This window comes from Phacochoerus africanus, chromosome 9 (assembly GCF_016906955.1).
Source record: "Phacochoerus africanus isolate WHEZ1 chromosome 9, ROS_Pafr_v1, whole genome shotgun sequence".
In the NCBI taxonomy this organism is placed as follows: domain Eukaryota; kingdom Metazoa; phylum Chordata; class Mammalia; order Artiodactyla; family Suidae; genus Phacochoerus; species Phacochoerus africanus.
In genome coordinates, this window is record NC_062552.1 from 25,398,817 (window position 1) to 25,470,905 (window position 72,089).

Sequence of the window (72,089 nt, forward strand, 5' to 3'; positions counted from 1 at the left end):
TATTTGATTATAGAATTGTTGGAGCTGGTCAAGATGTCTACAAAAATCCACTGCAAGGGTTTACTAATTTTTTAATGTTAGTGAGAGTTGTCAATTTAATGGTAAAAAAAAGGTCACCTGTTTTGATTAAAATACATGTATTTGGAAACTCTTTTCCTTCCATAAGAATGGATAAGTTATTTGGGTTTATCAGTGCGAAGCATGTCAGAGAAAACAGGGATCATGTTTCTGAAAACCATATGCTTGGAGCATCTTAAAAATAGAGTATTGCTGGATTAGGAAGATGTGATATATATATATACACACATACACACACACATACACAGTGGAAAACTACTCAGCCATAAAAAAGAGCAAAATAATGCCATTTGGAGCAACATGAATGGAACTAGAGACTCTCATACTGAGTGAAATAAGTCAGAAAGAGAATGAAAAATACCATATGACATCACTTATATGTGGAATCTAATATAAGGCACAAATGAACCTTTCTACAGAAAAGAGAATCATGGACATGGAGAATAGACTTGTGGTTGCCAAAGGGGAGGGGGTATGTGTGAGATAGATGGCATGCTTAGTGTTAATAGATGCAGACTATTGCCTTTGGAATGGATTAGCAATGAGATCCTGCTGTGTAGCACTGGAAACTATGTCTGGTCACTTATGATGGAGCATGATAATGTGAGAAAAAAGAATGTATACATGTATGTGTAACTGGGTCACCATGCTGTACAGTAGAAAATTGACAGAACACTGTAAACCAGCTATAATGGGAAAAAATAAAAATCATAAATAATAGAATACTGGGAATTTGTGGTGCCAGAATTTGAGGCAGCCCACTGCCTAGGTCATAAATACATGAATTCAATATCCTTTTTACTGAACTACTTTAAAGGACATTTTAACTATCAGAAAAAATACCATAAGGAGTTGCCCATTGAGGAACTTTTCTGTGTGGGTGAGCTGGTAGTTTGGAGCAGTTGGTTTGAGGGGGCCTGTCCATTCACATGATGACTACAGTTGTGGGAATTAGTCCTGCCAGGAGGTCCCCCATATGCCCTTCCTTAGGCCCAGACCAGGTGACAGAGAGAGCAGTTGAGTTCCCTGATCTCTAACATGGAGAAAGGACTATAGTGAATGGTGGTCTGAGAGTCTTCATCTCTGGTACTTGATATGGCAGCAGCCACTTCCTAGGGCTTTGGAGTAAATAAACTAGACTCTTTCATTGAAAACTGACTGTAAGAGAATGTAGAAGAAAGAAATCACTTGGAGAGAAAGTGCTGAAAAAGAACATTAAACTTTATACTCAAGAATTCAGGGAAAAGAGATAAGAGATGTGGAGGAAGAGATAAGGCCCTGAGGATGTAAGAGATAACTTGTAAAGGAAGAAGAGTGAAATGCCAAGAGCAGGAAGCTAAGCCCCTCCCTTACCCCTGGAAGGGATGCCTTCCCAAGCTTGCTATTTCTGCTCCCACAGACTTTCCCAGTCCCTTTCTTTTGACTTCCCAGTAGCCAGTGCTCTGTAATCCTCCAGGTCCTAGACCTCAGTTTTTACTCCCTTGGGTGGGGCTCTCTGCTGCTAGGGGTGAGCCCTAATTAATGTCATCTATGTTCAGCTGCCACTCGGACCTCATCACACACTCTTGTGCTAAAGTAAAGTTTCTCAAAAAGGATAAACACAGTTATTATTACATGTTGATGCTCTTTGTAGCTCCTGCCTTTGGCCTCTGGGCATGGTGGTTTTAATCAATCTCCTAAGAGTGGGCCCATAGTTATTCTTAAAGAATTTTATGTTATGTGAGAGAGCAGAATCCCCTTGCTCCATAAGTCAGTTTTGTGAATGGAGAGAGTACTCTGTGGAGCACAGAATCCCACGCCTCAACTGTGCCATCAAAGCAACATAAACATTTTAGAAAGTTCTTGATGTGACACACAGCAAGAGTTTATTAATTTGGAAAATTCATGACTTAAACATGCCAAGGAGAATATATTCTATATATTCATAAATCAAAAAAATTTTTTTTACAAACTCTGCTGAACAAAACAGATCAATTGCTGGCTCTCATGGACTTCATTCCTACACCGTTTACCTCTCTCTGACAACTTGTTTGAGCTTGAACTCTTTTGGTCTTTTTGTCTTATTGAGTAATAGATAATTGGTTGTCCTCAGAAGAACCATTCATATAAAATTGGACAAAAAATATAAGATACAGATTCAGCTGTCCATTACATGATAGAGAGTTTGCAGTGCATCTAGGGAACATACTGAATATATCACCTATGCCTTATATTTTTGAAGTCCCCCTGGGGTCTTTGGTTTCATGTGACCAATGGGGAGACAAATTTGGCCCTTATACGTCCCTTGCTCTACTTCTGGTGTCTCTTCCACTTCTAGACTCCATGCTATAGAAGTCCAAGGACAGAAGCTCTCTCATCCATCATTTTTTCTTTCTATGGCTCTGATCATTGTGCCTTCCTTCTGATCACACATTAAGAAAGAATATCTGTGGATCTGACATTTTTAGAACAGTTTTAGATTTACAGAAAACTGTGAAGAGAGTAAGTACAGTGTTCCCCTATACCCAGAACTGAGTTTTCTTCTTTTAATTAACATCTTACATTAGTAAGATGAATTTGTTGCTATTAATTAATCAATATTGATACATTATTGTTAACTGAAGTTTAGTGTTTGTTTAGATGTCCTTACTTTTTATCTACTGTCATTTTCTGCTACAAACCCCATATTACATTTATTTTTTATTTTTTTCTTTTATAACAATTTTTATTTTTTGCATTATAGCTGTTTTAGATTTTTCTCCTCTTGGCTATGGCAATTTCTCGGATTTTTCTTGGTTTGAAAATGACCTTGACAATTTTCAGGAGTCCTTGTCAGGAATTTTATATGTCATCAAACTGAGAGTTGTCTGATGTTTTTCTCCTGGAAAGACAAGAGGAAGATCGCAGAGGTAAACTTCCATTTTCATCACATGCATATCAAGAGTATATGCTATCAACAAGATTTATGTTGGACTCATTGACCTCACTGAGGTAAGGTTTATGAGCTTTCTCCACTGCGCAATTATTCCTTTCTACCTCCCCTTTCCGTACCGTACACTGTGGAAAGCGTCACTATGTGTGTAATCCCCACATCTAAGGAGTGAAAAGTTATGCTTCCCCTCCTTGAGAACAAAGTAACTACAACCTACGTTTATTACTTGGAATTCATTTACATGAAATGTTTGTCTCTTTTTCTGATTAATTACTTTAATCATTTTTGTTAACAAGATGGATGGACTTATGGATATTTACTTTATAGTTTAGGTTAATGCAATATTATTTAATCTTGTTATTTAAACTGTTCCAGCTTTGGCCATTGGGAGCACTTTCATTGGGCTTCTGCACCTCTTTGATATGCCCTCATCAACTTTTTTAGCCCTTTTTACTTTCTGACACTACAAAATGCTTCTGAGCAGTCCTAGAATCAACCATTTCTCCATGGAGCCCTATATGGTTCTTTTTAATTGGAGAATGGTATTAAAAATTACATCTGGGAGTTCCTGCTCTGGCTCAATGGGATGGGCAGTGTTTTGGGAGCACTGGGATGCAGGTTTGATCCCCAGCCTGGCACAGTGGGTTAAGAATCTGGTGTTGCTGCTTCAGTTGCGACTTTGGCTCAAATGTGATCCCTGGCCTGGGAACTCCATATGCTGCTGGGAGGCAAAAAAAGCAAACAAACAAAAAGCAGTATCGGGATGCTAGGTTTGTGGAGCTACTTTCTTTTAATCTTTCCTTACTTTCATTGATCAAACAAAGGAGATAGGGTAGACTTTAAAGATTTGTCTTCTTTTGAGGTGATCCTGTCTTTACTTTAGGTTCTGGATCAAGGTTGTTTCCTGTTGTTGCTACTGACCTTTCCTAGTGCACATTCTAGTAAATTTGGAAAATTTAGCATGAATCTTCTGTTAATACCATCTGCGGATCTACTTGTAAATCAGGAAATCCCTCTACCTCCAGAAAGAGTTCACTGAGATAAATAACTAATCCTATGGCTGGGATTTTGGTGACAAGTAGTTCAAATCTGAGGGGAGGGATACCAATTCTTAGAAAATAATGAACCCTCAAAAAGAAGCTTTATTTATACTTCTCAGAGTTCCAGAATCTCCTCAATACCATATCCAATGCTATTGTGATCCCATAACAATCTCCATTGTGTGACCGTATGCTCTTAATGGATTACCTCTATGAAGCAGGTGACATTTTTACCTTCAGCAGCTGTTATTTCTTTCTTATACAGGTTGCAAATTTGACTTCAAGAAATTTCCACAAAATAGTCCTAATCCTGCTTGATGACCTCTCAGGATGACCACTGTTCCAAATGCTTAGTCCTTTAGGTGTTTGAAAATTATTACCTTAATCTCCCAAAGGTTTTTCCTTTTCAGATTGTATTATTTTCTTAAGGCTACTCTAACAAATTACCAAAAACTTGGTGGTTTAAAAGATCAGAAATTTATTCTCTCTCAGTTCTGAAAGCCAGAAGTCTGAAATCAAGGTTTTAGTAGCTCTGCACCCTCTCTGAAACCTCTAGGTGAAAGTACTTTCTGTTTCTTCCAGCTTCTGGTGGTGACACAGACATTCCTTGGCTTGTGGTTATATAACTTCTATCTGTGCATCCATTTTCCACAGGCCTTCTTCTTTGCGTGTGTCTCTTATAAGGACATTTATTTTTGAATTTAGAGCCTACTTGGAACATTGAGGAAGGTTTTCTCTCAATATTATTAATTTAATTACATTTACAGTTGCTCTTTTTCCAGATAAGGTTGGGTTCACAGGTTCTGGGGATTAAGACATGGATCTATCTTTCGGGAAGCCACCATTCAACCCACTCCACAGGCTCAACATCTTCAATCATTTTAACCATTTATTCTTCTTTGGGGGGTGTCCAAATTATCCTCAGTTAGAGTTGTCATATTCTTTTCATGATCAAATTTGTCAATTTCTTATCAAACTATGCTTCTAAGAACATGGTAGGTCCTGATGTAATCAGTGAATACTAGAATGAGACTACTATATTTTTCTGTATTGAGCAGTCAAATGAGTCCAATGACACTCATCAGGGCACCAATGACAACTTTCAGAGAAGAGGGAAGTTTCTTCTAGAACTTGGACTTTACCATTTTCATTGCTTTCTTTTAATTGCTTGTCCATGAGAGAGACTGTGAAGGGAAACAGGAACCACAGGAGAAGGAGTGGTAGCTAGTAGGATCATGTCTTAGATGAGGTAGGTACTGAGTGTGGTTCTATCCCCTACCAGCACTTGCCTGGGAGATTGAAGGATGCCCTAGAGGATTTCATGTCCTTTCTCATCCGTATGCTCCTCCTTGTGGAGAACTTGTAATGTCACAGAGTTCTTTGGAATTCAGAAGGAAGAGAAAATTTGAAAAGGTTATCCATTCAATAACCAGAGATGTTATTCCTGTTATATTGCTAGATGAAACATTTCTTTATTCTCTCTCTGCTCATTCATTATGCTTGATGCTTAGAGATGCTGATTGAAGGGGAAAAAATCCCCCAAAGAGAAAGAGAATCCTTTTATACCCTTGTTGAATATCTATCCTGCACAGGGGACTCTGCTAGGCATAAGGGGATGTTGGCTCCCCTCAGAGAATGCATGAGTAATGAAATGGCATAAATATAGAAGTAACAATAATTCAAGAGGTATACCTTAATTTAGGTATTTGAGAATACACTTTTCTTTAGTTGTCATATAGAAGAGGGAAGAAATGATGTAAGCTTTAAGTTTAACAGCATTATGGTTTCTTATTTCCCTGTGCTAATTCAGATTCTCCTTCCCTCACTTTTAGTTCATTAATTCAAAAGGAAAATACAAACTTCCAAAATTACATCTGGAATGACCCTAATTAAAAATAATTGCACATTGTGAATACTGGTGGTTATAACTTCAACAAACGAATTTTGAGGGGTTGGGGTGAGGGAACCACAATTCAATCCATAATATAGAGTATACTGAGGAGGCAGTGAGAAACAGGGAAATATGAATATACTGTATAAGTAACTATTCTGAGAAGTTTGATTATGAAAAGAGAGTATATATGACACAGCGTTGATGGAAAATTGCATTGTTTGGATGTTAACATGGGAAACATTTTGAAAATCTTAAGGTTTGTGGGGAAAAGCTAGTACAAAAGCTGAGAGGAATAACTGATGGATCCCGGTACCAGAGAGGGTGGTACAGGATGGATAGAGAGAAGAAGGATTGGGTGTTTCCTGTAAAGGAAGATGAATGATTCCTTTAATGTAACAGAGAAGGGGGGATTAATGGAGAGGTATAGAATTAAACAGGTTTGTTATTTTATTATTACAATGTTCATATAGTACCCTTCTGATGAGTTCTTATCTTTCTCCTCTCCTCCTCTTCCTTCTTCTTCTTCTTCTTCAAAGAGGAAATACAATTAGAAACCGAGAATAAGGGGGGGGTGGTAGAGTTGGAAGTTTAGAGAAAGTGGAATTTTTAATAAAAATAACTGCAAAATAAGGGAATGCAAATAGTTGGAAATGCATAGGGTGATTATCAGATAGTACTGGTGTCCACAAGTTGATAGGTGACTACGTGTGTATAAAGAAAAAAAATCTACTCATTTGTATGAATTTTTATAGCATGTCAAACTGCCAGTATCCTAAGTAGAGGAGTTCCCACTGTGATGCAGAGGGTTAGGAATCTGATTGCAGAGGCTCAGGCCACTGCAGAATTGCAGGTTCCATCCCCAGTCCAGTTCAGTGAATTAAAGGATATGGCATTGCCCTAGTTGTGGCACAGGTTTCAGCTGCAGCTTGGATTCAGTCCCTGGCCTGGTAATTTCCATATGCCAAGGGTGTGGCCATCAAAAAGGAAAAAAACCCAGATACTTAGATTAATTTGTATTTGTATTTTCCAAGTTCTTGTGGCAGAAAAACAATGACACCAAGATGTCCATTTCTTAGGAAGAGAATACTTGAAATTATTAGCCATGACACCGAGTAGGGAAAAGGGTAGGAAGTGAAGTCAGGAGTGATGAATGAATTAGGAGACATAAGGGGGCCTGATGAGACTGACACAGTGCAGGAGTAGGAGCAGCTATGTAATCAAGTACAGGACTTATACCTCCAGTTTCACTTGCATTTTCAATGCGGATGTCATCTGCTGCCAAACTTAAAGGGAGAGGGCACTGGTAAGGGTAAGAATCAATCACAAGGGACAAATATCCAACACACAAATTGATTAAAGACATAAATGTTTATGTTTCACAGAAAAGAATTCTAGAATTGGGCAATAGAATGGCTCCATGGAGTTGTCGGATTCCCAAGTTCATTTTAATTTCTCTGCCATCTGCGTCATATTACATGGTCATATATGTTTTTTGAGTTCCATTAATCATGACACTTTATAGCCAGAAGAAAAGTAAAGAAAAGAAAGACACAATTTTCCTTTAAGGACACATCCTTGTAATTCACCTTTTAATACACCACCATCCTTTGATCACATGCACCAGGGGGGTCTAGGAAATCTAGTACTTACAGGAGGCTGTCATAGGAAAAGGTAATAATGAGAAAGATTACACAATGAAAAGAGGGAGAATTGATATGAGGGACAATCATTAAGTCTGAGTCCCAGAGCTTCATATTGACAATGAACCAGTAGAGAGTAGGGAAAAAATCTATTTATATCTTGCTAGGGGAGAAATGCGATCTTCTTTGGGGCAAAGCAATCATTTCACCTGGAGGGTAGGCTTATGAATTACAACATCAGTACATTCTCCTTCAGCTGAACAGATGGTTAGGGAGCCTGAGTCAGAGGACCAAAGTCTGAAAAGTGGTCTTAGGACACCATAGAATGTGTTCTGGGGAAAGGTGAAAATGTGGGATCCATCCGTCATGTTGTAGAAAGATACATCTCCAGCCTCATAATCCAGGAATATTCCTACCTTAAGGGGTCTTTCTCTTAGAGGAAGAGAAGTTTCCGGGGAGGTGAGGGCCCAGTAGTCCCCGTCATAGAGCCTAATGGCCCAGAAACCATTCTGTGGGGACATAGTGAATACCCCCTCCCTGGTCACATTATCTCTACAAATTCCCAAGTCCCAAGATTGCATGTCCCCAACCTCCACCTCCCAGTAGGCCCTCTCTGAGTTGATGCGCAGCTGACCCAGCACACAGGGAATGGAGTTGAATCTCTGTGTGGATCTGGGAAGATCTTGACAAGTTTCTTGCCAGGTAACCCGCCTCCCTCTTTCAGACACGAGGAGGGCAGGATGGGCAGTGGCTTCATCCAGGGTCACATTTGCTGCAAAGACAAGTGGACTATCAAGTTTCTGGCAATGGTCGTAGGCATGGGCCAGAGGGCTCCCGTTCTGTCAGGACTCCTCTGGCCCTGGGTAGATCTAGCTCACTTTTACCCTGTCAGGAATCCTCCAGCCACCCCACAAAATGCAAGTTCCCTGCTGGATCTTGATAGACTCACCAGCTTTGAATTCTTCTTTCCTCCAATCTATAAGGAAAAAAGTAAACATGAGACCCCACCATCTGAATAAATAAAGCTCCTGTCTGTCCAGAAGACCATGAGTATAAATTCCCTAGGATTATGTCAAGAATAAGAGCAACCAAGGAATATACCCTTTCATAACTTGAACTTCTTTTTACAATCTATTAAATTATGTCTGACTTGAGACCTGACCCATCTTCTGTGTCTTCTAAGTCAACGTTCCTGAAGGATAATTATCTATCATCTATTGAGGATGTTTCCAAGAAAATAGGGAACATGGTGTGTCTGACCTAATAAAATATATTTCATGTTAGTGTCCTCAGATTTTCGCCAATGAAAATCACTCTACATATGCTCAAAACACAATGTAAGGTGCAGTTGAAAAATGAAAAACCTTCTACAATGTAATGTTTTAAATACAGCATTATCTGTTAAAATATTGAGTAACCTATGTGGTTCCTGTTATGTATGCTTTGGATTTTCTTTGATCTTCAGTATATTATTTTGCATGTGGTAGGTGTTCATTGCAAATATCCTAGAGAGTAGGATTGTCTTCATCAGAGTCCATGTTACTCACCAGGATATAATGGAGCATCCCTCCAGGCTGCAAAAGAAAACATAGGAAACCCTTTAGCTTTTTTCCTTCTCCATTTACTCCTGTTATCTTTTCCACTGCTCCCTGTCATTATCCCTTTTCCTCTCTTGAATCCCTCATACTTCCTCTTTCTATCCTGTATTACCTCTGTATTGCATTTTAAGAAACATGATAAATAAAAACGGTCAGGTTTAGTTACAGATAATAAGTTAAAATGGTCAGGTTTAAGACATAGGTAGAAATACAGAAGCAACAAAATGTGGGAGGGACAGAGGTGGAACACAAAGCAGGGAGAATAAGATAAAGACAAGAAGAAAGGAAAGAGGATGGGGTGGGGGGCAGAACATGCTGAATCACTCCTCATTTACGCTTCAGAGAGAATTCATTACAGAAATTTAGAGAAAGAAAAGCAAAGGCTTCTTTGACCAATATAGACATTTTAATTTTTATGCCTGCCTTCTCTCATACTGCTATAGGGACAGGACCCAAGAGAGATGGAAGAAGGAAGCTTTCTGAGAGACAACCATTTACTTACCTTTCTTGAATTGAGCCTTCCTCCTAGCTGAGAGAAAACACAAAACATCCATAGATATGAGAGGATTTCTTGACTTCATGAGGAAGATGCAATTAAAGCCATACATCTGCTAACAGTTATATCTGCATATTGCTCAAGTAATGCATATTTTTAAAATAATGAGAAATTTCTAAATAAAAAGTTCAATTTGAAGAGTACTATATGATATGTAGGGTCATGAGAATATAAAATATTTGTATAGAGTACTAAAAATTATTTTAAGAATTCTTCATAAGATAGCCTTAAACTATACAGTTACATTACCAAAGAAGTGGGATAGAAAAATCAATATAAAAATATCATGAAGGAAGAGAAATTTGTTGAATACATGTTTGAATGGGTTAAAATAAAAACAAGAGAAGAAAAATAACTAAATTTGGGAAGAGAAACTAAGCAGGCAAAATCAGGAAAACACATTTATAGGCAGTTGCTCACTTGAGGGTATGTTCCAGGAAAGTGTACTGGTCAGTCTCAGACTTACATGTGGCATTGATAATGGACAAATACATAAAAGGTCGACAAGAGGAGAAATTCATAATAGAAAAAGTGTGTAAATCAAAAGGAAAAACTTATCTCTTTAACCAAGTTTGGAGTCTGAACTTTTTATAAAAGTGTGGGCACTCTGTCTTAGAGGACATGTTGGAGAACCCAGTTGAAAGTTCTCTGTCTCATAGAGAAAACATCATTCTTCTTGCCCAACTCCCTTCAGTTAACAAACCTTACAATGAAATTATGGTAATCATCTGGAGGAGAGTAACTTAAGGTAATAGCAAAGGAAGGCAAGGAAATGATGAAAAAAGTATTTCTAGGAAATATAACTGCCCCACCAAAAAAAGGTCAGAAATAGTTACCAATCTCATCCTGAAGTGCTCCTGAAAGATAAATTTAAAAAGACTCAAGTAAATGTAAGGATATCATCAAAGAAAAGGGAAAGAAGAAGAAAATTTTGAGGTGTGGAATTAATAATTCAAAATTGACAACAAAATGCACATTTAAAAAATAATTTTATAACAAATGCTATTTTGGCAGAGTGGACCGAAGTTGATTTTTAGTTTTGCAAATATTTCTGACTATGCCAGATTGAACAAGATGCCTTTCGGTGAAAGTACTATTTTCATAATTAGTGTGACTCGGTCCTGAAAAGGTCTTTTTAGAACATGCTGCAGCAACTGAGAGCGTGGATGACTGATGTCTGGGTAATGGCTTTTGCAAGTCTGATGGTTTCTAATCCTCTTCACCTAACTAAACTGTGAGAAAAATTAATTTAGTTTTCAATAGTGCTTTCAAAATTACCTCTGATTTTATCCTCTAATGAAGAAAGTCAAAGAACTAAAAAAAGAGCATGGTTCTAACCACATTCTTTCCATTCCTGTTCACTTATATTGGGAGTGAAGAATTTCTCAGCAAGCAAATCTTTCATAATCCAAGAGTAAAGAAATGGAATAAAATTTGTGTTGAGAATGACTTATGTATTGGGGGCAACAATAATTTTCAAAAATGAATTAGTGAAGGAAAATAAATGGTACACATATAAAAGCTAAATGTTAGAAAACTGTGCACTTGTTTTGTGTCTTTTCTATAATAGGAGTCAAGGCTTTATTGATGTCCTTTATAGAAGCTTTGTTCAACTTTCAAGAGAGTAGCTCCTCTATAGAACTGACATTTTATTAAAACACAGTATTTAGGAGTCCTTATGATTTAAGGATTGCAGATTTTAGGAACTATATACACTTTTCCTTGTTCTACAGCATTGTTGGAGGAAACCTCTCTGGCAGTGTTATAGCAATTTTGTGGACTTTTTTCCATCTCTGCTGTGTTCGCTAGACTAAAGCATCTATTAATGCTGATCTCTGTCTTCCAAGTTATAACTTTCCTAAATATAGATGCTTTTAGTAATACTTGCTCACTCTAAAAAAGAAAGGCAGGAGTTCCTATCATGGCTCAGTGATACAAATCTGACCAGTATCTGTGAGGATTCAGATTCCATCACTGACCTCGCTCAGGGGGTTAAGGGTCCGGCGTTGCCGTGACTGTGATGTAGGTCGCAGACACGGCTGAGATCTGGCCTTGCTGTGGCTCTGGGGTAGGCTGGCAGCTACAGCTCCAATTCGACACCCAGCCTGGGAACATACATATGCCTTGGGCGCAACCCTAAAAAACAAACAGAAAGGATAATAATGTAAGCTTGAACAAAATTGGGGGGGGGGATTAATCATTCTAAAATTGAATAACACAAAAGGAATCGAAAAGATGTATTGTTTGGAAGTGAAGATGGCTCTAAATATTAAAAAGTCTGCATTGGAGAGAACTGACTATGTTGGAAAGAACTTTAAAATACACAAAATGACACAATTCCGTAGGCCTGGCTTTTGTCTAGAACAACAGGCAAACCTAAGTAACGTGTTTACACCTGGGGCTACTTGGTTCACATGGGTAAGGACCGTGGAAGAGGGCCGCCCTGGTACACTCTTGACCAATATACTACTTAGGCTTTGAAAGGGCAAGGAGCAGAGGGCATTAACCGAGCCGTTTTGGGGCCATCTCCCATCCCTTAAGTCTTTGAAGAGGTATCACTTGTGTAGGAATGGCCCCTCTGACTTGGAATTTCTGACAGAGCCCCTGTGTTTGGATGTTTTCTAGAAATACATGTGGAAGAGAAACCGTCTCCCTATCAGCGTAATGCTTTGTTTGCATCTCACCAACTTCTTCATGAAACTGTGGCAAGTGCCTGAAAGACCCAAGAAGCCAGTCCTCATCGGGAGGGCATGATATGCCTTGCAAAGAGAAGGAATGGCACAGCAGAGGAGGTAGGCAAACAGAAATGGACAGAAGTAACGTGGGACAAGTCCAACGCAAAATATTGAGGTGGAGCCCATAGACATGACACGCAGGAGAAAGGCATGCCGACACAAGCTACATAGATGAAACGGCAGACAAGATGAAAGGCTGAACCAGTCGCTTTAAAGGGGGTCAAGAGCAATGGGATAATGGGATATCAGAAATGTTACCATTTGTTTTCCGAAGATTGTCTGCAAAAAACAAAAAAGAAAAGAAAAAGAAAAAGGTAAATGCAAATATCATGGGGAAGAACTAGAGGGAGAATTCAGATTTGTTGAAAATTTCATATTTAAAGTTAACCCTCTGCAGTTTCAAGTGACAACCACAGCCACCCGCACACACATCGACTCAGAGATCGTCTGCAGTAAGTGAATAGAGGGGAAATGGACTTAATTTCGATTAATTGAAGAAAACGAGAACGATTCGTTGTGGGGTTTAGTTCGCCAAAGCAGTCTTGATCCCTTTGACCATATTTAGGGTCCTGTTGTTCTGCTTGTGCGCTTTAGCATGGCCATGGGCTGGCTGTGCATGTGGAAGTCAGTTCTCATGCTGGGGGTCGGGGGCGCTACCTTGTGTAAAGCTGCCACAAACCCTGTGTGAGGCTGTGCTGAGACCCTGTTGGTGTAGGTGATCCTCGGTCAGGTTTCCGGGTGCCTCTTTTCACAACGTGACTGCTACTGATTAAATGGCGACCTTACTGTATTTGAGTGTGTGTTTTACCTCATGCATAAGTGCAGCCTTTCTGAACCAAAGCACATGGGTGCTGAATCCAGGAGAGAGAAAGTTTCCCTGAGAGAGGCTGTTTCTCACCCCATGTTTACTGTGCATCCTCCCATCTGAGAGAAAATATCTGAACGTGCATGTATGAGACAGGTTCTCCAAACTTTATGAAGAAGGCGTGACCAGAGCGCTACATCTCCGAATGACTGCTCCTGGAGCATTTTCAAGTCACGTCCACTCCTGAGTGAAAGAGGCAGATCCCTAAACTCTGTTCCATTGAAAGCACCGCCACCCTTTTCAGAATACTTTGTCACATACAGGCTTATGAAAATTGAAAATAATTCTTGTGTTAGGCTATTAAAGAGAGGTGTGGAATCATCTCAGAACACAACTTTAGACTTTAGTTATGTATTACCAGCGTGATTTCTTGAGGGGGAAAAGTGCACATAAAGATGCCAAAGGGCGGTCAACTTGGTGAGATAATAAACAAACAGGTAAAATAAAAATGAAAGAAGAGTAAGCACTGTGGTTGTAAATTGAAAACAACCAGGACAAGTCAGGAAACAATATTGATATACACTGGGTCACTTGAGAGGGTGATCGGCAGACGTGAGCTGGCCTGTCTTAAGATAACTTATGCAGGGCATCGGCAGTCGACAGAGTGTGAGCAATCAAAGGAAAAAACTCATCTCTGCAACCAGGGTTGGAAGCGGAACCATTCCATTAAAAACCGGGACAATGTCAAATACGACACAGCGGGCACTGCATCTAGATCTGGTGGCAGAGGACCCAGGTAAAAGGAAGCTTTCTGTGGAATGGAGGAAATAGCATTCTTCTCAGCCTGATTCTCTTCATGTAACAAACCTCGTAATGAGAGGGTGGTAAGTGCCTGGAAGACGGTGACTTAAAGCAATATCAAAGGAAGGAAAGGAAAGAGAGAAAAACCATTTCTAAGAAATACATCCACCCCTCCAAAAAAAAAAGAAAAAAAAAAGAGGAAGGCAAAACAAAACAAAACACAAAGAAAAGGAAACGTCAGAAATAAGTTACCGTTTTCATCCCGAAGTTCTCCTGAAAAGGAAATTTACAAATAGTCATGTAAATGTTAAGGAAACCACGACAGATAGTAAAAAGAAGAGGACAATTGCCAGGCATGGAGTTTCTGACTCAGAAGACATATCTAATAAAATGAAGCCATGTTATTTCAGGAGTTCCCACTGTGGTACGGTGGGTTAGGAACCTCACTTCAGTGGCTCGTGTTGCAGTGGAGGTGTGGGTTCGAGCTCTGGCTGGACACAGTGAGTTAAAGGATGTGGCGTTGCCCCAGCAGTAGTGTCGGTTGCAGCTGTGGCTCAGATTCAGTCACTGGACCTGGAACTTCCACATGCCGTGGGTGCCACCATAAAGAAAAAAAAAATGACAACAATTGCTATCTTGGTCGTGGATCAAAGTCAAATCTCTCAGTTTGGCAAATGCTTCTGACGATGCCAGGTTAAACAAGCTGTCTTCCAGTGAAAGCATTACTTTCGTAGTTAGTGTGAAACACACGTATCACTCCCGAAAACGTCATTTTAGAAGATGCCACAGTGCCTGAGCAAGTGGATGACGTATGTCTGGGTACTGGCTTTTGCAAGTGTGATGGTGTCTAATGCTTTGCATGTAACAAAACGATGCTAAACTTAATGTAGTTGTCAAGAGGGCTTTCAAAATTGCCTCTGAAGGTGTCATCTCCTGCAGAAAGGCAAAGACCTGAGCAACAAGGCTCTAATCCTATGCTTTCCATTCTTGTCCACTGACATGGTCGTAAGGACGTTCTCAGCGACAGATCTTTTTTAATACTCCAAGCACAAAGAAATGGAGTCAAATCGATGTTGAGACTGACTCGTGCATTTCAGGGAAATACAATTTTCAAAAATGCGTTGGTGGAGGGAAACGAATGGCACGATTGAATGAGCAAGGTGCCAGAAAGCCATGCTCTAGTTTTATCTCTTTTCTTTTATGTGACTCGAGGCTTTCTTGGGAGTTCCCGTCATGGCTCAGTGGAAGTGAATCTGACTAGTATCCAGGAGGATGCAGGTTCCATCCCGGCCCTCGCTCAGGGGGTTAAGGGTCTGGCGTGGCCATGAGCTGTGGTGTGGTTCGCAGATGTGGCTGGTACCTGGCCTTGCTGCTTCTGTGGTGTAGGCCGGCAGCCACAGCTCCGATTCAGCCCCTAGCCTGGCAACGTCCCTGTGCCGGTGGGTGTGGCCCTTACAAAACAAAAATGGCCAATAATGCCATCTCACCTAAATTTGGGGGAGGAAAACTAATCATTCTAAAAGTGAGTAACACAAAAGGAATCGAAAAGATGTATTACGTGGAACTGAAGGTTGCTCTAAATTTTCAACAGCCTACGTCGGAGAGAACAGACATTTCAGAAATTTAAGATACACAAAATGACACAATTCCGTAGGCCTGGCTTTTGTCTAGAACAACAGGCAAACCTAAGTAACGTGTTTACACCTGGGGCTACTTGGTTCACATGGGTAAGGACCGTGGAAGAGGGCCGCCCTGGTACACTCTTGACCAATATACTACTTAGGCTTTGAAAGGGCAAGGAGCAGAGGGCATTAACCGAGCCGTTTTGGGGCCATCTCCCATCCCTTAAGTCTTTGAAGAGGTATCACTTGTGTAGGAATGGCCCCTCTGACTTGGAATTTCTGACAGAGCCCCTGTGTTTGGATGTTTTCTAGAAATACATGTGGAAGAGAAACCGTCTCCCTATCAGCGTAATGCTTTGTTTGCATCTCACCAACTTCTTCATGAAACTGTGGCAAGTGCCTGAAAGACCCAAGAAGCCAGTCCTCATCGGGAGGGCATGATATGCCTTGCAAAGAGAAGGAATGGCACAGCAGAGGAGGTAGGCAAACAGAAATGGACAGAAGTAACGTGGGACAAGTCCAACGCAAAATATTGAGGTGGAGCCCGTAGACATGACACGCAGGAGAAAGGCATGCCGACACAAGCTACATAGATGAAACGGCAGACAAGATGAAAGGCTGAACCAGTCGCTTTAAAGGGGGTCAAGAGCAATGGGATAATGGGATATCAGAAATGTTACCATTTGTTTTCCGAAGATTGTCTGCAAAAAACAAAAAAGAAAAGAAAAAGAAAAAGGTAAATGCAAATATCATGGGGAAGAACTAGAGGGAGAATTCAGATTTGTTGAAAATTTCATATTTAAAGTTAACCCTCTGCAGTTTCAAGTGACAACCACAGCCACCCGCACACACATCGACTCAGAGATCGTCTGCAGTAAGTGAATAGAGGGGAAATGGACTTAATTTCGATTAATTGAAGAAAACGAGAACGATTCGTTGTGGGGTTTAGTTCGCCAAAGCAGTCTTGATCCCTTTGACCATATTTAGGGTCCTGTTGTTCTGCTTGTGCGCTTTAGCATGGCCATGGGCTGGCTGTGCATGTGGAAGTCAGTTCTCATGCTGGGGGTCGGGGGCGCTACCTTGTGTAAAGCTGCCACAAACCCTGTGTGAGGCTGTGCTGAGACCCTGTTGGTGTAGGTGATCCTCGGTCAGGTTTCCGGGTGCCTCTTTTCACAACGTGACTGCTACTGATTAAATGGCGACCTTACTGTATTTGAGTGTGTGTTTTACCTCATGCATAAGTGCAGCCTTTCTGAACCAAAGCACATGGGTGCTGAATCCAGGAGAGAGAAAGTTTCCCTGAGAGAGGCTGTTTCTCACCCCATGTTTACTGTGCATCCTCCCATCTGAGAGAAAATATCTGAACGTGCATGTATGAGACAGGTTCTCCAAACTTTATGAAGAAGGCGTGACCAGAGCGCTACATCTCCGAATGACTGCTCCTGGAGCATTTTCAAGTCACGTCCACTCCTGAGTGAAAGAGGCAGATCCCTAAACTCTGTTCCATTGAAAGCACCGCCACCCTTTTCAGAATACTTTGTCACATACAGGCTTATGAAAATTGAAAATAATTCTTGTGTTAGGCTATTAAAGAGAGGTGTGGAATCATCTCAGAACACAACTTTAGACTTTAGTTATGTATTACCAGCGTGATTTCTTGAGGGGGAAAAAGTGCACATAAAGATGCCAAAGGGCGGTCAACTTGGTGAGATAATAAACAAACAGGTAAAATAAAAACGAAAGAAGAGTAAGCACTGTGGTTGTAAATTGAAAACAACCAGGACAAGTCAGGAAACAATATTGATATACACTGGGTCACTTGAGAGGGTGATCGGCAGACGTGAGCTGGCCTGTCTTAAGATAACTTATGCAGGGCATCGGCAGTCGACAGAGTGTGAGCAATCAAAGGAAAAAACTCATCTCTGCAACCAGGGTTGGAAGCGGAACCATTCCATTAAAAACCGGGACAATGTCAAATACGACACAGCGGGCACTGCATCTAGATCTGGTGGCAGAGGACCCAGGTAAAAGGAAGCTTTCTGTGGAATGGAGGAAATAGCATTCTTCTCAGCCTGATTCTCTTCATGTAACAAACCTCGTAATGAGAGGGTGGTAAGTGCCTGGAAGACGGTGACTTAAAGCAATATCAAAGGAAGGAAGGAAAGAGAGAAAAACCATTTCTAAGAAATACATCCACCCCTCCAAAAAAAAAAGAAAAAAAAAAGAGGAAGGCAAAACAAAACAAAACACAAAGAAAAGGAAACGTCAGAAATAAGTTACCGTTTTCATCCCGAAGTTCTCCTGAAAAGGAAATTTACAAATAGTCATGTAAATGTTAAGGAAACCACGACAGATAGTAAAAAGAAGAGGACAATTGCCAGGCATGGAGTTTCTGACTCAGAAGACATATCTAATAAAATGAAGCCATGTTATTTCAGGAGTTCCCACTGTGGTACGGTGGGTTAGGAACCTCACTTCAGTGGCTCGTGTTGCAGTGGAGGTGTGGGTTCGAGCTCTGGCTGGACACAGTGAGTTAAAGGATGTGGCGTTGCCCCAGCAGTAGTGTCGGTTGCAGCTGTGGCTCAGATTCAGTCACTGGACCTGGAACTTCCACATGCCGTGGGTGCCACCATAAAGAAAAAAAAAATGACAACAATTGCTATCTTGGTCGTGGATCAAAGTCAAATCTCTCAGTTTGGCAAATGCTTCTGACGATGCCAGGTTAAACAAGCTGTCTTCCAGTGAAAGCATTACTTTCGTAGTTAGTGTGAAACACACGTATCACTCCCGAAAACGTCATTTTAGAAGATGCCACAGTGCCTGAGCAAGTGGATGACGTATGTCTGGGTACTGGCTTTTGCAAGTGTGATGGTGTCTAATGCTTTGCATGTAACAAAACGATGCTAAACTTAATGTAGTTGTCAAGAGGGCTTTCAAAATTGCCTCTGAAGGTGTCATCTCCTGCAGAAAGGCAAAGACCTGAGCAACAAGGCTCTAATCCTATGCTTTCCATTCTTGTCCACTGACATGGTCGTAAGGACGTTCTCAGCGACAGATCTTTTTTAATACTCCAAGCACAAAGAAATGGAGTCAAATCGATGTTGAGACTGACTCGTGCATTTCAGGGAAATACAATTTTCAAAAATGCGTTGGTGGAGGGAAACGAATGGCACGATTGAATGAGCAAGGTGCCAGAAAGCCATGCTCTAGTTTTATCTCTTTTCTTTTATGTGACTCGAGGCTTTCTTGGGAGTTCCCGTCATGGCTCAGTGGAAGTGAATCTGACTAGTATCCAGGAGGATGCAGGTTCCATCCCGGCCCTCGCTCAGGGGGTTAAGGGTCTGGCGTGGCCATGAGCTGTGGTGTGGTTCGCAGATGTGGCTGGTACCTGGCCTTGCTGCTTCTGTGGTGTAGGCCGGCAGCCACAGCTCCGATTCAGCCCCTAGCCTGGCAACGTCCCTGTGCCGGTGGGTGTGGCCCTTACAAAACAAAAATGGCCAATAATGCCATCTCACCTAAATTTGGGGGAGGAAAACTAATCATTCTAAAAGTGAGTAACACAAAAGGAATCGAAAAGATGTATTACGTGGAACTGAAGGTTGCTCTAAATTTTCAACAGCCTACGTCGGAGAGAACAGACATTTCAGAAATTTAAGATACACAAAATGACACAATTCCGTAGGCCTGGCTTTTGTCTAGAACAACAGGCAAACCTAAGTAACGTGTTTACACCTGGGGCTACTTGGTTCACATGGGTAAGGACCGTGGAAGAGGGCCGCCCTGGTACACTCTTGACCAATATACTACTTAGGCTTTGAAAGGGCAAGGAGCAGAGGGCATTAACCGAGCCGTTTTGGGGCCATCTCCCATCCCTTAAGTCTTTGAAGAGGTATCACTTGTGTAGGAATGGCCCCTCTGACTTGGAATTTCTGACAGAGCCCCTGTGTTTGGATGTTTTCTAGAAATACATGTGGAAGAGAAACCATCTCCCTATCAGCGTAATGCTTTGTTTGCATCTCACCAACTTCTTCATGAAACTGTGGCAAGTGCCTGAAAGACCCAAGAAGCCAGTCCTCATCGGGAGGGCATGATATGCCTTGCAAAGAGAAGGAATGGCACAGCAGAGGAGGTAGGCAAACAGAAATGGACAGAAGTAACGTGGGACAAGTCCAACGCAAAATATTGAGGTGGAGCCCGTAGACATGACACGCAGGAGAAAGGCATGCCGACACAAGCTACATAGATGAAACGGCAGACAAGATGAAAGGCTGAACCAGTCGCTTTAAAGGGGGTCAAGAGCAATGGGATAATGGGATATCAGAAATGTTACCATTTGTTTTCCGAAGATTGTCTGCAAAAAACAAAAAAGAAAAGAAAAAGAAAAAGGTAAATGCAAATATCATGGGGAAGAACTAGAGGGAGAATTCAGATTTGTTGAAAATTTCATATTTAAAGTTAACCCTCTGCAGTTTCAAGTGACAACCACAGCCACCCGCACACACATCGACTCAGAGATCGTCTGCAGTAAGTGAATAGAGGGGAAATGGACTTAATTTCGATTAATTGAAGAAAACGAGAACGATTCGTTGTGGGGTTTAGTTCGCCAAAGCAGTCTTGATCCCTTTGACCATATTTAGGGTCCTGTTGTTCTGCTTGTGCGCTTTAGCATGGCCATGGGCTGGCTGTGCATGTGGAAGTCAGTTCTCATGCTGGGGGTCGGGGGCGCTACCTTGTGTAAAGCTGCCACAAACCCTGTGTGAGGCTGTGCTGAGACCCTGTTGGTGTAGGTGATCCTCGGTCAGGTTTCCGGGTGCCTCTTTTCACAACGTGACTGCTACTGATTAAATGGCGACCTTACTGTATTGAGTGTGTGTTTTACCTCATGCATAAGTGCAGCCTTTCTGAACCAAAGCACATGGGTGCTGAATCCAGGAGAGAGAAAGTTTCCCTGAGAGAGGCTGTTTCTCACCCCATGTTTACTGTGCATCCTCCCATCTGAGAGAAAATATCTGAACGTGCATGTATGAGACAGGTTCTCCAAACTTTATGAAGAAGGCGTGACCAGAGCGCTACATCTCCGAATGACTGCTCCTGGAGCATTTTCAAGTCACGTCCACTCCTGAGTGAAAGAGGCAGATCCCTAAACTCTGTTCCATTGAAAGCACCGCCACCCTTTTCAGAATACTTTGTCACATACAGGCTTATGAAAATTGAAAATAATTCTTGTGTTAGGCTATTAAAGAGAGGTGTGGAATCATCTCAGAACACAACTTTAGACTTTAGTTATGTATTACCAGCGTGATTTCTTGAGGGGGAAAAAGTGCACATAAAGATGCCAAAGGGCGGTCAACTTGGTGAGATAATAAACAAACAGGTAAAATAAAAACGAAAGAAGAGTAAGCACTGTGGTTGTAAATTGAAAACAACCAGGACAAGTCAGGAAACAATATTGATATACACTGGGTCACTTGAGAGGGTGATCGGCAGACGTGAGCTGGCCTGTCTTAAGATAACTTATGCAGGGCATCGGCAGTCGACAGAGTGTGAGCAATCAAAGGAAAAAACTCATCTCTGCAACCAGGGTTGGAAGCGGAACCATTCCATTAAAAACCGGGACAATGTCAAATACGACACAGCGGGCACTGCATCTAGATCTGGTGGCAGAGGACCCAGGTAAAAGGAAGCTTTCTGTGGAATGGAGGAAATAGCATTCTTCTCAGCCTGATTCTCTTCATGTAACAAACCTCGTAATGAGAGGGTGGTAAGTGCCTGGAAGACGGTGACTTAAAGCAATATCAAAGGAAGGAAAGGAAAGAGAGAAAAACCATTTCTAAGAAATACATCCACCCCTCCAAAAAAAAAAAGAAAAAAAAAAGAGGAAGGCAAAACAAAACAAAACACAAAGAAAAGGAAACGTCAGAAATAAGTTACCGTTTTCATCCCGAAGTTCTCCTGAAAAGGAAATTTACAAATAGTCATGTAAATGTTAAGGAAACCACGACAGATAGTAAAAAGAAGAGGACAATTGCCAGGCATGGAGTTTCTGACTCAGAAGACATATCTAATAAAATGAAGCCATGTTATTTCAGGAGTTCCCACTGTGGTACGGTGGGTTAGGAACCTCACTTCAGTGGCTCGTGTTGCAGTGGAGGTGTGGGTTCGAGCTCTGGCTGGACACAGTGAGTTAAAGGATGTGGCGTTTGCCCCAGCAGTAGTGTCGGTTGCAGCTGTGGCTCAGATTCAGTCACTGGACCTGGAACTTCCACATGCCGTGGGTGCCACCATAAAGAAAAAAAAAATGACAACAATTGCTATCTTGGTCGTGGATCAAAGTCAAATCTCTCAGTTTGGCAAATGCTTCTGACGATGCCAGGTTAAACAAGCTGTCTTCCAGTGAAAGCATTACTTTCGTAGTTAGTGTGAAACACACGTATCACTCCCGAAAACGTCATTTTAGAAGATGCCACAGTGCCTGAGCAAGTGGATGACGTATGTCTGGGTACTGGCTTTTGCAAGTGTGATGGTGTCTAATGCTTTGCATGTAACAAAACGATGCTAAACTTAATGTAGTTGTCAAGAGGGCTTTCAAAATTGCCTCTGAAGGTGTCATCTCCTGCAGAAAGGCAAAGACCTGAGCAACAAGGCTCTAATCCTATGCTTTCCATTCTTGTCCACTGACATGGTCGTAAGGACGTTCTCAGCGACAGATCTTTTTTAATACTCCAAGCACAAAGAAATGGAGTCAAATCGATGTTGAGACTGACTCGTGCATTTCAGGGAAATACAATTTTCAAAATGCGTTGGTGGAGGGAAACGAATGGCACGATTGAATGAGCAAGGTGCCAGAAAGCCATGCTCTAGTTTTATCTCTTTTCTTTTATGTGACTCGAGGCTTTCTTGGGAGTTCCCGTCATGGCTCAGTGGAAGTGAATCTGACTAGTATCCAGGAGGATGCAGGTTCCATCCCGGCCCTCGCTCAGGGGGTTAAGGGTCTGGCGTGGCCATGAGCTGTGGTGTGGTTCGCAGATGTGGCTGGTACCTGGCCTTGCTGCTTCTGTGGTGTAGGCCGGCAGCCACAGCTCCGATTCAGCCCCTAGCCTGGCAACGTCCCTGTGCCGGTGGGTGTGGCCCTTACAAAACAAAAATGGCCAATAATGCCATCTCACCTAAATTTGGGGGAGGAAAACTAATCATTCTAAAAGTGAGTAACACAAAAGGAATCGAAAAGATGTATTACGTGGAACTGAAGGTTGCTCTAAATTTTCAACAGCCTACGTCGGAGAGAACAGACATTTCAGAAATTTAAGATACACAAAATGACACAATTCCGTAGGCCTGGCTTTTGTCTAGAACAACAGGCAAACCTAAGTAACGTGTTTACACCTGGGGCTACTTGGTTCACATGGGTAAGGACCGTGGAAGAGGGCCGCCCTGGTACACTCTTGACCAATATACTACTTAGGCTTTGAAAGGGCAAGGAGCAGAGGGCATTAACCGAGCCGTTTTGGGGCCATCTCCCATCCCTTAAGTCTTTGAAGAGGTATCACTTGTGTAGGAATGGCCCCTCTGACTTGGAATTTCTGACAGAGCCCCTGTGTTTGGATGTTTTCTAGAAATACATGTGGAAGAGAAACCATCTCCCTATCAGCGTAATGCTTTGTTTGCATCTCACCAACTTCTTCATGAAACTGTGGCAAGTGCCTGAAAGACCCAAGAAGCCAGTCCTCATCGGGAGGGCATGATATGCCTTGCAAAGAGAAGGAATGGCACAGCAGAGGAGGTAGGCAAACAGAAATGGACAGAAGTAACGTGGGACAAGTCCAACGCAAAATATTGAGGTGGAGCCCGTAGACATGACACGCAGGAGAAAGGCATGCCGACACAAGCTACATAGATGAAACGGCAGACAAGATGAAAGGCTGAACCAGTCGCTTTAAAGGGGGTCAAGAGCAATGGGATAATGGGATATCAGAAATGTTACCATTTGTTTTCCGAAGATTGTCTGCAAAAAACAAAAAAGAAAGAAAAAGAAAAAGGTAAATGCAAATATCATGGGGAAGAACTAGAGGGAGAATTCAGATTTGTTGAAAATTTCATATTTAAAGTTAACCCTCTGCAGTTTCAAGTGACAACCACAGCCACCCGCACACACATCGACTCAGAGATCGTCTGCAGTAAGTGAATAGAGGGGAAATGGACTTAATTTCGATTAATTGAAGAAAACGAGAACGATTCGTTGTGGGGTTTAGTTCGCCAAAGCAGTCTTGATCCCTTTGACCATATTTAGGGTCCTGTTGTTCTGCTTGTGCGCTTTAGCATGGCCATGGGCTGGCTGTGCATGTGGAAGTCAGTTCTCATGCTGGGGGTCGGGGGCGCTACCTTGTGTAAAGCTGCCACAAACCCTGTGTGAGGCTGTGCTGAGACCCTGTTGGTGTAGGTGATCCTCGGTCAGGTTTCCGGGTGCCTCTTTTCACAACGTGACTGCTACTGATTAAATGGCGACCTTACTGTATTTGAGTGTGTGTTTTACCTCATGCATAAGTGCAGCCTTTCTGAACCAAAGCACATGGGTGCTGAATCCAGGAGAGAGAAAGTTTCCCTGAGAGAGGCTGTTTCTCACCCCATGTTTACTGTGCATCCTCCCATCTGAGAGAAAATATCTGAACGTGCATGTATGAGACAGGTTCTCCAAACTTTATGAAGAAGGCGTGACCAGAGCGCTACATCTCCGAATGACTGCTCCTGGAGCATTTTCAAGTCACGTCCACTCCTGAGTGAAAGAGGCAGATCCCTAAACTCTGTTCCATTGAAAGCACCGCCACCCTTTTCAGAATACTTTGTCACATACAGGCTTATGAAAATTGAAAATAATTCTTGTGTTAGGCTATTAAAGAGAGGTGTGGAATCATCTCAGAACACAACTTTAGACTTTAGTTATGTATTACCAGCGTGATTTCTTGAGGGGGAAAAAGTGCACATAAAGATGCCAAAGGGCGGTCAACTTGGTGAGATAATAAACAAACAGGTAAAATAAAAACGAAAGAAGAGTAAGCACTGTGGTTGTAAATTGAAAACAACCAGGACAAGTCAGGAAACAATATTGATATACACTGGGTCACTTGAGAGGGTGATCGGCAGACGTGAGCTGGCCTGTCTTAAGATAACTTATGCAGGGCATCGGCAGTCGACAGAGTGTGAGCAATCAAAGGAAAAAACTCATCTCTGCAACCAGGGTTGGAAGCGGAACCATTCCATTAAAAACCGGGACAATGTCAAATACGACACAGCGGGCACTGCATCTAGATCTGGTGGCAGAGGACCCAGGTAAAAGGAAGCTTTCTGTGGAATGGAGGAAATAGCATTCTTCTCAGCCTGATTCTCTTCATGTAACAAACCTCGTAATGAGAGGGTGGTAAGTGCCTGGAAGACGGTGACTTAAAGCAATATCAAAGGAAGGAAAGGAAAGAGAGAAAAACCATTTCTAAGAAATACATCCACCCCTCCAAAAAAAAAAAGAAAAAAAAAAGAGGAAGGCAAAACAAAACAAAACACAAAGAAAAGGAAACGTCAGAAATAAGTTACCGTTTTCATCCCGAAGTTCTCCTGAAAAGGAAATTTACAAATAGTCATGTAAATGTTAAGGAAACCACGACAGATAGTAAAAAGAAGAGGACAATTGCCAGGCATGGAGTTTCTGACTCAGAAGACATATCTAATAAAATGAAGCCATGTTATTTCAGGAGTTCCCACTGTGGTACGGTGGGTTAGGAACCTCACTTCAGTGGCTCGTGTTGCAGTGGAGGTGTGGGTTCGAGCTCTGGCTGGACACAGTGAGTTAAAGGATGTGGCGTTGCCCCAGCAGTAGTGTCGGTTGCAGCTGTGGCTCAGATTCAGTCACTGGACCTGGAACTTCCACATGCCGTGGGTGCCACCATAAAGAAAAAAAAAATGACAACAATTGCTATCTTGGTCGTGGATCAAAGTCAAATCTCTCAGTTTGGCAAATGCTTCTGACGATGCCAGGTTAAACAAGCTGTCTTCCAGTGAAAGCATTACTTTCGTAGTTAGTGTGAAACACACGTATCACTCCCGAAAACGTCATTTTAGAAGATGCCACAGTGCCTGAGCAAGTGGATGACGTATGTCTGGGTACTGGCTTTTGCAAGTGTGATGGTGTCTAATGCTTTGCATGTAACAAAACGATGCTAAACTTAATGTAGTTGTCAAGAGGGCTTTCAAAATTGCCTCTGAAGGTGTCACCTCCTGCAGAAAGGCAAAGACCTGAGCAACAAGGCTCTAATCCTATGCTTTCCATTCTTGTCCACTGACATGGTCGTAAGGACGTTCTCAGCGACAGATCTTTTTTAATACTCCAAGCACAAAGAAATGGAGTCAAATCGATGTTGAGACTGACTCATGCATTTCAGGGAAATACAATTTTCAAAAATGCGTTGGTGGAGGGAAACGAATGGCACGATTGAATGAGCAAGGTGCCAGAAAGCCATGCTCTAGTTTTATCTCTTTTCTTTTATGTGACTCGAGGCTTTCTTGGGAGTTCCTGTCATGGCTCAGTGGAAGTGAATCTGACTAGTATCCAGGAGGATGCAGGTTCCATCCCGGCCCTCGCTCAGGGGGTTAAGGGTCTGGCGTGGCCATGAGCTGTGGTGTGGTTTGCAAATGTGGTTGGTACTCGGCTTTACTTCTTTTGTCTTGTTTTCTGGCAGGCATACCTCCGATTCAGCCCCTAGCCTGGGAACATCTGTATTCCATTGATTTGTTTGTAAAAGCAAAAAAAAAAAAAAAAAAAAAAAGAAAATAATGGTATAAAGTCATCCTTGATCTCCCTTGCATACCTCTTTTTCAAATTTACTGAATTATGTCTTCAATAGAAGTGACTTTTCTTTGTAATGTATAGTTCTTGGGCATCCTTTTATTGTTTTGTGATATTAATGCTTTTATGTACTCTGCACTGTTTTCCCTGTTGGACAACATTCTTGGATGAAACCTCTCTGGCTGTTTTTTGTCTACTTTGTGGTCTTTCTTCCCTTTCTCCCTATATTCTCCATGCTAAGGCATGTATTAATGCTTATCTCCTTCTCCCAGTTACAACTCTCCTAAATTTTGGTGTGTTTAGTACATATTTTCTCCCTTTATTTATTTATTTTTTATGTTTACTTTTCAGGTCTGTACCCACGGCATATTGAAGTTCCTAGGGTAGGGGTCAAATCAGAGATGCGGCTACTGGCCTACACCACAGCACAGCAATGTGTGATCCAAGCAGTGTCTGCCACCAACAGTACAGCTCACCCTCAATGCCAGATACTTAACCCACTGAGCAGGGCCATGTTTGAACCCACATCCTCATACCAGCCGTAATTGTTACTGCTGAGCCACAACGGGAACTCCTTATTTCCGCACTTAAAGAAAAAGTCAGAGTAATGTAATCTCCCATAAATTTCTATGATGAAAAACTCATCATTCCAAATTGAATAACAGAAAAGGAATAGGAAGAGGTGTTACATGGAAGTGAAGATTGATCTAGATTTAAAAGAGCCTGTGTTGAAGAAAACTGACATAAGAGAACCTTAAAAACCCACCATAAGACATAGCTAAGTGATAAAATACTAGTCACAGAAAGTCTCTGTCTCCTTAATTATTAGCAGTGACTACAATATGAAAGAGGCAATAACCACCTAAACTGAATAGTACATGAAGGTAGGTAACCTGAATTGGAAGGATAAGATGAAGATATAAAATCATGTAAAAACATATCTCTGTGTGTGTTAAGGCAGATGATCATTAAGAGTTTCGACATGAGAGTTTCAGGGTACGAGAAACAGATGAGAGAATAACAGTGGAGTACATTATGGTTACTTGCCATTTAGCAGTGCAGTCTCCCCTGAACAGGAAAGAAAAAAATAAAGAAGATTTCAAGCAACATCATAACATTGGAAAGGAAGGAGAACAAATATTGGGACCCTTTTCATGGTTTGCTCTGTGGTGCATCTTGACCCATGTTTGTAAAAACTGGAACCATAAGGTTCCAAGGGACATCTTACCAATCAAAGTGTGGTTTTCCATCCCCACATCCCTATGTGCAAGGGAACTAAGTTAGGAAGTGAAACTCTAAGAGAAGACAGTGCAGAAATTTGGAGGTAGACCCAATGCCAATCATTCCTCTTTCATTGGGGCATCCTTTTTCATACTAAAATACAAATGTACACACCTGCACATGACAGGTCCTTAGAAAGCAATGAGGAAGCATTCCTCACTTAAAGTTTTCAGTATTGAGAGATGTATTTCAACTTTATTAAGATGTATAATTCTTCTACATATATTTAATGGGATTTGCTGTTTGCTGTTTGGTTAATTGTGCAAATAAAAATGCAAATGAATAAAGAATAATCAATCATACGGTTAGATTTTGTTTAGAAAAATGTAAACATCAGTAACATATTTAGATAACTGGAAATACTTGGTTCACATGTTCAAAGACAGTGGAAAAGTGGCATCCAAGTGTACTCTTGACCGAGTGAATATGAAGGAATTAAGAGCAGCTAGGAACAGTAATGCACAGTACTTTAGAAAGGAATGAGAAAGCATGAGGAGGAGCCAAGAAAAAATAGAAAATTCATTTGCAGAGGCAGAAGCTGAGTTAAAGCCCATGAAGAGCATAGTGAACAATGCAGAGGAATAAATTAGTGACTTTTGAGATAGAATGTTGTAAATCACCCAATCAGGACAGCAGGCAGAATCAAAGTGAAAACACATAAAAACAATATAAGAGGTCTATGGGGTATTATAAAGCAGGCCAATCTGCACATAATAGGGATTCAGAAGGAGAAGACAAAGAAGAGGGGATTGAAAATACATTTGAAGAAATTATGGCTGAAAACTTTCAAAATATAAAGGAAACAGGTATCAAGATAGAGGATTCAAAGAGTGCCTCAGCAAGTTGAACCCAAACAGGCCCACTCCAAGACATATTATAAGAAAAATGGCAACAATTAAAGAGAAGGAGAGGATGCTAAATTCAGCAAGTGAAAAGTAAAGACTTAATTACAAGGGAACCTCCCATAAGTCTATCAGCTGATTTCTCCACAGAAACACTAGAGATCAGAAGAGAGTGCTACGATATATTTAAAGTTCTAAAATGGAAAAATTTGCAGCCCAAAATATTCTATCCAGCAAGAATATCATTAAAACTAGAAGGAAAAATAAAGAATTTCTCTAACAAACAAAAACTAAAAGAATACAGCAATGCTAAGCCCATTCTTAAAAACCTGAAAGGCCCCTGTAATAGGAAAGCAGTAAAAAGATACGGGATGGAGGAAATCACAATTGCAAAGCAATCACTTAAAAAAGCCAGTACACAGATCTAAAAGGCGGGGTGGGGGTTGGGGGGAGACCTATTGTAAAACCACAATAAACACAAGGAACAGCAAAAGGGTAAACAGGGGATTACTTGTTTTAGATCAGTAAAGACAAACACGACTAGTATCCACGAGGATGCAGGTTCAATCCCTGGCCTCACTCAGTGGATCAAGGGTCTAGCGTTGCCGTGGACTGTAGTTAGGTAGCAGACAAGGCCAGGATCTGGCATTGCTGTGGCTGTGGCATAGGCTGGCAGGTATAACTCTGATTCAACCTCTACCTTGAGAACTTCCATATACCAGGGGTGCAGCCCTAAAAAAGCAAAAAATAAAATAAATAAGTAAATAAGTAAATAAATAAAGGATAAACATGAAGATCTTAAAAAAGGACATCAAAATCATAAAATGTGGGGAAGGAAAATAATTAAATCTAGGCTCTTTTTTATAGAATACTTTTGAGCCTATATGACTGTCAGGCTAAAGCAAGCGGATACAAGATAGAATTAACGTACATGAAAAACAGGGCGACCACATCCAAACCAAGCAATACATTCACAACAAATAAAGGAAGAGGACACGAACATAAGATAAAAGGAAATCATCAAGCCAAAAAAGCAAAAACAACAAAGAAGAAACAGAATCAACTGGAAAACAAGCTTTAAAATGGCAATAAATACATATCTATCAATAATTACCTTAAATGTCAAGGGACTGAATGCTCCAGTCAAAATCATAGAGTGGCAGATTGGATAAAAAAACAAAATCCTACAATATGCTGCCTACAAGAGGCTCATTTTAGGGCAAAGTACACATATAACTGGAATACGATGGGATGGAAAAAGATATTTCATGCCAACGGACAAGACAGGAAAGCAGGAGTTGCAATACTCACATCAGACAAAATAGACTTTAAAACGAAGGCCATAAAGAAAGACAAAGAAGGACGCTATTTAGTGGAAAATGGATCCTTTCAAGGAGAGGATGTTACAATCATCAATATATATGCCCCTAATATAGGAGCACCCAGAAACATACAACAAATACTAGCAGACATAAAAGGAGAAATGGATGGAGCTACACTAATCGTAGGAGACGTTATCACCCCACTCACATCAATGGACAGATCTTCGAGAAGAAAATCAATAAGGCTACAGAAATCCTAAATGACACAATAGAGAAGTTAGACTTAATTGATATTTTTAGGACATTACTGACACAAAATCAGAATAAGCCTTCTTTTCAAGGGCATATGGAACATTCTCAAGGATTGACCACATAATGGGGCACAAAACTAACTTCAAAAAATTTAAGAGAGTAGAATTTTTTTTCTTTTTATGGCTGCATTTGTACCTAATGGAAGTTCCCAGGCTAGGGGTTGAATCAGAGCTACAGCTGCTGGCCTGCACCACAGCCACAGCAATGCCAGATCTGAGCCGCATCTGCAACTTACACCACATCTCACAGCAATGCGAGATCCTTTAATCTACTGAGCAGGGCCAGATATAAAACCTGCCTCCTCACAGATATCACTTGGGTTTGTTTCTGCTGAGCCACAACAAGAACTCCAAGAGTACCGAATTATTTCAAGCATCTTCTCTGACCCCAAGAGAAGTTTACTAGCTTCATTACTAGTCATGAAACTAGTAATCCACCACAGGAAAAGAAATGAGAAAAAAACTGACTACATGGAGACTAAACAACATGTTACTCAACCAATGGATCAGGAGTTCCTGTCATGGCTCAGCAGAATGGAATCCAAGTAGGAACCATGAGGTTGTGGGTTCTATCCCTGGCTTCACTCAGTGGGTTAAAGGTCTGACATTGGTGTGAGCTGTGGGGTAGTTCACAGACATGGCTCAGATCTGGTGTTGCTTTGACTCTGGTGTGGGGTGGCAGTTGTGGCTCCAATTAGATCTCTAGCCTGGGAACCTCCATATGCTGTGAGTGTGGCCCTAAAAAGCAAAAAACGAAACAAAACAAAAGAAAAACAACCAATGGATCAGTGAGGAAATCAGAAGGGAAATTTTAAAATGCCTTGAGAGAAATGATAATGAAAACACAGCCATTCAAAATCTATGGGATGCCAAAAAAGCAGTTTTTAGAGGCATGTTCATAGCAATACAGGCCTTCTCCAAAAAGGAAGAAAAATTTCAAATCAAAAATTTAACCTATCACCTAAATAATTAGAAAAGAAGAACAAACAAATCCTAAAGTCAGCACAAGGAAGGAAATCATAGAGATCAGAGAGGAAATCATTCAAATAGATATTCAAAAAACAATAGAAAACATCCATAAAAACAAGAGCTGGTTCTTTCAAAATGTAAACAAAATTGACAAACTTCTGGATAGACTCCCCAAGAAGAGGAGAGAACGAATTCAAAATAAAATAAGAAATGAAAAAGGAGTAATCTCAACAGATACTGCATAAATACAAAAAACCATAAAAGAATACCATGAATAATTGTATGCCAACAAATTTGACAACCCAGAAGAAGTGGACAACTTTCTAGAGACTTACAGCCTCCTAAAACAATCAAGAAGAAATAGATCAATTGAACAGACTGATCACTAGAAATTAAATTGAATATGTAACAAAAACACTCCCTACAAACCAAAGTCCAGGACCAGATGTTTTCACAGGTGAATTCTACCAAACATACAATGAAAAACTCATACCCATCTTCTTAAACTGTTCCAAAAGTTTGAAGAATAAGGAACACTCTCAAAGATATTCTATGAAGCCACCATCACCCTAATACCAAAAGCAGACAAAGATATCACCAAAAAAGAAAATTATCTAGGCCAATACCTTTGATGAATAGAGCCACAAAAATTCTCAACTGAATTTTAGCCAACTGAATCCAGCAACATATAAAAAAGATCATACACCATGATGAGGTGGGTTTCCTCCCAGGTGCACAAGGATGGTTCAACATATGCAAATCAATCAATGTCATACACCACATTAAAAAGGAAAAGTCGAAGACCATATGATCATCTCAATAGATGGAGAAAAAGAATTTGAAAAAGGCCAATATCCATTCATGATAAAAAGTCTTACCAAAGTGGTTATAGAGGGGCCCAGACTCCAGGAGCTATGCCTGAGCCAGCATCTGTCCTCCAGGCTGCTAGGCAGCCCTGCCCATGCAGCCCAAGACCCAGGCACTTCTGTAATCTGTTCCTCGTGCAGTGTGGACCTGGAGACAAGACTACCCACTTGTGGCCTGACCTGGGGCTGCCAGAACCATCTGAGCAGTTACACCTGAGGCCCAGCCACCTGTACACAGACCTCAGGTGCAACCTTGATGGCCACCTGAAGAAAGCTTTTCCCAGAGATGGGATTGAGATGGCAGAATAGAAGGACTGGAGCTCAACTTCTCTCCTAAAAACAACAAAATTCACAACTAAAGGCTGAGCATTCTTCACCCAAATGGACTGCAAACCTTAAAAAAGATATCCTACTCCAGAATACAAAGAGGAGGACACATCAAGAGGTAAGGGGGTGATTTTGCAATATAAACAACCCCATACCTCCTGGGTGGGAAGCCCCATAGACTGGAAACTAACTGGTTCACAGAGACTCACCTACAGGAGTGAGAGTTCTGAGCCACACATCAAACTCTCATGTGTGGGGATCTGGCACTGGGAGAAAGAGCCCCTGGAGCATCTGGCATTGACGGCAAGAGTGGACTGTGTGCAGGAGCTCCAAGGGACTGGGGGAAACAGAGGCCCCATTCTTAAAAGGCGCACACAGACTTTCACGTGCACTGAGTCCCAGGGCAAAGCAAAGTCTCCATAGGAATCTGGGTCAAACCTGACTGCAGTTCTTGGAGGACATCCTGGGAAAACAGGGGTGAATGTGGCTTGTTGTGAGGGAAGGACATTGAAAGCAAAGCTCTCTGGAATATTCAGCAGCAGTGTGCCTTTCTCTGGAGGTGACCATTTTGAGAAAATCTGGCCTGACATTTCAGTCAATGCTGAGAAGCCCCAGGGCAAACAACAATCCAGGTGGGATCACAGCCCTGCCCCTCAGTAAACAGGCTATCTCAAGACCCCTCAGGCACACAGCTGCCTCTAATCCCATCCAGAGACTAAGCCCCACCCACCAGAGGGATAGGAATCAGCTCCTCCTACCAGGGGGCAGGCATCAGCCCCTCCCATCAGGAAGCCTACACCAAGCCCCCATACTGACTTCAGCTACAGGGGGGCAGACATCAGAAGTAAGAGAGGCTACAGCTCTATTATCTATAAAAAGGTCACCACACCAACAGCCTGTAAGAATGAAAAGGCAGAGAACTATAACTCAGATGAGAAAGAAAAACCCCAGAAAAACAGCTAAGACATGAGGAGATTCTCAGCCTCCAGGAAAAAGACTTTAGACTGTTGATGCTGAAGATGATGCAAGACATTGGAAATAAACTGGAGGCAAAGATGGATAACTTACAGGAAACACTGAGCAAAGAGATACAAGATATAAAACTTAAGCAAGAAGAGATGCAAAATACAATAACTGAAATAAAAGATTCATTAGAAGCCACCAACAGCAGAATACAGGAGGCAGAAGAACAAATAAGTGAGGTGGAGGACAGATTAATGGAAATTACGGATGCAGAACAGAAAAGAGAAAAAAGATTGAAAACAAATGAAGAGAGTCTCAGAGAACTCTGGGACAATGTGAAACCCACCAACATCCATATTAGAGGGGTGCCAGAAGGAGAAGAGAGAGAGAAGGAAACAGAAAAAATATTCCAAGAGATAATAGCCAAAAAATTCCCTAACATGGGGAAGGAATCACTCGTTCAAATCCAGGAAGCACAACGAGTACCATACAAAATAAACCCAAGGAGGAACACCCAAGACACATATTAATCAAACTGACCAAAATTAAAGACAAAGAGAAAAGTCTTGAAAGCAGCTAGGGAAAAGAAACAAATAACATACAAGGGAACCCCGATAAGGCTATCAGCAGATTTTTCAACAGAAACTCTGCAGGCCAGAAGGGAGTGGCATGATATACTCAATGTGATGAAAGGAAAAAACCTCCAACCAAGATTACTCTACCCAGCAAGTTTCTCCTTCAGATTTGAAGGAGAAGTCAAAACCTTCTCAGATCAGCAAAAGCTGAGAGAATTCAGCAACACTAAACCAGCCTTACAACAAATACTAAAGGAACTTCTGTAGGCAGAAAAGAACAAGAGAAGAAGGAAAGAAAAAAAGAGCAACAAAAACAAATCCAAAGCAATCAAGAAAATGGCAATAAAAACATACATATCAATAATTACCTTAAATGTGAATGGACTAAATGCCCCACCAAAAGACATAGACTGGCAGAATGGATACAAAAACAAGACTCATATATATGCTGTCTTCAAGAGACCCACTTCACTTCTAGGGACACACACAAATTGAAAGTGAGAGGATGGAAGAAAATATTCCATGCAAATGGGGATCAAAAGAAAGCTGTAGTAGCTAATACTCATATCAAACAAAATAGACTTTAAAATGAAGAATATTTTAAGGGACAAGGAACATCACTACCTAATGATCAAAGGATCCATCCAAGAAGAAGAACTATAACTCATTTTAAATATCTATGCACCCAACACAGGTTCAGCACAATATATAAGGCAACTGCTAACAACCTTAAAAGGACAAATCAACAATAACACAGTCATAGTGGGGGATTTTAACACCCCACTTACAGCAATGGACAGATCAACCAGACAGAAAGTCAGTAAGGAAACACAGGCCCTGAATGAAGCATTAAACCAGATGGACTTAATAGATATTTATAGGACATTCTATCCAAAAGCAACAGAATTACACATTCTTCTCAAGTGCACATGGAGCATTCTCTAAGATTGATCACATCCTGGGCTACACATCCAACCTCAGTAACATTAAGAAAATTGAAATCATATTAAGCATCTTTTCTGACTACAACGCTATATGACTGGAAATCAACAACAGGGAAAAAAAACTGCAAAAAACACAAACACTTGGAGACTCAACAACATCCTACTAAACAACCAATGGATCACTGAAGGAATCAAAGAGGAAATTAAAAAATACCCAGAAGCAAATGTCAACAAAGATATGACACTCCAAAACCTATGGGATGCAAGAAAAACTGTTCTAAGAGGAAAGTTTATAGCAATACAAGCCCACCTCAGGAAACAGGAAAAAGCCCAAATAAACAAGCTAACGTTACATCTAAAGCAGCTTGAGAGAGAACAGACAAGACCTAAAATTACTAGAAGGAAAGAAATCATAAAAATTAGAGCAGAAATCAATGAAATAGAAATGAAGAAAACCATAGAAAAGATCAATGAAATTAAAAGCTGGTTCTTTGAAAATATCAACAAAATTGATAAACCCTTAGTCAGACTTATCAAGGAAAAAAGAGAGAGGACTCAAATCAATAAAATTAGAAATGAAATAGGAGAAGTAACAAGGGACATCACAGAAATACAAAGGATCATAAGAGACTGCTATATACAACTGTATGCCAATAAAATGGAAAACCTAGAAGAAATGGACAAATTTTTAGAAAAGTACAATCTTCCAAGACTAAACCAGAATGGACCAGTCACAAGAACTGAAATTGAAACTGTGATTAAAACCTTCCAACAGACAAAAGTCCAGGACCAGATGGCTTCACAGGCAAATTCTGTCAAGCATTTAGAGAAGAGCTAACACCTCTCCTTCTGAAACTACTCCAAAAAATTGCAGAGGAAGGGATACTCCCAAACTCATTCTATGAGACCACCATCACCCTGATACCAAAATCAGACAAAGATACCACAAAAAAAGAAAACCACAGGCCAACTTCACTGATGAGCATAGATGCAAACATTCTCAACAAAATACTAGCAAACTGCCTCCAACAGTACACTAAAAGGATTGTACATCATGATAAAGTGGGATTTATCCCAGGGATGCAAGATTTCATCAGTATACGCAAATCCATCAGTGTGATACACCACATTAACAAACTGAAGAAGAAAAACCATATGAGAATAGGAGGCAAGATGGCGGAAGAGTAGGGGGACACACTCGCCCTCTCCCACAAACACACGCAAAATACACATCTACAGGATAAACGACTCGCACAGAACAGCAACCAATCACTGGCAGAAGAACCTAAACTCCAATAATGGCAAGAATCTCGTGACATTACCAGGTAAAACAAAAGAAAAGAGGAGAGTGAGAGAAGGTGAATCCGAGCTGGACAGGCGCTCCTGAAAGGGAACTGTGGAGGAGAAAGGGATCCCACACCCTGGAAAGTCACCTACTCCATGGAAAAATCAACTGAACTGGAGGAATCTCCAGATGCAGAGAAGAGTGTAGCAGTAAGTCTGAGTTCTGAAAAACAGAGCGAGAACCGAACAGGTCATCTGAACTACTGGCACAGTCACCAAAAATTGAGACGCTTGGGTGGGGGCTGGGCACCAAGACCTTGGCTCCAGAGCTTAGTTCTCAGGAAAGGGCTGGGGGTGGGGTGGAGCAGTGACTGCATGGGAGGTCTGGGAACCGGTCTGTCAAGACAGCCTGGCAGAGACAGCCTGGGAGACTAGAAAGCGGAGCTTCACAGGGGGAGGGAGCAATATGCTAAGGGCAGGGAAGTGGAAAGCCACATCAGAGGGAACCTGGGAGAAGAGCTGGGTCTGTGCCAGTGTTGGGGATGGGAGAGAAGGGGTGGGCCCCCATAGAATACTCCCCACACCCCAGTGAGCTTACTGGCCCACCAGCTATAAGAAAGATATGCTAATAATTAAAAAAATAAAAAAAAAGTCATGTGCACCCGCATGTTCATTGCAGCACTATTCACAATAGCCAAGACATGGAAACAACCCAAATGTCCATCGACAGATGATTGGATTCGAAAGAGGTGGTATATATACACAATGGAATACTACTCAGCCATAAAAAAGAATGACATAATGCCATTTGCAGCAACATGGATGGAGCTAGAGAACCTCATACTGAGTGAAATGAGCCAGAAAGACAAAGACAAATACCATATGATATCACTTATAACTGGAATCTAATATCCAGCACAAATGAACATCTCCTCAGAAAAGAAAATCATGGACTTGGAGAAGAGACTTGTGGCTGCCTGATGGGAGGGGGAGGGAGTAGGAGGGATCAGGAGCTTGGGTTATCAGACACAACTTAGAATAGATTTACAAGGAGATCCTGCTGAATAGCATTGAGAACTTTGTCTAGATACTCATGTTGCAACAGAAGAAAGGCTGGGGGAAAAATGTAATTGTAATGTATACATGTAAGGATAACCTGACCCCCTTGCTGTACAGTGGGAAAAAAATAATAATAAATAATTAAAAAAAAAAAGAAAGAAAGATGTGCTTCACAGTGCATCCCCCCACCACCCCTTATGCACACGCTGGACCTGGCGCTGCCTGCCATCCAGGAGGGCTGGCCTCAACAATTGCCGGAAGCCTACCACTGCAAGGGCTGTCCCTGTGCTGTCCTGCTTGCCCTTTGGAGGGGCTACACCCCTGCGGAGCAGCAGAAAATGCCGCCAGCCCCCAGGAAAAGGCCTGCAGCCCAGAAAAGCTAGAACAAGCTTGGCTGGGCCATGAAAAGACCTGCCTACATTCTCAGACAGTCCTTCAGAGTTGGGCTGCCCTGGGGAAGAGTCTCTTGGGTTCACAGTGGCCCAGCTAGCTGCTCCACCCCTCAGGGGTTGCTGTGCTCCCACAGAACAGCTGCCCAGCACTGCCAGCCCACTGCAAGAGCCCCTGCTGCCCGTAAAAGCTAGAACAAGCTTGGCCAGGCTGTAAAAAGATCTGCCTACATTCTCAGACAGTCCTTCTGATTCGGGCTGCCCTGGGGAAGAGCCTCTTGGGTCCACAGTGGCCCAGCTAGCTGCTTCAGCCCTTGAGGGAGGCCACACTCCCACAGAACAGCTGCCCAGCACCGCCAGCCCCCTGCAAGATCCCCCACTGCCCAGAAAATCTAGAACCAGCTTGACCAGGCCATGAAAAGATCTGCCTACATTCTCAGACAGTCCTTCCGAGTTGGGCTGCCCTGGGGAAGAGCCTCTTGGTTTCTCAGAGACCGAGATAGCTGCTCCAGCCCTTGAGGGGGGGGCACTGCACTCCTGCAGAACAGCTTCCCAGCACCGCCAGCCTGCTGCAAGAGCCGCACAGCCCAAAAACACCAGAGCAAGCTCTGTGTGGCTGAGTGAAATCTGCTTCCATCGTGGTGTGGACCTCTCAGTCCTGTCTGCCCTCAGGAAGTCCTCCTTTGCTTCAGAGAGACCCTGTCAACCCTGCACACCCTCCAGAAAAGCCATACTGCCTCAAGGAAGCCTGACCAACAGGAAGCATTGCATGGCAGTGACAAGGCAAACACTGCCCGGCCATGGAGAGTACAACTCCACCAGGAAAAAGAAAACAACAAGCAAGATGAAGAAGCTGAGAAACCGCCCCCAGTTAAACCAACAGGAGAACTCACCTAAAACAGTCAACAATGAAACAGATCTCTGCAGTCTGACAGACCTGGAGTTCAAAAGAGAAATAGTGAAAATACTGAGGGAATTAAGAGAGGATATGAGCAGTAATGCAGACACCCTCAGAAAGGAACTAGAAAATATAAGGAGGAGCCAAGAAAAGCTAGAACATTCATTTGCAGGGATACGAACTGAACTAAGGGCAGTAAAACCAGAATGAATAATGCAGAAGAATGAATCAGTGATGTGGCGGATAGAATAATGGAAATCACCCAATCAGGTCAGCAGACAGAAAACCAAATGAAAAAACAGGAAAGCAATATAAGAGACCTATGGGATAATATAAAGTGGGCCAATCTATGCATAAGAGGAATTCCAGAAGGACTAGAAAAAGATAAGGGAATGGAAAATATATTTGAAGAAATTATGGCTGGAAACTTCCCAAATCTAAAGGATACTGAGTTCAGGATATAGGAAGCACAGAGGGCCCCAAACAAGTTGAACCCAAATAGACCCACACCAAGACACATCATAATAAAAATGGCCAAAGTTAGTGATAAAGAGAGGATCCTAAAGGCAGCAAGAGAAAAGCAGAATGTTACCTACAAGGGAACCCCCATAAAGTTATCAGCTGATTTCTCTGCAGAAACACTACAGGCCAGGAGGGAATAGCAAGAGATATTTAAAGTGCTAAAAGGAAAAATATGCAACCTAGAATACTCTATCCAGCAAGAATATAATTTAAAATAGAAGGAGAAATAAAAATGTTTTCCAACAAACAAAAGCTAAAAGAATACAGAAATACAAAACCCAGGCTAAAAGAAATACTGAAAGGGCTTCTCTAAAGCAAAAAGAAAGGAAGGAAAGAAAGGGAGGAAAAAGAAAAAAAAAAAAAGAAGAGGAAGAACTAGGATTGAGGAAACTACTATCATAGAGCAGTCACTCAAATAAGCCAGCATACAGATTTAATCATGAACATGTTTCAAACAAAATAAAATTAAAAAGAAAAAAAAAAGTCATCAAAACCATAAAATGTGGGCAAGGGATATTAGGAAATAAATAGACCCTTTTTTTGCTTGTTCGTTTGTTTCTCATCTTTATTTTAATATAGTAATGAAGTGTTTGAACCTACAGGACCATCAGGCTAAAACACACAATTGTAGGAAGGGGTTAGCACACTTAAAAAACAGGGCAACCACAAACCAAAACCAAATATTGCATTCACAAAAAATGGAAAAAAAACCCCACTCAAACAGATAATAACCAGAGTCCATCCAACTGAAAAAAGGAAAGGAAGAATGGAGAACCATAGAATCAACTGGAACACGAGGTTTAAAATGGCAATAAATAATCATCTATCAATTATCACCTTAAATGTCAATGGACTGAATGCTCCAATCAAAAGACACAGAGTGGCTGAGTGGATTAAAAGGCAAAAACCTTCAATATGCTGCCTAGAAGAAACTCACCTCAGGACAAAGAATACATATAGATTGAAAGTGAAGGGGTGGGAAAAAATATTTCACACCAATAGACATGACAGGAAAGCAGGAGTTGTAATACTCATATCAGACAAAATAGACTTTAAAACAAAAGACATAAAGACAAAGAAGGACACTATTTAATGATTAAGGGATCCATCCAAGGAGAGGATGTTACTATCGTCAACATATATGCCCCAAATACAGGAGCACCCAGATACATACAACAAATACTAACAGACATAAAGGGAGAAATTGATGGGAATACAATCATAGTAGGAGACTTTAATACCCCCCTCACACCAATGGACAGATCCTCTAGACAGAAAACCAATAAAGCAACAGAGATCCTAAAGGAAACATTAGAAAAGATAGACTTAATTGATATCTTCAGGACACTACATCCCAAAAAATCAGACTACACATTTGTCTCAAATGCACATGGAACATTTTCAAGAATTGACCACATATTGGGACACAAAGCTAACCTCAACAAATTTAGGAGCATAGAAATTATCTCAAGTATCTTCTCTGACCACAATCCCATGAAATTAGAAATCAACCATGGGAAAAGAAATGAGAAAAAACCTACTACATGGAGACTAAACAACATGCTACTAAAAAACCAATGGGTCAATGATGAAATCAAGAAGGAAATTAAAAACTACCTTGAAACAAATGATAATGAAGACACAACCTCTCAAAATCTATGGGACACTGCAAAAGCAGTGCTCAGAGGGAAATTTATAGCAATACAGGCCTTTCTCAAAAAGGTGCAGGACCAGATGGCTTCACAGGTGAATTCTATCAAACATATAAAGAATGTTTAAACTGGTGCCCATCCTCCTTAAACTCTTTCAAAAGGTTGAAGAAGGAATACTCCCAAAGACATTCTATGATGCCACCATCACCCTAATTCCAAAACCAGACAGAGATACCACCAAAAAAGAAAACTATCGTCCAATATCTTTGATGAATATAGATGCAAAAATTCTCAACAAAATCTTAGCCAACGGAATCCAACAACATATCAAAAAAATTATAAACCATGACCAGGTTGGGTTCATCCCAGGTTCACAAGGATGGTTCAACATACGCAAATCAATCAGCATCATACAGCACATTAACAAAAGAAAAGTCAAAAATCATATGATCATCTCAATAGACGCAGAAAAAGCATTTGACAAAGTCCAACATCCATTCATGATCAAGACCCTCGCCAAACTGGGTATAGAGGGAACATTCCTGAATATAATCAAAGCCATTTATGATAAACCCACAGCAAATATAATCTTCAATGGGGAAAATTAAGGCAGATTTTTATCAAAATAAATTTCTCTCTTAGAACTGTTTTGTTTCCATTTTTATTCATCTAAGGTGTTTATTGATTTCTATTTTGATTTTTTTCTTTACCCGCTGCTTGTCTAAGAGTGTGTTGCTTAATTTCCCCACATTTGTGAATTTTCTAGTTATCCTTCTGTTATTGATTTCTAGTTTCATAGCATTTTGGTCAGAAAGGTACTTGATGAAAATTTCAAGCTTCTTAATTTGTTGTGGCCCTATCTCTTCTGGAGAATGTTTCATGTGCACTTGAGAAGAATATGTATTCTGCTGCTGTTAGCATTTGTATCTGTTTTGTCCATTTGGTCTATAGTATAATTGAATATAACTTTTTCTTGTTTATTATTTTTATTTTCTGTCTAGAAACAGGAAATCCAAAGTCTAGGTGTACTTTCCATTGCTGAGGGTAAGTATTAAATCCCTTACTTTTGTCTTTTTTGTTGTTATGGTTGTCTTTCTTTTTGGCTGTGCCTGTGGTATGTAGAAGTTCCCAGGCCAGGGATCAATGTGCCAATGACCCAAGCCAATGCAGTGACAATGCTGGATCCTTAACCCACTGTGCCACAAGGGAACTCTCTTGCTCTCTCTCTCTTTTTTTCTTTTCAATTCTGTTAATATTTAGGTGCTTCAATGTTGGATGTATGTATTTACAATTGTTACAGCCTCTTGATGAATCAACTCCTTTATCATTTTATAATGACCTACTTTGTCTCTTTGATAGTGTTTGATTTAAAGTTTATTTTGTATAAGTATAGGCACTGGTTCTCTCTTGGGGGTTACCATTTGCATAAAATATCTTTTTCTATCCCTTGACTTTTTTTTTGCTTTTTTTTGCTTTTTAAGGCTGCACCCATGGCATATGGAGGTTCTCAGGCTAGGGGTCAAATTAGAGCTACAGCTGCCAGCTTACACCACAGCCACAGCCACAGCAATGTGGGATCCAAGCCTCGTCTGTGACCTACACCACAGCTCACAGCAATGCCAGATTCTTAACCCACTGAGCAATGCCAGGGATTGAATCTGCAACCTCATGGTTCCTAGTCAGATTCATTTCTGCTGCTCCATGATGGGAACTCCCATCCCTTCACTTTCAACTTATGTGTGTCCTTAAACTAAAATGAAGGCAGCATATTAGTAGATTTTTTTTCTTTTGTACATTCAGCCAGTCTGTCTTTTGATTGGGGAATTTAATCCATTAATATTTAAAGTAACTATTACAGATAAGAACCTACTACTGTGATTTAAAAATTATTTTTTTAATGTTTGTAGTTCTTTTCTTCCTCTCTCGATGTCTTCCTTTGTGATTTGATAGTTTCCTGTAGTGGTATGTTTTGATTATATTCTCATTAAGTGGTTTTTATCTACCATAAGATTTTTGTTTTGTGGTTACAAAGAAGCTTACCTAAAACACCTTATAGTTAAAACAGTCACTTTTAAGCTGTAACAACTTAACTTCAATTGCATTAAAAACTCTGCACTTTTACTTCTATTTTATATTGCTTTACAATTTACCTCTTTTTTGGTTGTGTATCCATTAACAAATTATATCCTTGGTTATTTTTAATAGTTTTGTTTTTAAATTTTTTTCCCTAAAGTTAAAAGTAGTTTATGAACTATCATTACAGTGTTAAGGTATTTTGAATTTGACTATCTATATGCATTTACCAGTGAATTTAATATTTTCAAATGTTGTTATGTTACTAACAACATCCTTTCATTTCAACTTGAAAAACTTCATTTAATTTTCATTGTAAAGCAGGTTTAGTGGTGACGAGTATTTCAGCTTTTTTTTTTTGGTTTTCAAATTATTTCTTTTTCCTTCATTTTTAAGTATAGTTTTACCAAATATAGTATTCTTGGTTGGCTGTTATTTTTCTTTCAGCACTGTGAGTATATCATCCTAGTCTCTCCTTAGCTGCAAGGTTTCTCCTGAGAAATCCACTGATACCCTTATGAGGGTGCTCTTGTATGTGATGAATCTCTCTTCTCTTACTTCTTTCTATTTTTTTTTATATTTGTCTATGAATCATTTAAGAAAAGTTAATGCCAAACTTTTTCAAAAAATAAGAGGAGAAGACTTTCAAAATCACCTTATGAGGCCAGAATTACCTTGATTCCAAAACAGACAAAAGCACAAAAGAATAAATCACTAGGTCAATATCCTTGATAAATATATATGCAAAACTCAACAAAATACTTGAAAGTTAAATCCAACAACACATTGAAAACATTAAAATGATCACAGGCCATGGGGGAAAAAAAAAACAAGGGGAATTTATCCCCAGCATACAAGAATGGTTCAACCTATAAAAATCAATTAATATAACAGACCACATTAACAAAATAAAGTATGACCATCATATGGTTATCTCAATAGATGCAGATAAAGCATTGGACAAAACTGAATACCTTTTCACCCTCTTAACAAACTGGTTATTGAAGGGAATTTACCTCAACATTATAAAAGCCATATATGAAAAGCCCACAGCTAACATCATATCAATGATAAAAAAGCTAAAAGGCTTTTTCTGAAGATCAGGAACAAGGCAAGCATGCCTACTCTCACCACCTCTGTTCTACATAATACTGCAAGTCCTAGCTAAAGCAGTCAGTCAAAGTAAAGAAATAAATAAAAAGAAAACATCCAACAGGAAAGGAAGAAGTAATATTATCTCTGTTCACAGAAGACATGATCTTAAATATATAAAGCTCTAAAGATTTCACACAAAAAATTTAGAACAAACAAATGATTTCAGTCAAGTAGCAGGATATAAAGTCAACATTGATATCCTTTGAAAAGGAAATTAGAAAAGTAATTTCTCATACAATAATACTGAAAAGACTATAATATTTAGGAATAAACCTAAGAGTGAAAGACTTGTATACTGACAACTACAAAACATTGATGACAGAAATTAAGGAAGACAAGCAAATGGAATGTTATCCCATGTTCATCGATTTAAAAACTCAGTATTGTTAAAATGTCTATGTTACGCACAGCAATCTGCCTATTCAATACATTCCCTACCAAACTCCCAACAGTATTTCTTCACAGAAATAGAAAAAAACTAACATTTATATGTAATTTCAGAAGACCATAAATGGCTAATCAATTTTGAGAAAGAATGCAGCTGGAAACATCACCTTTTCTGATTCCAAAATATAATATAAATGCACACTAATCAAACAGTACTGTACTGGCATAAAGATAGACATGTAAACTTATGGAACAGAATAGAGATTCCCCCTTTCAAAATATACATATATGTGATCAACCGATCTTTGTTAAGGGTGTCAAGAATGCACAATGAAGAAGGAATACTCTTTTCAACAAATTTTGTCTGGAAAACTGAATATTCACATTCAAAAGAATGAAATTGACCCTTATCTTATACCATACAGTCAAATATACCCAAAATGGAAGAAAGACTCAAAAATAAGACCCCAAAGTATAAAAGTCCTAGAAAAACACTTAAGGCCAAAGCTTCATGATATTAATTTTGAGAATACTTTCTTGGGTAGTAATTTCTTAACAGCAAAAGCACTGGCAAAAATAAAGAGCAAAGAAAAAAAACAAATTTAAGGGTTACATAAAACTAAAAGTCTTCTGCATAGCAAGGGAAACAATCAAAAATGAAAAGGTCACCTATGGAATTTGAACGAATATTTTCAAATCATATATCTAATAATATATTAATCTCAAGGATATATAAGGAACTTGTCTAATTCATTGACAAAAAAAAGAGAAAAACCCTCATAACCCAATTAAAAATGGTCTATGGACTTGAATAGACATTTCCCCAAAGAAAATATGCAAATGGCAAAAAGTATATGAAAATGTGCTCAACATCACTGACCATCAGCGAAATGTGAATGAAAAGCACCATGAAATATTATTTCACAATTGTCAGGATAAGTATATTGAACAAAGATAACAGGTGTCACTAAAGGTATACAGAAATTTAATTCCTTTACACCATTGGTGAGAATACCAAATGGTGCCTCCTTTATCAAATGGAGGTTTCTCAAGAAATAAAAAGAGACTACCATATGATCCAACAGTCTCACTTGTGATATTTATCCAAAAGAATTGAAAGCAGGATTATAAATAGGTATTACTACTCCTATGTTCACTGCAACATTATTCACATTACCTGAGATGTGGAAACAACCTAAATGCCCACTAAAGATGAAAGAATAAAGAGGTTTATACATACAATATAATACTGTTAAGCATTAAGAAGAAGGAAATTCTGCAATATGTGACATTGTGGATAAACCTTGAGGATATTATGTCAAGTGACTTGTCAGCTACAAAAAGGCCATTACTGCATGACTGACATATAGCATCTAAAAGAGTCAAATTAATAGAATTAAAGAGTGAAATAATGGTTGTCAGGGGCCATGTTGAGGGTCAAATGGGAAATTACTAACGAAGGGACATACATCCTAGAGATTTGCTGCGCAACATTGTACCTGTAGTTAACAAAATTGTATTGTACACTTAAACATTTGTTAAGAGGGTAGAGCTCACACTGTGTTCTTACCACAATAAAATGAAATTAAAAAAATTATGCCATGAATTTGAAATATATTCAAACTTACAATAAGAATTTTCTTTGTATGGGAAACCTTCACTTAAACTATTGCATTTGGAGTGGATAAGCAATGAGATCCTGCTGTATAGCACAGAGAACTACATCTAGTCACTTGTGATGCAACATGATGGAGGATAATATGAGAAAAAGAATGTATATATATTTGTGACTGAGTCACTATGCTGTACAGTAAAAATTGACAGAACACTGTAAACCAACTCTAATGGAAAAAATAAAAATCATTAAAAAATTTTAAAAAAATCACACCTTAAAAAAAATCAGCTCAATAACATTGCTACTATTAACCTGTGTCTTTAAAAGAATTGAAACATGAGAGTTCAGTTCTGCAATATGCCAATTATTATTTTTTTTGTTTCCTCAGTTTATTTACTTTTTACTAATGTTACTTACTGAGAACTGAAGATTGTTTATTATCTAATATCTATTGTAATAGAGGGTAATTAATTCTAAACATCTCAATAAGAAGTAAAAATAAACTTTACCCAACTTGTATAGTGGTTTAAAAAGAAAATGATCTGAGTATGTTTTAGAGCAAGTGTACATTTCCTCCACCTAAATATTCATAAATTCAGAAGTAAATATAATTAGCAGAATCCATTGTCAAAAACATTTCATATACATAGATTCTTTATAGAGAACACCTTGCATCATGGAAAACCGATAAAGTTTAAGTGCAAATGGAAATAATTTTGGTGACTTCAGTTGGAATGAGAAAAAAATAAGACGTACTAATGTAAATTTAAAGAATCTGAAAAGGAATGGATATATTTATATGTATAACTGTATTACTTTGTTATACACCTGAAACACACCATTGTAAGTCAACTATACTGTGATAAAATTTTTAAAAAATAGGAGTTCCTACTGTGGTGCAATGAGATTGGAGGCATCTTGGGAGCTTTGAGACACAGGTTTGAGCCCCAGCTCAGCACAGTGGGTTAAGGATCCAGCATTGCTGCAGCTGTGGTGTAAGTAGCAAATGAGGCTCAGATCTGATCCCTGGCATGGGAACTCCATATTCTTTCTGCACGGTGGCAAATAAAATAAAATAAAATAATATAAATTTAAGACATACAACATGTGAGGAACATGTTTGTTTCAAGGACAATAAAAGAACAAGGAACAAGGCAATACTTGACAAAAGTTCCAAAAGGCTATGTGTACAATGTAAAAATGACTGATGGAACTCAGTATTGTCTATTACAACAATATATGAAAAACAAAGAGAGATAGAAATATTATTAATTTATTCAGTTGATTATTCAATAAAAATAATCATAGGTTGTCCTGGTAACTGCAAACCAAAAATCTACAGTAGATAGACAAATAAGAAACAATAATCCAAACCTAACACTAAAGATAATCATTAAACCACAGGAGACTAAGAGAATGGAAGAAAAAAGACTAACAAAAATAAATCCAAAACAATTAACAAAATGGCAATAAGAACATATATGTCAATAATTGTCTTAAATGTAAGTGGACTAAATGCTCCAACCAATAGCCATAGACTTGCTGAATGGATACAAAAATAAGACCCACATATATGCTGTCTACAAGAGGCTCACTTCAGTTTTAGGGACACATACAAACTGAAAGTAAGAGAATGGAAGAAGATATTCCAGGCAAATGGAAATCAAAAGAAAGCTGGAATACCAATACTCATATCAGAAAAAAATAGACCTTAAAATAAAGAATGTTATAAGAGACAAAGAAGGTCATTACATAATGATCAAAGGATAAATCCAGCTAGTATAACAATTGTAAGTGTATATGCACACAACATAGGAGCACCTCAATATATAAAGCAACTACTAACAGCCTTAAAAAGAGAAACTGACAATAAATAGTGGGGGACTTTAACACCCCACTTACAGAGTTGGATGGATTATCCAGACAGAAAATCAATGAGGAGACACAGGCGTTAAATGCTGCACTAGACCAGATGAACTTCATAGATATTTATAGACTATTCCATCCAAGAGCAGCAGAATACACATCCTTCTCAAGCACAACAGGGAACATTCCTTAGATTACATCCCATTCTGGGCCACAAATCAAAGTAATGAATTGTTATAGGCTGAATTGTGTTCCCTAGAAATTCACATGCTGGTCTTATCACATGGTACCTCAAAATGTGACCTTACTTGAAATAACATCATTGCAGATGTAATTAGTTAAAATGAGGTCATTAGGGTATGCCCTAATCCGACATGACTGCTATCCTTATGAAAATGGAAAATTTGGGCACAGAGACAGACATGCATTAAGAAGGACAGTGTGAAGAGACACAGAAAGAATGTCATGTGAAGATAAAGTCAGAAATCTACAAGCCAAGAAATGCAACAGATTTCCAACAAACCACAAGTAGTGATGGGACAGACTCTCTCTCATCACTTCAAAGGAACCAACCCTGCTGATATCTTGATCTCAAACTTATATTCTCCAGAGCTATAAGACAATAAATTTTGTTACTTACACAATCTAGTTTGTGGTATTTTGTTATGGAAGCCCTGGCAAACTAATAAACAAATACTTATAAATGAACTCCAATATAATTAATAACATTATCTTATTTTTATGCTTAAGTGATTTAATTGATAATTCCTATTAGGGGGGAGTGTTAATATTTCAATCCTACCTGAATGTCCATGGAGAGAACCTGAAAGGGAAAAGAATCTTTTATTAGGCCTCTTAGGCTTATAGGAAACAGAGTAGAAGCATAATATTAAATTAATATTTTATATTATAAACATGACATTTTTTATATGATTATATAATTACTTTTATTAATTTTCAGAAAAAACTATATTTTTAGGCATTAGCAGGTGGTCAAGCTTTTAAATCATACTGTTTTCTATTCCCACAATAATTCAAAAATATATTAATTAGCAGTTATGTTATGGAAGGCTTAAATAGTTTAAGGGTCTTGGCTGATTTTACATGACATTTAATTGGAAGACACTCTAAACCTAAGGAAAGAATTATCATGGGATCATTCCACTCAAGCCCTCAAGAAATGAGGCCTGATGAGAAAGAGCAAATGAGATTTATGAATACGAATGCAAAGTTCTCAACAAAAATTTAGTTAACTTTATATAGCAATAATTAAGAGATTATACATCTTGAACAAGAAAGTTTTTATCAGAATTATAAGAATTAAAGAAAATCACTAGATTCCCTGCACATGAATTATAATTAGTTCATGTCTCATTTTGCTTGACCTATTCTGAGCTAATGCCTGTTTTCTAAGGATAATTATTAATACAACTTGTATTAGTTATCTGTCATTAAATAGTAAATGACCACAAATTTAGTGGCTTCAAAACACAAATTTATTATCTCATATTTTGTGTAGACCAAGCATAAGGTATAGTTTTGCTGGGTTCTCTACCTCAGGATTTTTCATGAGGGTGAAATGAAGGTGTTGGTCACCACTGGGATCTTGGCTAGAGAAGGATCTGTTTTCAGGCTCATTTGTATGGCTGCAGGCAGACTTCCAACAGAATGGCTATTGGTTTGAGGATCTTAGTTCTTAGCTGGCTATTTGCTTAAAGCTGCCATCAGATCCTTGCCATGTGGTTTTCCTTAACCTGACAACTTGCTTTGTTGAGAATAAAAGGAAGAGAGTCTGGTAGCGAGACAGAATCAGAATCTTTTGTAACATAATAATTGATGTGATAGCCTTTCAAACTTCAGATAAGGAAACAATTATTCAAAAGGAGAAGATTACAAAGGCCATAAATACTTAGAGGCAGAGATCATTGATGACCAGGTGACATTTTTTGAGTTTAGGATAATATTTGCATCACATCATCACAGCTTCCTGGTTTCTGTCTTCTCAGCAGTAACAACTTTAGCCACAAAAATATACCTATTGTTTTTACTTCAGAATAAGTCCATAAATAGACTGATTATAAACAAATGTTCAGTTTAAACATGCTGTGAAAGGAAAACTTTCCATTGTTATTTTGATCTTAAGGAGGTATATTGTAGGCCACCCTAAAATATGCCAAAGTGGCATATTGAGTATTTTGAATTAAAGGTACTTGTAAACCAGCCAATGCAAAGACACTCTGACCCTCCTTTCTGACTGCCCTGAAAACAGAAAATCAATCTCCTATGTGAAAGGTACCCTCACTGCACCAGGAGGTAGAGATACATCTTTATGACCAGAGATAGAAATCTGAGAATGCTGTGTAAACAAACTCTGCTTAGTTTATTCACCAATTAGTACTTAGTACCAAAGTCTAAGTTTCTTTGCCAGGTCAGTTCTTCACAAATTTATTTATTTATTTATTTATTTATTTATTTATTTGTCTAAAAAATACATAAGCACCCTACTTTAATTACTTCTTGGGTCTCACATTTATGAGACCTCTGTATGGACAAAGTTATTTTTTTCTCTTATTACTCTGCCTTGTGTCAATTTAATTATTAGACCAGCCAAAGAAATAAAGGTAGGTAGGGGGATTTTTTTCTTCCCTGATAATCTTGTTTTTTTCATTTTTTATGGCCACATCTGTGGCATGTGGAAGTTCCTGGGCTAGGGTCTGACTGAAGCTGCAACTGCAGTCCTATACCACAGCCATGGCAACAGTGGATCCAGGCTGCATCTGTGACCTATGCAACAACTTGCTGCAAAACACTGGATCCTTAACCTAGTTAGTGAGGCCAGGGTTTGAACTTACATCTTCATGGACAAAAGTTGGGTTCTTAACCTGCTGAGCCACAACAGCAACTCCAGTCTTGTTTTTTTCAATATAGGTAATGTATCAAGACAAAATTGATGTCTTTTCCTAATTTTCACCACTCATTATATTGGCTTTATTATAATTGATTGCATTATATTTTTATATCTTACCTCTTGTTTTGAAATAAAGTATGCAAAAAAATAAAGATAAAAGTGTCATTATTGCAGCAATGATTCCAAGCACTATTATTATTATATTTTTGTCAGAACAATTTTCTGAAAAACAAAAAATATGATGTATGCAATTAGAATTAGTATTCATTCTTAGTCCCCTTTCACCCTAAAGAACACATTCTCCAGAAAAGATCATATGTTAGGCCACAAAACCAATGATGATAAATTTAAGCAAATTAAGATCATATCAAACATCTTTTCCAACCACAGTTTTATAAAACTAGAAATTAACTACAAGAAGAAAAATGAAAAACAAATAAACACATGGTGATTAACTAAGGAATGAATGGGTCATTGATGCTCTCAAAAGGGAAATAAATAAGTAGTTGGAATCAAATGAAAATGGACATTTGTCCAAAATCTATAAGATGCAGGGGAAAAGTTCTAAGAGGAAAGTTCATTGTGATAGAGGCCTATTTCATGAAACAAACAAACCAAAAAAACTCAAACAATCTAAATGCACAAATAAAGGAATTAGAAAAAGAAAATTCACACGTAAATTCTACCAAACATTTAAAGAGGCAAACACTTATCATTTTCATAATTATTTCAAAAAATTGAAGAAGAAAGGGAACTTTCAAACTCATTTTACAAGACATTAGCCTGATCCCAAAATCAGACAAAACAAATACAAAGCCAGAAAATTACATCAATATCCCTGATACACTTAGTTGCAAAAATCTAAATTTGGCACAACCTTGTAAATCAACTATACTTTTATAAAAAATAGGTGCAAAAATCCTCAACAAACTCCAGCAAACTGAAGCCAAGAATACATTAAAAGGATCATATATCATGATCAGTTGGGATTCATTCCAGGGGTGCAAGAATAGTTTAACATTTGTAAATAAATGTGATACAACACATTAATAAAATAAAGAATAGTCATACGATTATCTTACTAGATGCAGAAAAAGCATTTGACACAACTCAACATCCACTTTTGATAAAAACTCTGAACGATGTGGGTATAGAGGGAAATTACCTCAGTGTGGTAAAAGGCTATATATGACAAGTCCACAGCTAACATCATACTCAATTGTGAAAAGTTGAAAATATTTCTTCTAAATCAGGAACAAGACAAAGATGCCCACTATCACCACTTTTATAAACATAGTATTGGAATTCCTAGCCACAGCAATCATACAAGTCAAATAAATAAAAGACATCCAAATTGAAAAGGCAGAAGTGAATTGTCACCTGATACTGTACATAGACAATCCCAAACACACTATCAAAAAATTGCTAGAGTTCGTTAATGAATTTGGTAAAGTTGCAGGACGCCAAATTATTTACAAAAATATGTTGCATTTTTATACACTAACAGTGAACCATTAGAAAGAGAAAGTAAGGTAACAATCCCACTTATCATTGCATCAAAAAGAATAAAATACCTGTGAATACATCTAACTAAGGGGATGAAAGTCTTGTTCTCAGAAAACTATAAGACACTGAAGAAAGAAATGGAAATAACTCAAACAGATGGAAAGATACGTTCAGGATTGAAGGAATTAATATGCTAAAACACCCATACTACCCAAGACAATCTACAGATTCAGTGCAATCCCTATCAAAATACCAATGGCATTTTTTCACAGAACTAAAACAAATAATTTTAAAATTTGTAAGGAACACAAATAATCCAAATAGCTAAAACAATCTTGAGAAAGAAGGAAAGAGCTGAAGGAATCAGATTCCTTGACTTCAGACTATGTTACAAAGCTATGGTAATCAAAACAATACAGTACTGTCACAAAAATAGACACATAGCTCAATGGAACAGGATAGAGAACCTAGAAATAAACTCACTCACTCATGGTTGGTTGTTTTATGATAAAGCAGGAAGAATATACAATGGATAAAAGATAGTGCCTTCAATAAGTGGTGTTAGGAAAGCTGGATGGCCACATGTAAATCAATGAATTGAGAACACTCCCTCATACCATTTGGAAAAAAACCCTCAAAATGGAATAAAGACAAATTTAAGGCTGGCTACTATAAAACTCCTAGAGAGAAACAGAGGTATAACACTTTGATATAAATCACAGCAATATTTTTTTTTTGGATAGTCTCCTAACATAAAGGAGAGAAAGCCAAAAATAAACAAATTGGACCTAATTAAATTTAAAAGCTTCTGCACAGCTATGGAAAATCATTGATGAAATGAAAAGACAACCTACTGAATGGGAGAAAATATGTGCAAATATTTTTGCCAATAAGGGATTAATATCCAACACATATACACAACTCATACAACTCAACATCAAAAAACATACAACCCAATTAAAAATGGGCAGAAGAACTGAATAGACATTTTCCAAAGATGAAATGCGGATGGCCAACAAGCACATGAAAAAGATGCTCAACATCACTGATCATTGGGAAATGCAAATCAAAGCCACGGTGAGATATCACCTCACACCTATCAGAATGGGTATCATCAAAAAGACACAAATAACAAATGTTGGCAAGGATGTGAAGAAAGGGAAACCTCGTACACTGTTGGTGGGAATATAAATTGGTGCAGCCATTGTGGAAAATGGTATGGAGATTTCTCAAAAAACTAAAACTAAAACTACCATATGATCCAGCAATTCCACTTTTAGGTATTTATCTCAACAAACCAAAACACTAATTTGAAAAGATACATGCATTTGAATGTTCATTATTTACACTTGCCAAGAAATAGAAATAACCTAAATGTTCAACAAGAGATGAATGCATAAAGAAGTAGTACACACTCACACAATGGACTACTACTCAGTTATAAGAAAGAACAAAATGTTGCCACTTGCAGCAACACTGATGGACTTGGAGGGCATTATGCTAAGTGAAATAAGTCAGAGAAATACAAATACTGTATGACATTACTTCTATGTGGAATTTAAAAAATACAACAACTAGTGACTATAACAAAAATAAGCAAATTCACAGACACAGAGAACAAACTAGAGGTTTCCAGTGGGGAGGATGGAGAGAGACAATATAGGGGATGGGGAGTGGAAGGTACAAATTATTGGGTGTTTGATAGACTTAGTGGTTTATTGTACAACATGGGAAATACAGCAAATGTTTTGTAATTATTGTAAATGGAAAGTAAGTTTTAAAATTATAAAAACTTAAAAAAATCAAAGCCTCCCCTTAACAGCTGATAAAAATAAAGGCAAGTTAAATCCACAAAAAGTAGGAGTAAAATAATTGTGCTTAGAATGTAACTAAATTATCTAGAAAATATATGATTCTGCCATTTTACCTTCAAGAGAAGTAAAGTCACATGCCTAACACAAATACTTTTCCAGAAAGTACACAGCAGTTTTATTTAATATTTAGAAAATGAAAACAAACTAAATGTTCATGAACAAGTTAATAGATGAATCAATTATGGTATATCCATACAATAGAATACTATTTGGTAACAGATGAGTAAACAATTTTCTCATGCTACAACATGCTTATATACTATTTCTTAGATTCGGTGAGTATGTTACCTTACAGAGCAGAAAAAAAAAGAAAAAGAAAAAAAGAACCCCAAAAAACCCCTCTGTAAATGTGATTAAGTTAAAGACACTGAGATGAGACAGTTAAAGATAACTGAGATGGGAAATTATCTTTGATTATCTAGGTGAGTCAAATGCAATTGTAGGGGTCCTTACAAGTGGAAGAAGGAAGTGGGAATGTCAGAGTCAGAGGAGATGTGATGACAAAAGAAGGCAATGTGTGGAAGAAAAGGTGCATTTAAAAATTGTATAAAATTCTATTTGAGGAACAGGTTTTCAGAAACATTTGTGTACTGAGGACCATTAAAAAGATGCCATGTTTAATGCATTTTGGAATATGAAAACCCAAAGGGAAAATAACAGCAGTGAGTAAGTAGAGGTAAAAAGGGCAATGAAACTCACAGCCTGTTTCTTCTGAGGATTTTTCTGACAAACCTATGTAAGAAAAACTAAATTCAACCTATAAAACTGGGAAACAGATAGCTATTCAGTTAGGTGTCATTGCGTTCAGCAATCATGGAATGACAAAGGAGAAATTATACCCTTGACCTTCAGAGATGTTAACAATAAGGATTTCTTTTTAAAAAAGTTTTATCGAAGTATAGTTAATTTACAAGGTCATGATAATTTCTGCTGTACAACAAAGTAACCCAGTCATACATACAACCATATCCACTCTTTCTCATTTTCTTCTCCCACATACATTATCGCAGAATAATGGGAAGAGTTCTCTGTGCTATACAGCAGGTCCCCATTGGCCAACCATTCCATTTACCTCAGTGTTCATATGCCAATCCCAAGCCCCCAGTCCATCCCTTCCAACCTCCCACCCATCCCCTTTGGTAACCATAAGTTTTTCACAGTCTGCCAGTCTGTTTTTGTTCTGCAAATTTTGTATCCATTTTTTTTTTTAGATTCCACATATAGGTGATAGCATATTATGTTTGTCTTTCACTATCTAACTTCATTTAGTGTGATAGTTTCTAGGTTCATCCATGTTGCTGCAAATGGCATTATTTCATTCTTTTTATGGCTGAGTAATATTCAATTGTACATATGTACCACATCTTCTTTATTCATTCCTCTGTTGATGGACATTTAGGGTGCTTCTATGTCTTGGCTATTGTAAAAGTGCTGCAATGAAAACTGTAGTGCATGTATCTTTTTTAATTATGGTTTTCTCTGAATAGATGGCCAGGAGCAGGATTTCTGGATCATATGGTAGTTCTTTTTTTTTTTTTTTGTCTTTTTGCCATTTCTTGGGCCACTCCCGCAGGCATATGGAGGTTCCCAGGCTAGGGGTCTAATCCGAGCTGTAGAGGCCGGCCTACGCCAGAGCCACAGCCACATGGGATCCGAGCTGCGTCTGCAACCTACACCACAGCTTATGGCAACGACCGATCCTTAACCCACTGAGAAAGGCCAGGGGTTGAACCTGCAACGTCATGGTTCCTAGTCGGATTCATTAACCACCGAGCCACTACAGGAACTCCTGGTAGTTCTGTTTTTAGTTTTTTGAGGACCTCCATACTGGTTTCCATTGTGGTGGCACCGATGTACATTCCTACCAGAAGTGTAAGAGGGTTCCCTTTTCTCCACTCCCTCTCCAGCATTTACTATTTATAAATTTATTATTTTATTTTTGACGAAGGCCATTATGGGGGTTTAAGGTGGTACCTCATTGTAGCTTTAATTTGCATATCTCTAATAATTAGTGATATTGAGCAGCTTTTCATGTGTTTTTTGCTCATCCATTATGTCTTCTTTGGAGAAATATCAGTTGAGATCTCCTGCCCATTTTTTGATTGAGTTGTTTGTTTTTTGATATTGAGTTGCAGGAGGTGTTTGTATATTTTGGAGAGTAATCCATTGTGTGTTGCTTCACTTGCAAATATTTTTTCCCATTCTGTGGTTGTCTTTTTGTTTTGCTTATGGTTTTCTTTGCCATGCAAAAATGTTAATTAGACCCCATTTTTGTTCACAATAAAGATTTATTGAGTATGTTTGTTAAAAAAAATTTCTTTAGGAGTTCCCATTGTGGCTCAGCAGTAACAAACCTGACTAGTATACATGAGGATGTGGGTTCCATTTCTGGTTAAGGATCTGGCACTGCCAGTGACCTGTGGTGTAGGTCACACAGCTTGGATCCTGCATTCTGTGGCTGTGGCTGTGGCATAGGCTGGCAGCTTTAGTTCTGATTGGACCCCCTAGCCCGGGAACTCCCATATGATGAGGGTGTGGTCCTAAAAAGACAAAAAAGGATTTCTCTAAAATCATCAAAAATGAATCTATTAGTCACTTTAATTACAGTTTGGTGCCTAGAAGATTTGAGTAAATTAAAATGAGCACATCAAGGAAATGCAAAATCAGAAATTATAATAGGTAGTCAAAGTTAAAATACTTTGCAAAAAAATTCTACAAATAATAACTTTAGGCTTTATGCACCAGCATCTCTCATGTAAACATATTTTTAAAAATTATAGTTGATTTACAATGTTCTGTCAGTTTCTGCTGTTCAGTGAATTGTCCCAGTCATACATATATACATTTGTGAATACACATATACACACATATATACATTCTTTATCTCATATTATCCTCTGTCATGTTCCATCACAAGTCAGTAGATATAGTTCCCTGTGCTATACAGCAGGATCTCATTGCTTATCCACTTCCAGTGCAATAGTTTGCATCTACTAACTGCAAACTCCCAGTACATCCCATGCCTTTCCCCTCCCCCTCCACAACCACAAGTCTGTTCTCCATGTCCATGAGTTTGTTTCTTTTCTGTAGATAGGTTCATTTTTGTCATATGTTAGATTCCACATATAAGTGATATCATATGGTATGTGTCTTTCTCTGTCTGACTTACTTAGCATGAGTCTCTAGTTCCAAGCATGTTGCTGCAAATGGCATTATTTTGTTCCTTTGGCTGAGTAGTATTCCAATGTGTACATGTACTGCATCTTAATGCATTCATCTGTCAATGGACATTTAGGTTGATTCCATGTCTTGGCTATTGTGCTGCAATGAACATAGGAGTGCATGTATCTTTTTAAATGGAAGTTTTGTCCAGATATATGCCCAGGAGTGGGATTGCTGGGTCATATGTTAGTTCTATATTGAGTTTTCTGAGGTACCTCCATAATGTTTTCTATAGTGGTGGCATCAATGTACATTCCCACAAACAGTGTAAGAGGATACCCTTTTCTACACACTCTCTCCAGCATTTATTATTTGTAGACTTTTTGGTGATGGCCATTCTGGAGTTCCCTTCGTGGCTCAATAGTAGCAAACCTGGCTAGTATCCATGAGAATGTAGGTTTAATCCCTGGCCTCATTCAGTAGGTTAGGGATCTGTCATTGCTTGTGGCATAGGCTTGTAGTGCAGGTCCAGTTCAACTCTAGCCTTGGAACTTGCACATGATGCAGATGCAGCCTTAAAAAGCAAATAAGTAAATAAATAAAATAAAATAAAATAAAATAAAAAAGATGGTCATTCTGACCAGTGTGAGATGGCATTTCATTGTAGTTTTGATTTGCATTTCTTTAATACTGATGTTGAGCATTTTTTCATGTGCCTATTGGCCATCCATATATCTTCTCTGAAGAAATGTCTATTCAGGTCTTCTGCTCATTTTTCAAATAGGTTGTGTTTTTTTGTTTTTTGTTTTTTTCTGTTGCATTGTATAATTTGCTTGTATATTTTAGAGATTAAGCCTTTGTCAGTTGCATTGTTTGAAAATATTTTCTTGCATTTCATAAGTTGTCTTTTTTTTTTTAGTGATTTCCCGTGCTGTGCAAAAGTTTGTAAGTTTGATTAGGTCCTATTTATTTATTATTTATTTATTATCTGTTGCCTTGGGAGACTGACCTAAGAAAACATTTGTATGATTTATGAAAGAGAATGTTTTGTTTATGTTGTCTTCTAGGAGTTTGATGGTGTCTTGTCTTACATTTAAGTCTTTAAGCCATTTTGAGTTTAATTTTGTACATGGTGTGAGGGTGAGTTCTAGTATCATTGATTTACATGCATCAGGTTTGGTGGACTGCACGTCTCTAAAAAGTTGTCCATTTCTTTTAGGTTGTCAAATGTATTGGCATGTAATTGTTCATAGTATTTTTTTATGTTTTTTTATATTTCTGCAGTATCTGTTGAGATTTCTCCTTTTTCATGCCATATTTGTTTATTTGAGTTCTTTCCTCTTCTTGGGGAGTCTAGCCAGAGGTTTGTCAATATTTTTTACCCTTTCATAGAATCAGCTCTTGGTTTTATTTATTTTTTTCTATTTGTTTTTTGAATCTCTTTTTTATCGATTTACTCTCTGATCTTTACAATTTCCTTCCTTCTGCTTTCTTTAGGTTTTGTTTGTTTTCTTATTCTAATTACTTTAGGTGATGGGTTAAGTTGTTGATTTGAGATATTTTCTTCTTTTCTGAGGATGGCCTCTATAGCTATGAAATTGCCTCTAAGAACTGCTTTTGCAGCATTCCATAGATTTCGAATGGCTGTGTTTAAGTATCATTTGTCTGGAGGTATTTTTAATTTCCCTTTTGATTTCCTCACTGACCCATTGGTTTTTTAGTAGCATGTTTTCTAATCTGCATGTAGTCAGTTTTTTCTCATTTATTTTCCAGTGGTTGATTTCTAGTTTCATGCCATTGTGGTCAGAGAAGACACTTGAAATAATTTCTGTACTCTTAAATTTGTTTAGGTTCATTCTGTGCCTCAGTATATGGTCAGTCCTTGAGGATGTTCCATGTGCACTTGAAAAGAAAGTATATTCTGATTTTTTGGATGTAATGTCCTAAAAATTTCAATTAAGTCTAATTGAAATGGCATCATTTAGAGTCATTTAGGGTTTCTGTTGCCTTATTGATTTTCTGTCTAGAGGATATGTCCATTGATGTGAGTGGGGTGTTAAAGTCCTCTCCTATTATTGTAGTCTCATAAATTTTGCCTTTTATGTCTGTTAGTATTTGTTGTATGTATCTGGGTTCTCCTATATTACGGGCATATATATTGACAATTGTAATATCTTCTTCTTGACTGGACCCATTTATCATTAGTGTTCTTCTTTGTCTTTCTTTACATTTTAAAGTCTATTTTGTCTGATATGAGTATTTCAACTCCTGCTTTCCTGTCTTTCATTTGCATGAAATATCTTTTTCTATCTCCTCACTTTCAATTTATATGTATCCTTTACTGTAAGGTGAGTTTCTTGTATTGTGGCTCTTGTTTTTTCTTATTTCTTTTTTATCCAATCTACCACTCTGTAACTTTTGGCTGCATCATTCAGTCCATTGACATTTAAGGTAATTGTTGATAAATATGTATTTATTGCCATTTCAAACCTTGTTTTCCACTTGGTTCTGTGTTTCTCCTTTGTTCCTTTCCTTTTTTGCTTTGATGGTTTCCTTTTCATTTATGCTTGTGTTCTCTTCTTTTTAGTTTTTGTGAATGTAATGTTTGGTTTGATTTGTGGTTGCCCTGTTTTTGAAGTATGTTAACCCCTTCCTATATATGTTTGCTTTAGCCTGATAGCCATATAGACTCAACCACATTCTTAAAAAAAAGAATCTAGATTTCTTTCTTTCTTTCCCCACATTTTATGATTTTGAAGTCCTTTTTAAACATCTTCATGTTTATCATTTTGCTGTTCCTTGCATTTATCATCACTTTTACAATAGATTTTTTTTCTTTTAGATCTGTGTACTGGCTTATTTAGGTGATTGCTTTCCAATTGTGATTTCCTCCATCCTATTTCTTCTTACTTCATTTGTATTTAGAGGAGCCCTTTCAGTGTTTCTTTTAGAATGGGTTTAGTATTGGTGAACTCTTTTAGTTTTTGTTTGTTTGAGAAAGACTTTATTTCTCCTTCTTGTTTAAATGAAATTCTTGCTGCGAAGTGTGTTCTAGGCTGCAAGTTTTTTCCTTTTAGAACTTTGAATATATCTTGCCATTCTTTTTGGCCTGTAGTGTTTCTGTAGAAAAATCAGCTGATAACCTTATGGGGATTCCCTTATAATTAATTCTTTGTTTTTCTCTTGCTGCCATTAGAATCCTCTCTTTGTGTTTAACTTTTGTCATTTTTATTATAATAAGTCTTGGTGTGGGCCTGTTTGGGTTCAACTTGTTAGGGGCCCTTTGTTTTCCCAGTATCTTGGTATATGTTTCCTTTATTTGTGGAAAGTTTTCAGCCATAATTTCTTCAAATATATTTTCAACCCCCTTTTCTTTTTCTTCTCCTTCTGAAATCCCTATTATGTGCAGGTTGGCTGCTTTATTTTATCCCATAGATTCCTTATATTGCTTTCATGTTTTTTTTTTTTTCATTTGGTTTTCTGTCTGCTATCCTGAAGGGGTGATTTCCATTATTCTCTCTTCCAAGTCACCAATTCATTCCTCAGCATTATTCATTCTGCTTTTCAGTGCCTTTAACTCAGCTTACATTTCTGTGAATGCATTTTCTAATTGTTATTGGCTCCTCCTTATGTTTTCCAGTTCCTTTCTAAAGTAGTCTGCATCACTGTTCATATCCACTCTTAATTCCTTTATACTCACCCTTAATTCCTTCAGTACTTTCACTATCTCCTTCTTGAACTCAGTAGCTGTTAGACTGCAGAGGTCTGTTTCATTTTTGGCTCCTTCAGATTAATTCTCCTGTTCTTTTAACTGGGAATGGTTCCTGAGCTTCTTCATTTTGCTTATGTTTTTCTTATTCTGTGTGTTTAGTTAAAACAACTACTATAGTCTTGGAGGGCTATTTATATGTGCCAGTACCCCTGGGTATTTTGGAAGGTCTTACTATTTATTTTTTGTGTGCTGCATGAGCTTCCAAAGAGATCCAGGCAATGGGCAGGGCTAGTAGCCAATGCCTGGTTGCTGGGCCCTTGGCAGTTGCAAGGACCTGTGTGAAGGTGGCACAGGCCTCTTCTAGTTGCAGGGCCCTGGGAAGTGACAGTTATCTTCAGGCATGTGTGGGAAGTGCCCGGAGTGTTTGACAGTGGTAGCAGCAGGGTGTGCGCATTCTCAGGGGAGCAAAAGCAACAACAGGTGGTGCTCAGTTGCAGTCTCCTTCTCTGTGCCAACCTCTGAGGTGACTGGGACCGCAGGTGGTACCTGTTCCCTGACCCCCTAGTGGTGGTGGCCATGCCCACATCTGGTGTTTGAGATCTCTGCTGTAGTTTGCCTCTGCCACCTGGAGACCATGCAAGAGGCCCTGCATTACTCTTTGTGTACCTTTCCGCTCCCCTACTGCCCTTATCCTGCACAAGATGTGCCCAGCCACCCAAAGCCCACACAGGAGGCATCCTATTCCCCATAGCCCCTGCAAGTGGCACCTCACCACCTGTAGCCTGTGTCAGATGCAGTCCACCCTCTGAGAGTCTGCAGTCCACAGGGACCAATATCCCTATGGTGCCTTCCCCAACAGTGGCACCTTGCTTCTCCTGAGGGCCAAGACCTCCTCCTGGGTTTCCTTGGCTGTGGCACTCTGCTTCCCTGCCTGTGGCAACCACTCCCTAACCACACAGGCTATCGCCACACAGCCAACCCTGGTCCTCTCCCCAGAACTGACCTTTGGATCCTGAGTCTCAGCACCCAGTCCCTGCCCAAGTATCTCTACAGTGATGTCCGGGGATGGTGGTACTGATGGCCTGTGGGGCTCTCACTCTGCCTTGTCCTCCTCAGTCCAGTCACTGCACTTTTCTCTGAGGCTTTGCGGTCCCTTTGTCTCAGCTGATCTACCTGTCGGTTATGTTGCTTGCCAGAGTGTGGGTTCCTTTCCTCTTTCACAGCTTCCTCTCAGGAGTGCTAGTCCCATCCTGATTCCTTTTCTCACTCTCCCTCTTTCTCCCTTCGTTTTCCCCCTTTTGCTCTGCCCAGTTATGTGGATGGGTTCTTGCCCTTTTTGGAGATTTAAAGTCTTCTGCCAGTGTTCAGTAGATGATCTGTGTGAATCATTCTACATGTAGATGGGTTTTGTTCTGCGTGTTTGTGGGAGAAGGTGAGCACCACATCTTATTCCTCCACCATCTAGATCCTCTCATCTAAACATTTTAATACCTCAGAATGTCTCATATCAACATCTCAAAGGATCTGGTAATCACTGAGGCTCAAAAAAGACAAATGTAGAGAAAGACTGTGGATCGTGAGCGAAGTGAAAGTAAGATGAAAAAAGCAATGGGATAGATAGAAATAGAAAGATAACAGCTAGAAGAAAATAAGATAGAATAATGTCTGGTTAGCAACAGGCTATATAAAATTACCATTTTCTTATAGGCACAGATAAAAAAGATGAAATTTATAACTTCATATACAGCAGTTCCCATTGTGGTTTAGTGGTAATGAACGTAACTGGTATCCATGAGGAATGCAGGTTTGATCCTTGGCCTCACTCATTGGGTTAAGGACCTGGCATTGCCATGAGCTGTGGAGGAGTTTGCAGACACAGCTCGGATCCCACATTGCTGTAGTTGTGGCGTAGGCTGACAGCTGCAGCTTGGATTGGAGCCCTAGCCTGGGAACTTCCATATGCCACAGCTGCAGCCCAAAAAAGACAACAACAACAGCAACAATACAAATACATATACAAATACAAATGCAAATGGGGGACAAAGAATAAATGAAAATATGCTGAAAAACTCCCCACAGATAGGACAAACACTAGAATGATGCCAAAGAAAAAAAATTACTTATCTTTTTTGTACTGATTGCTAAAAAAAGAAACATGTATTTTTCTAAATATCAGAATAATTAAGAAAATTTGTGTTTTTGTTCTAGAGGTGCGACTAGGCTATCTTTCAGTTTGTGTCTCACAGACTATTTCACAGTTTATTTCTGCCTCTTATCCCCAGCATATATACTACTGTCATCTTGAATGACTACATGACTCATGAGGACAAATGTTGGTGACTCTCTTGCCATTGGCATTTCCATAGAGATTGTATTATAGTTCACTTCTTCCCTGAAATAAACTTACACATGGCTGCCTATTATGTGATTTGCCAGGGCCAATTGACAGTAAACAGCGCTGTCAATTTGGGGTGGGCCTTGGATATACGATATTCTTCTTCCAATAGAGAATATTATTTGTCACATTTGGGACAAGAGGGCAAAGAAGGACATTTCGTAATGGTAAAAGACTAATTCCTAGAGCAGATACACAATTCTAAATGTTTATGCTTAATAACAGTTTCAAAATACTAACTGAAGAAGAAACTGACCAAACTAATAGAAGAATCAGACAAATCTCTAACTGAAATTTCACTGTTTTTTTTCTGTGTGCAATTGCTAGGAGAAGTACAATGAAAAGCAGTAAGGATATAAAAGATCTTACCATTATCAACCAGTGGACATCTGTAAGGCACTATCTAGCCACAACAAGGCAAACTGCACTGAAAACATTAATTAAAGTAGACCATACATTGGTATATAATGAAGTCCAAATAGGTTTTAGAGGATTGAAGTACTGTGTTGTCTGACCACAACATAGTTAAATTTGGGATTGATAATATTTTTTGATAATCCCCATATGTGTGAAAACCAAATAAAATGTGTCTTACAAAACCCACGATCTAATGAGGAAATTATAAATGATATTAAATGTAATTTTAATGAATGAAAATTAAAATATAATTTGTGGGATACATCTGATGTAGTATTTTGAAGTAAAATTATAACATTAAAATACATATATTAAAAAGAAGAAAAGTCTGACGTTAATGATCTCAGCTTTCATATTAAAAAATTGAAAGTAAGAGTTAAACTCTCCAAGAGTAAAAGAAAGTAAATAATGATTAAACTAGAACTCAGTGAAATAGAAAACAGATAAGCAATAGAGAAAATAAAAAGATCAAAGCTGGTTGTTTGGAGTAGATCAATACTACGTCAATAATATCAATAGATTTCTTTTTTTGATCAAAAAAAGAAAGCACAGATTACAAATATGAAAATTTGGTATTCCTTATTTGATATTTGACATCATACAAATTCTATACATATTAAAGTTATAATAAATGTGTTGCAGATATTTATGCCAATAAATAAACTTGTCAGCTCCTTTCTTACTATTTGATTTTATGTCACTTGTTGGCAATTCTGATTTCCAAATATACTGTACTATTTTGCTTTCCCATAAACAGTGAATGGGAATTCCTATCATTCTATATCCTTACCAGTACTTAATATACCCAGGTTTAAAATTTTTATTTTAGACATTCTAATAGGGGTGCAGTGATATCTCATTTTTGCCATTGCTTTTGTTTTTTGTTTTCAAGTTTATTGAGGTATAATTGACAAGTAAAATTGTATATATTTAAAGTGTATGATGTGATGATTGACATATGTGGAATGTTGTGAAATGATTACCACAATCAAAGTAATGAATGTTTCCATCACTTACCTGGCTAACAGTATTATTATTGTTATATTTTTGGTGAGGGTGCTTAACATCTGTTCTCATAACAAATTTCATGTATAACATAGAGTATTATTAACTACACTCTCATGCTGTACATTGGATTCTCAGAACTTATAAATGAAAACTTAGGAGTTCCCTGGCATTTCCCACTAAAAGGAGCCAGAATTCGTCAGAGAAATAGCTAGACACAGGACTGAGGGAGGGGGAGAAAAAAAGGTGAACCTTCTAGCTGGGCCAGAAATTTTTAAAGTGCTCAAGGGTTTCCGTGAAATGTCAAAAGGATACAGATGTCAGGTTGCAGGGGTTCCAAATAGGGAAGATTTTGAGTTTCCAAACAAATAATGATATTAATACATGACGACCCATTGAATAAAACAGAAATTGGAGCCTACACTGATATTAAACAAATGAACAAAAAAGAAAGAAAGAAAATTTGTACCCTTTGACTAATCTCTCTACATTTTCCCCAACCACTGGCCCCTGGAAACCACCATTTTATTTTGTTTCTATACATTTGCCTTTTAAAAAACTTTTTGATTCTGCATGTAAGTGATACAATAGAATTCTTATCTTTCTTTGTCTGGCTTGTTTCATTTAACATAAAGCCCTCCAGATTCAAACATGTTGTTGCAAATGGGAAGATTTCCTTCTTTTTAAACACATAATACTATTCGTACACATATATATTTTAAATAGTTATATATATAAATGATCTCACATTTTCTTTATCCATTCATCCATCAATAGACATTTGGGCTGATTTCATAGTCTAGCTAATGCGAATAATGCTATGATGTATGTGAAAGTGCAAGCATCTCTTTGACATACTGATTCTTTCCTTTTGCATATATATCCAGATGTAGGATTGCTAGATCATATGGTAGTTCTATTTTTAATGTTCGGGGGAACTTCAATTCAGTTTTCCATAATGGCTGAACTAATTACATTTGACCAACAGTGCATAATAGTTCTTTTTTCTTCACATCCTTTCCAACATTTATCTTTTCTCTTTTTGATAATTCCTTTTCACACAGATGTAAAGCAATATCTCATTGAAATTTTGATTTGCATTTCCATGCTGGTTAGCGATATTGAGCACCTTTTCATGTACCTAATTTTTTTTCTTTTTTAGGGCAGCACCTGTGGCATAAGGAATTTCCTAGGCTAGGGGTTGAATTGGAGATGAAGCTGCCAGCTTATGCCACAGCCACAGCAACGTGGGATCTGAGCCACATCTGTGATCTAGACACAGCTTGCAGCAACACCAGATCCTTAACCCACTGAGCAAGGGCAGGGATTGAACCCACATCCTCATGGACACTAGTTGGTTTCTTAACCCACTGAGCCACTACAGAACGCCTCATGTTCTGTATAAGGCTATCTGTATGTCTTTGGAAAAATATCAATTCAAATCCTCTCCCTGGTTTTTAATGTTGCTTTGTTTTCTTGTTATTGAGTTTGAGTTCTGTATATGTTTTAGATATTACCTCCTTAACAATATATACTTTGGAAATATTTCTCCTATTTTATAGATTGTCTCTATTCTTTTGATTTTTTTCCTTTGCTCTCTGAAGCTTTTAGTTAGACACAGTCCCACTAATTTATGTTTGCTTTGCTTTTGTTGTTTGCCCTTTTGGTATCAAATCCAAAAAATTGTTCTAAGACCATTTTCTTGGAGATTTTTTCCCTAAGTTTTCTCCTAAAAGTTTTATAGTTCAGATTTTCCCTTTAACTCTGCTTTGCATTTAATTTAATTTGATTTTATTTTTGCATATGGTATAAAATAAGGGTTCAATTTCAATCTTTTCCATGTGAATGTATGGTTTTCTGACACTACTGAAAAGACTGTTCTTTCCACATTATGTTTGCTTGTCACCCTTGCTGAAAATTAGTTGACCCTATATACATGTGTTCATCTCTGGGCTCTCTATTCTGTTGCATTGGTCTATGTGTTTGTTTGTATGCCAGTTCCTTACTGTTTGGATTAGTATGGTTTGAAATTAAGAAAGCATAATGCCTCTAGTTTATTCTTGCTCAAGATTGCTTTGGCTCTTTTGTGTCTTTTGTAGTTCCATATAAATTTTAGCGTTGATTTTTCTGTTTCTGTGCAAAAGCCATTGAGATTCTGATAGGAATTTCATTGAAGCTGTGGATTACAGTAGGTAGTATGGCCATTTTAACACTATTAATTCTTCCAATCCATGAACATAAGATATCTGTCCATTTATTTGGGTCTTAAATTTCTTTCATCAATACTTTATAGTTTTCAGTTTATAAATCTTTTACCTCCTTGGTTGAATTTATTCCTAAGTATTTTATTCCTTTTGGTGATTTTTGTAAATGGGATTGTTTTCTTGATGTCCTTTTTGTTTTGCTGATTTTATTTTATTTTATTTTATTTTATTTTATTTTGTGTATGTGTGTTCTTTCTCTCTCTCTCTCTCTCTCTTTCTCTCTCTCTCTCTCTCTCTCTCTCTTTCTTTCTTTCTTTCTTTCTTTCTTTCTTTCTTTCTTTCTTTCTTTCTTTCTTTCTTTCTTTCCTTCTTTCGAGTCTTCTGTGCACCAATGCAGAATTTTCTTTGGCTGCATTCATGCCAAGTGGAAGTTCCTGGGTCAGGGATTGAACCTGTGCTGCAGCAGTGATGACGCCAAATCCTTAATTAGTAGGTCACCAGGAAACACTCTTGATTTCCTTTTTGGATATTTTGTTGTTAGTGTAAAGAAATGTTGCTGATTTTTGTGTTTTTTTTTTTAATCTTGAAACTTTATGTAATTTGTTTATTAGTTCTTGAAGATTTTTGGGGGGGTTTAATGGTTTTATATGTAGAAGCTTGTCATCTGGGAAGAGACACAATTTTACCTTTCCTTTGTGATTTGGCTATCTTTAACTTTTTCATGTCTAAGTGCTTTTGTTTGTACTTCTATTACTATGTTGAATAAAAAGGAGAGAGTGGGCATGCTTGCTTTGTACAGGATCTTAAAAGAAAGGCTTTCTGTATTAATTAGGACATTAGTTGTGGGCTATTCATATATGGCCTTTATTGTGTTGAGATAAGTTTCTTCTATATCTCTTTCATTTGAATTTTCTTTTTTCTTTTTTTTTTTTTTTTGCCATGTCTATGGCATGTGTAAGTTCCCAGGCCAGGGATGAAACCTAGGCCAAAGTAATGACCTAAGCTACAGCACTGACAATGCCAGGTCCTTTAACTGCTAGGCCACAGGGAATTCCTGGAGTTTTTTTTTAAAATCCTGAATGGATGTCGAATTTTGTTAAGTGCTTTTTCTGCATCAATTGAGATGATCATCTTGTTTTTAATATTACATTCTGTTAATACCTTGTATCACATTGATTGATCTGTGTATGTTGAGCCAACCATCCCACTTGGTCATGACGTATAATTTTTTGATGTGCTACTGAATTCAGTTTGCTCATATTTTATTGAGGATTGTTGCATCTATGTCCAAGCATTACTAAGAGGGAAATTTATAGATATAAAATGCTAAAAAGAAGAAGGATCTCAAATAAACAATTTAATGAACTATAAAAAGAACAAACTCAACTCAAAGTTAGCAGGAGGAAGGAAATAATAAGGATCAGAGCCGAGATAATTCAAATGGATAATACAAAAACAATAGAAGAAATTAACAAAACAATGAATAGGTTTTTTAAAAAGATAAAATTTGCACTTAGCTGGATTAGATTATTTGTGAAAAAAGAGAAAAGGCTACAATAAATAAAATAAAAAATAGGAGTTCCCATTTTGGCTCAGTTGTAACAAACCTGACAAGTATCCATGAGGATGCAGTGGGTTAAAGATCTGGCATTGCCGTGAGCCGTGGTGTAGGTCACAGATGTGGCTTGGATCCTGCATTGCTGTGGCTGTGGAGTAAGTTGGCAGCTGCAGCTCCAATTTGATCCCTGGCCTGGGAACTTCCATGTGCCACACATGCAGCCCTAAAAAGCATAAATAAATAAATAAAACCAAATAAAATAAAAAATAAATGAGGAGACATTATGACAGATGCCTGAGACAAAACGTTTAAAAACATCAGAAGACCTGTTGGTATTCTGTATGTCTTTGGGGTAAATGTCTATTCAGTCCTTTTGCCCATTTATAAATCAGGTGGTTTGTTTTCATATTGGGTTGTATGAACTGCTTATATATTTTGAGTATCAACCCCTTATTGGTCATATCATTTGCAAATGTTTTCTTCCATTCAGTATGGTGTCTTTTGTTTTTATAAAAACTTTTGCATTTAATTAGGTCCATTTGTTGATTTCTGATTTTGTTTCCCTTGCTTGAGGAGAAAGTTCTAAAAAATACTGCTAAGACTTAAATCAGTGTGTGTATTGCCTATGTTTTCTTCTAGGAGTTTTATGGTTTCTGGTCTTACATTTAAGTCTTAATACATTTCAAGTTAATTTTTTGTGAATGGAGTGAGAAAATATTATAATTTCATTCTTTATATAGAGCTGTCCAGTTTTCCCAGCACCACTTACTGAAGAGACTTTCTTTTGCCCATTGTATATTCTTGCCTCCTTCGTTGTTGATGAACTGACCAGAGGTGGGTTGGCTTTCCATTCTATTCCATTGACCTAAGTGTCTGTTTGGGACCAGAATCGTGATGTTTTGATGACTGTAGCTTTGTAGTATAGCCTCAAGTCAGAGATCAAGATAAATCTGGCTTCATGGATAGATGCTCAACATCACTACTCACAACCACAATGAGATCTCACCTCGCATCTGTTAGAATGGCTATCACCAAAAAACATACAACAGCAACAACAACAACAAAAAAATAGTAAATAACAAGTGTTGGTGAGGATGTAGAAAAAAGGCATCCCTTGGCCACAGCTGATGGGAATGTAGATTGATGTAGCCACTAAGGAACACAGTATGGAGATTCTTCAAAAGAGTAATAATAGAACTACCACATGATCCAGCAATTCTACTCCTGGATTCATTTATTTGAAGAAAACAAAAACACTCATTTGAAAAGATACATGCACCCAATGTTCACTGAAGTATTATTTACAGATTTACAGTAGCTGAGATATGAAAACAACCTAAGTGCCTATCAATTAATGAATGAAAAATAATATAATGGAATACTACTAGCTATAAAAGGATGAAATCTTGCTATGTGTGACAACATGGATGACCTAGAGGGTATTATGCTAAGTGAAATAAATGAGTCAGAGAAAGAAAATACTGAATGATTTCACTTATATGTGGAATCAAAGAGACATCAAACAAACGAACTAAAACAACAAAATAGAAATAGAATCATACATCTAGAGAGCAAACAGGTATTTGTCAGAGAGGAGGCGTTGGGATGAGTAGGGATGTAGATGAGGGAGACTAAGAGGTACGACCTTACAGTTACAAAATAATTGAGTCACAAATAGGAAATGTACAGGGTGGGAAGTATAGTAAATAATTATGTAATATCTTTTTATGGTGACAAAGAGTAACTAGACTTATCCTGGTAATGATTTTGAAACATAGAAGTATTTAGTCACTCTGTTGTGTACCAGAACTTTAATAGTATTTTAGGTCAATTATACTTCAACAACATACAGATAAACAAACTCATAGAAAAAAAAGATCCAATTTGTGGTTACTAGAAGAGGGGAGTGGAGGAAGGGGAATTTGAAAAGGGTAGTCAAGGGTACAGAGTTTTCAGTTATAAGATAAAGAAATGCTAGGGACATAATGTACAAAATGAAAGAGGTAATTCACATTGCTCTATGTTATGTATGAAAGTTGTTAAGAGAGTAAATCTTAAGAGATATCATCACAGGAAAATTTTTGTTCTATTTTAAATATGTATTTATATGAGATGACGGATGTTCACTAAAATTATAAAACTAATCATTTCATGATAAATGTAAGGCAAATGATTCTGCTCTCCACTTTAAACTTATACAGTACAGTGTGTCAGTTATATCTTAAACTGGAAGAAAAAAATTGAAAAAGTAAAACCTTACTGTGAACTTAAAAAAAAATTCATGCAGATTAGTCCTAATTCTTCCTGAATAATCCCCTCGTTCTCATTATTCCTCCATTAGAATTTGTGAACCCTCCAGATTCTGGAGTCTATAATCTTATGTCTTTAGCAGTGTTGATTCCCAGGGTCAGTACAAGTTTGATGTGACCATTGAGTGATAAAATGATAGAATGAGTATACCAGATAATATCTGTGGAAATTACTTTCTTCAGGTACACTAAAAAACTGTGCAAAACTTTTCTTGACACCATAAGTCCAGTACAATAAATATTCAGATCTATTACTTCACTCGTTCTTAAACTTACCATTTTCTCCAGGCTTCTCAGAGGCAACTTGATAAAACAAATTTAGGATGGTGATTAGGAGGGCAGCTGACATGATCCTGGATAATTTATTCATTATGATGTAAGATGTAAAAAATGGAATCCCAGAAACTTCTCTGTTGCCTCCTATATAGATTAAAATTGTTTTTCTTGCCTTTTCCCCTATAAACAAACAGAAAAATCACAATCCAGTTCAATTTTCCTCAGGAAAAGCTGATCTCCATCACTTCCAAGGGATACAGGGTTGGGCCATGTTGGAAAATCAGGGACAGGGATGGAGTAGGGAGGAGCTTCTCTCCTGGGTCCTGTGCTTTGAGTGAAGTAACCTCATCTGATAGCACCAGCACAGGGGAGTGAAAAAAGCCCTATCTGATCACACTTCTTCTATCATTCTCCTCTTCCTTCGTAAAGAAGGTATGAGAAGCTAGAAGAGATTTGGAAAGATTCCAGACCTTTAGAAGTAGGTTTGCCTGAATGAATTCTTGCATGGGTTTTGGATGAATGATTGAGTTCAGGGGAGAAGGTGAGACAAAAGGAGACTCATAATATTCTCTTCTGGCATGAAATAAATGCCCTGGCTGGATAGACAGTGATAGAAGGAAAAATAAGGGGGATAGAGATAATATAAGGATCATAGTATGGATTCAAAATCAATAGACAAATCAATCAATAGACAAATCAATCAATAGACAAATTCTAAGGACGAGAGAGTATAAGATAAAACCTGGTGTCTAGGGTTGGAGAGGTTTACAGCTTTCTGGATGAGTCTTTAAGGTTTTATTTATTCCAGGGAAAGGAATAAATAAGAAGATGGAAAAACCATGGGGATTAAAGATACTAAGGTCTTTTCCCCTAGATTCTCTGCTGGGTCTGTTGACCTTTCTCAGACCGTTTACACACACACCTCCACACCCAACATTGCCCTTCTTCCCCA

At 38.5% G+C, this 72,089-nt stretch overlaps 1 protein-coding gene across 1 annotated transcript; it reads right to left on the reverse strand.

The window, feature by feature from the left end:
• Nucleotides 1-7,304: 7,304 nt before the first annotated feature.
• Nucleotides 7,305-25,782, reverse strand: LOC125136589 (butyrophilin subfamily 1 member A1-like). The gene is made up of 14 exons (XM_047797445.1): nucleotides 25,737-25,782; nucleotides 25,263-25,283; nucleotides 23,662-23,682; nucleotides 21,612-21,632; nucleotides 20,011-20,031; nucleotides 17,961-17,981; nucleotides 16,361-16,381; nucleotides 14,311-14,331; nucleotides 12,711-12,731; nucleotides 10,554-10,574; nucleotides 9,664-9,690; nucleotides 9,111-9,137; nucleotides 8,513-8,539; nucleotides 7,305-8,335 (listed from the first exon to the last, which is right to left on the reverse strand). The coding sequence occupies exons 1-14, from the start codon at nucleotides 25,780-25,782 to the stop codon at nucleotides 7,764-7,766; spliced, it is 888 nt and encodes a 295-aa protein (XP_047653401.1). The 3' UTR covers nucleotides 7,305-7,763.
• Nucleotides 25,783-72,089: the final 46,307 nt, after the last annotated feature.

Coding starts and splice junctions, on each gene's coding strand:
- LOC125136589 (XM_047797445.1), bottom strand. CDS start 25,782: ATGACGTTTTCGGGAGTGATACGTGTGTTTCACACTAACTACGAAA. Junction 12,732..14,310: donor AGAACTTCGGGATGAAAACG/GTAACTTATTTC, acceptor TGTTTTTTGCAG/ACAATCTTCGGAAAACAAAT. Junction 8,336..8,512: donor GAAAGAAGAATTCAAAGCTG/GTGAGTCTATCA, acceptor TTGTCTTTGCAG/CAAATGTGACCCTGGATGAA.